Source organism: Triticum urartu, chromosome 3 (assembly GCF_003073215.2).
Source record: "Triticum urartu cultivar G1812 chromosome 3, Tu2.1, whole genome shotgun sequence".
Classification (NCBI taxonomy): Eukaryota; Viridiplantae; Streptophyta; class Magnoliopsida; order Poales; family Poaceae; genus Triticum; species Triticum urartu.
Window position 1 is genome coordinate 613,262,539 of NC_053024.1, and position 72,089 is coordinate 613,334,627.

The 72,089-nt window shown below is 42.3% G+C and overlaps 1 protein-coding gene across 1 annotated transcript; it reads left to right on the plus strand.

The window, feature by feature from the left end:
- Positions 1-23,222: 23,222 nt before the first annotated feature.
- On the plus strand, positions 23,223-23,913 carry LOC125548856. The gene has a single exon (XM_048712384.1). The coding sequence runs from the start codon at positions 23,339-23,341 to the stop codon at positions 23,756-23,758; it is 420 nt and encodes a 139-aa protein (XP_048568341.1). The 5' UTR covers positions 23,223-23,338; the 3' UTR covers positions 23,759-23,913.
- The last annotated feature ends 48,176 nt before the right edge of the window (positions 23,914-72,089 follow it).

Here is a 72,089-nt window from a genome sequence, read left to right on the forward strand (position 1 = left end):
CCCGTTGTATTTGAACGTACAACCTATCACACCCGATCATCACGTGGTGTCTCAGCACGAAGAACTTTTGCAACGGTGCATACTCAAGAAGAACACTTGTACCTTGAAATTTAGTGAGAGATCATCTTATAATGCTACCGCCGATCTAAGCAAAATAAGATGCATAAAAGATAAACATCACATGCAATCAAAATATGTGACATGATATGGCCATCATCGTCTTGTGCCTTTGATCTCCATCTCCAAAGCATCGTCATGATCTCCATCATCACCGGCATGACACCATGATCTCCATCATCTTGATCTATATCAATGTGTCGTTACATGGTCGTCTTGCCAACTATTGCTCTTGCAACTATTGCTATCGCATAGCGATAAAGTAAAGCAATTATTTGGCACTTGCATCTTATGCAATAAAGAGACAACCATAAGGCTCCTGCCAATTGCCGATAACTTTAACAAAACATAATCATCTCATACAACAATTTATATCTCATCACGTCTTGACCATATCACATCACAACATGCCCTGCAAAAACAAGTTAGACGTCCTCTACTTTGTTGTTGCAAGTTTTACGTGGCTGCTACGGGCTGAGCAAGAACCGTTCTTACTTACACATCAAAACCACAACAATAGTTTGTCAAGTTAGTGTTGTTTTAACCTTCTCAAGGACCGGGCGTAGCCACACTCGGTTCAACTAAAGTTGGAGAAACTGACACCCGCCAGCCACCTGTGTGCAAATCACGTCGGTAGAATCAGTCTCGCGTAAGCGTACGCATAATGTCGGTCCGGGCCGCTTCATCTAACAATACCGCCGAACCAAAGTGTGACATGCTGGTAAGCAGTATGACTTGTATCGCCCACAACTCACTTGTGTTCTACTCGTGCATACAACATCTACGCATAAAAAACTTGGCTCTGATGCCACTATTGGGGAACGTAGTAATTTCAAAAAAAATTCCTACGCACACACAGGATCATGGTGATGTATAGCAACGAGAGGGGAGAGTGTGTCCACGTACCCTCGTAGACCGAATGCGGAAGCGTTAGCACAACGCGGTTGATGTAGTCGTACGTCTTCATGATCCGACCGATCCAAGTACCGAACGCATGGCACCTCCGAGTTCTGCACACGTTCAACTCGATGACGTCCCGCGAGCTCCGATCCAGCAAAGCTTCACATGAGAGTTTCGTCAGCACGACGGCGTGGTGACGGTGATGATGATGCTACCGACGCAGGGCTTCGCCTAAGCACCGCTACGATATGATCGAGGTGAATTATGATGGAGGGGGGCACCGCACACGGCTAAGAGATCAATGATCAATTGTTGTGTTCTAGGGTGCCCCCTGCCCCGTATATAAAGGAGCAAGGGGAGACCGGCCAACCTCTCTAGGCGCACCAAAGAGGGGAGGAATCCTCCTCCTAGTAGGAGTAGGATTCCTCCTTTCCTAGTCCTACTAGGAGGGGAAGGAAGGAGAAGGGGGGAGAAGGAAAGAGGGGGTGCAGCCCCTCCCCTAGTCCAATTCATACTAGGGCCACGGGGCGCGCGCGTCTAGCCCTCGCGGCTTCTCCTCTTTTTCCCTTAAAGCCCACAAAGGCCCATATGTATTCCCGTATTCCCGTAACTCCCACGGTACTCCGAAAAATACCCGGATCACTCGAAACCTTTCTGATGTCCGAATATAGTCATCAAATATATCGATCTTTACATCTAGACCATTTCGAGACTCCTCTTCATGTCCCCGATCTCATCCGGGACTCCGAACTACCTTCGGTACATCAAAACACATAAACTCATAATACTGATCGTCACCGAACTTTAAGCGTGCGGACCCTACGGGTTCAAGAACTATGTAGACATGACCGAGACACGTCTCCGGTCAATAACCAATAGCGGAACCTAGATGCTCATATTGGCTCCCACATATTCTACGAAGATCTTTATCGTTCAAACCGCATAACAACATACGTTGTTCCCTTTGTCATCGGTATGTTACTTGCCCGAGATTCGATCGTCGGTATCTCAATACCTAGTTCAATCTCGTTACCGGAAAGTCTCTTTACTCATTCCGTAATACATCATCCTGTAACTAACTCATTAGTTACAATGCTTGCAAGGTTTATAGTGATGTGCATTACCGAGTGGGCCTAGAGATACCTCTCCGACAATCAGAGTGACAAATCCTAATCTCGAAATGCGCCAACTCAACAAGTACCTTTGGAGACACCTGTAGAGAACCTTTATAATCACCCAGTTATGTTGTGATGTTTGGTAGCACACAAAGTGTTTCTCCAGTAAACGGGAGTTGCATAATCTCATAGTCATAGGAACATGTATAAGTCATGAAGAAAGCAATAGCAACATACTAAATGATCAAGTGCTAAGCTAACGGAATGGGTCAAGTCAATCACATCATTCTCCTAATGATGTGATCCCGTTAATCAAATGACAACTCATGTCTATGGTTAGGAAACATAACCATCTTTGATCAACGAGCTAGTCAAGTAGAGGCATACTAGTGACACTATGTTTGTCTATGTATTCACACATGTACCATGTTTCCGGTTAATACAACTCTAGCATGAATAGTAAATATTTATCATGTTATAAGGAAATATAAATAACAACTTTATTATTGCCTCTAGGGCATATTTCCTTCAGTTCGGCTGTAGGTCCCCCGCCAAGGACAGGTTCTTTAATGAGTTTAGCACATCCCCAAGGGCGAGTGCTGGAAGATGTCTGCGGCACTGAACTCGAAGATTGACAAGCGATCAAGTTCGGCGTCCACGAACTTACATGGTGCGGAACATATAACGAGAGACGAGTCCGGAGTTCCGGTGACACAGATATCGTGTGAGGTTAAGTCCATGTGCGGCTCCAACGCCGGGGAATCTGTGGCCTCCGTGGTGGGGTTGAGCCTCCGGTCCTTGGATGGCGAAGTATGCTCCGGATCTAAGGCCCGAGCAGTTACAGGAGCTATCTCCTGAATGTGGTCTGATGACAGATTTGGGTCATGTTCATCGAGGTGACCAGGAGCATTCACCGCGGTCTAGAGTCCGGCGAAGATCAAATCTCCATGAATGTCCACGACGTAGTTTAAGCTCCCAAGTCTGACCTAATGGCCAGGGGCGTAGCTATCGATCTGCTCTAGATGGCCAAACGAGTTGGCCCGCAGTGCAAAGCCGCCGAACACAAAGATTTGTCCGGTGAGGAAAGTTTCTCCTTGGATAGCGTCATTGTTGACGATTGAAGGGGCCATAAAACCTTTTGAGGATGGCAAAGTGGAACTCTCAATGAAAGCACCAATGTCGGTGTCAAAACCGGCGGATCTCGGGTAGGGGGTCCCGAACTGTGCGTCTAAGGTCGATGGTAACAGGAGACAGGGGACGCGATGTTTACCCAGGTTCGGGCCCTCTCTATGGAGGTAATACCCTACTTCCTGCTTGATTGATCTTAATGAATATGAGTATTACAAGAGTTGATCTACCACGAGATCGTAATGACTAAACCCTAGAGGTCTAGCCTGTATGGCTATGGTAATGAATATCTCTTCCCTCCGGACTAAGTCCTCCGGCTTATATAGACACCGGGAGGATCTAGGGTTACACAAGGTCGGTTACAAATAAAGGAATCTACATATTTGGTCGCCAAGCTTGCCTTCCACGCCAAGGAGAGTCCCATCCGGACACGGGTGCAGTCTTCGGTCTTCGTATCTTCACAGCCCATCAGTCCGGCCCATGGCTAACAAGCCGGACGCCCGAGGACCCCTTAGTCCAGGACTCCCTCACCGGTCCACCCACATATCAAATTATCAAAGTAACGAACATGAATCAAACCAACATGGTGAAAGTGACTAGGTGAAATTCCCGTGTACCATCAAGAACATTTTGCTTATTATAAGAAATCGTTTTGGCCTGTCCTTTGCCACAAAAAGATTGGGCTACCTTGCTGCACTTTATTTACTGTTACCGTTACTTGCTCATTACAAATTATATTGCTATCAAACTACCTCTTACCTACAATTTCAGTGCTTGCAGAAATTACCTTGCTGAAAACCACTTGTCATTTCCTTTTGCTCCTTGTCAGGTTCGACAGTCTTACTTATCGAAAGGACTACGATTGATCCCCTATACTTGTGGGTCATCAGACCTTTGGACTACTCCTGGTTGTCGGTCTCCACGTAGTAACCACCATCGGGGTAACCTGCATCCGCGGTTCTACCAGTTGTTGCAGCAACTGGTTCGAATGAAAAGAGTAGCAAAGCAACGGTGAATACTCATCCAAAGTACTCGCAAGACTTAAATCAGATCTATACTAGATATGCATCAATATTAAAGGAATGGGGTAATATATGTGGACTAAACTGCAGAAATGCCATAATAAGGTGGAGAGCTCAACTTAACGAAGACTACCTATTTCAGTAGTAGAAGAGATGAGTGTATATGGTGTCATCTTGAACATACATATAGCAATAACCTGCCCAGAGATCCTCTCCTCGTCTCCCTGGGGGAAAGCGATCTCCTGGGGTATCAGTTTGTTAACTGGGTGTGTTCTATCAAGTATCCAGTTTAAGTAGTATCAGATCGGGATACATTTCCAAGCCTTCCGTTACTGTGGACGTGGCTATTCGAATCGTTTGTCTTCCCTGCAGGGATGCACCACATAACCCGATACGCTCGATTACCTTTGTCTGGACACACTTTTCTGGATAATGCCCAACCTCGGATAATCGACATGATGTAGTCCTACCTAGGCTCTCCAGAGAGGTTAACATGTAGGTCTACATCCTAAGCGCGAAGGGGTCATGGACCCATCATCCTAAGCACTCCTGCACATTGCGTGACTGGCCGGGGACCAAGCCCACCTCTGTATACACAATAGGCGATACCACGCCTCACCCCAACAATCAGCCCGCTCCATTGTGACATCTGAGCGAGCTTTCGGGAGTAACGTACGACGTTGAGGGCCTTATAACCATTATCCCGCGTGGCGGTTAGTGTGTATATGTCAGTGGCAGTCTCAGATCAAATACCTAAATCTCGTTAAGCGTGTTATTATGAAATAACTGCAGGCACCGGCCAGGGCCCAGACCCACCTCTCTCCTAGGTGGTCTCTACCTTCCCTGCCATTCCACCATAAAGAATCACTCGGGGGGCATTGGGAACCTAGGTCCACCACTACCTGGATGGAAACCACCTTTCCCTTCAACCCCAATCCGAATATTATCATAAGTATTGTAGTATTATGTAATATATCCATGATCATCTCCTGAAGGGATCACGACCTGATAATATAGCATGGCAAACGGACAAGGTGTAGGGGCATTGATGAAACTCTAGCATGACTATACTAAGCATAGTAGGATTGCAGGTAAAGTATGACCAACAGTTTAACAAAGACATGCTATGCAACAGAATAGGATCTATCGATAAGGCACCAACTGAACTCCGACCGCCAAGGAGAGTCCCATCCGGACACGGGTGCAGTCTTCGGTCTTCGTATCTTCACAGCCCATCAGTCCGGCCCATGGCTAACAGGCCGGACGCCCGAGGACCCCTTAGTCCAGGACTCCCTCACCGGTCCACCCACATATCAAATTATCAAAGTAACGAACATGAATCAAACCAACATGGTGAAAGTGACTAGGTGAAATTCCCGTGTACCATCAAGAACATTTTGCTTATTATAAGAAATCGTTTTGGCCTGTCCTTTGCCACAAAAAGATTGGGCTACCTTGCTGCACTTTATTTACTGTTACCGTTACTTGCTCATTACAAATTATATTGCTATCAAACTACCTCTTACCTACAATTTCAGTGCTTGCAGAAATTACCTTGCTGAAAACCACTTGTCATTTCCTTTTGCTCCTTGTCAGGTTCGACAGTCTTACTTATCGAAAGGACTACGATTGATCCCCTATACTTGTGGGTCATCAGACCTTTGGACTACTCCTGGTTGTCGGTCTCCACGTAGTAACCACCATCGGGGTAACCTGCATCCGCGGTTCTACCAGTTGTTGCAGCAACTGGTTCGAATGAAAAGAGTAGCAAAGCAACGGTGAATACTCATCCAAAGTACTCGCAAGACTTAAATCAGATCTATACTAGATATGCATCAATATTAAAGGAATGGGGTAATATATGTGGACTAAACTGCAGAAATGCCATAATAAGGTGGAGAGCTCAACTTAACGAAGACTACCTATTTCAGTAGTAGAAGAGATGAGTGTATATGGTGTCATCTTGAACATACATATAGCAATAACCTGCCCAGAGATCCTCTCCTCGTCTCCCTGGGGGAAAGCGATCTCCTGGGGTATCAGTTTGTTAACTGGGTGTGTTCTATCAAGTATCCAGTTTAAGTAGTATCAGATCGGGATACATTTCCAAGCCTTCCGTTACTGTGGACGTGGCTATTCGAATCGTTTGTCTTCCCTGCAGGGATGCACCACATAACCCGATACGCTCGATTACCTTTGTCTGGACACACTTTTCTGGATAATGCCCAACCTCGGATAATCGACATGATGTAGTCCTACCTAGGCTCTCCAGAGAGGTTAACATGTAGGTCTACATCCTAAGCGCGAAGGGGTCATGGACCCATCATCCTAAGCACTCCTGCACATTGCGTGACTGGCCGGGGACCAAGCCCACCTCTGTATACACAATAGGCGATACCACGCCTCACCCCAACAATCAGCCCGCTCCATTGTGACATCTGAGCGAGCTTTCGGGAGTAACGTACGACGTTGAGGGCCTTATAACCATTATCCCGCGTGGCGGTTAGTGTGTATATGTCAGTGGCAGTCTCAGATCAAATACCTAAATCTCGTTAAGCGTGTTATTATGAAATAACTGCAGGCACCGGCCAGGGCCCAGACCCACCTCTCTCCTAGGTGGTCTCTACCTTCCCTGCCATTCCACCATAAAGAATCACTCGGGGGGCATTGGGAACCTAGGTCCACCACTACCTGGATGGAAACCACCTTTCCCTTCAACCCCAATCCGAATATTATCATAAGTATTGTAGTATTATGTAATATATCCATGATCATCTCCTGAAGGGATCACGACCTGATAATATAGCATGGCAAACGGACAAGGTGTAGGGGCATTGATGAAACTCTAGCATGACTATACTAAGCATAGTAGGATTGCAGGTAAAGTATGACCAACAGTTTAACAAAGACATGCTATGCAACAGAATAGGATCTATCGATAAGGCACCAACTGAACTCCGACTCTCTAATGCAAGAAGTAGAGAGAAAGAATAGAAAATATCGAAAAGATCAAGGGGGTTTTGCTTGCCCGGAAGCTCTGCTGAGAAGGATGGGTCGTCGACGACGTAGTCGTACGGGGGGGGGGCAGCGGCAGTCTCGGAGTCTACCGAAAGAATAGAGGAGAGGGGGGAAACGTAGGTGGATGGCATATTCAGATTCTTCATATTTTTCTGTTCAATTTTCATCAGAGTTATAGATTATTTTATATGATTTTTCAAAATCTAAATGAATTTCTGGATTTACTTGCGTATTATTAGTTTGAAATTTTGTTTCAAAAAATGTTCATAATTTTTAAAAATGTTCATCTTTTCATTTTTATGGAGTTTAAAAATGTTCCCATTTCAGAAAAAAATTTAAATGTTCGTGTTTTCAAATTTTGTTTGGGAGTTTAAAAAATGTTCGGGTTTGCCAAGAATTTGTTTTGGAACTACAAAAATGTTCTTGTTTGTTAAAAAAGTGTTCATGATTTCGAAAAATGTGACTGATTTTCAAAAATGTTTCAGTTTGCTAAAAACTTTTCGCAAATTTGAAAAGTGTTTGCGTTTCACAAAAACTCCTTTTTCTAAACAATTGAATTCGAAATTTCAAAAATAATTCAGATATGCGTTGTGGATTAGTTCTTAAATTTGGACATTGACAAATTATCAGTAAGGCTCACAAACTCAACCGGTTGCGGCGCTTGGTCTGTAGCACACGATCCATTCTTCGGTCCCCCGCAAGGTAGGCTTTGTTTGCGGAATTTTAAAAAATGTTTATAATTTTTAAATTTTGTCCACAATTTCAAAATTTGTTCTGGTTTTGAAAATTTGGTTACAAATTCGAAAATCGTTCAGAATTTTTCAAAACTCATGCGTGTTTGTTAAAAAAGCCGATGTGCCCATTTAGCTAGTTCTAAACTTTTCGCGTCGCCTATATACTAGGAACATTAATCGGACGAAGTGCCTAGCTACCTATGTCTACTAGAGCTGGATCGTCAGTTTGAGTCCTATCTTTCGCTTCGCATTTTTCTGACTTTTTACACTGCTCGTAACTCTGCTTTCAAAAAAAACTCCCACGTGGGCTAGCCCAGTGTGAAGAATGCGGTAGATAGGAGGTCCCCCAGATAGCGACCCCTATCTCTCGCTAAATGCGACAAAGAAGGATGCCCCGCTTCAGGCAGCTGCCGAATTGATCCGGACCAACGCGGCATATTCATTCAGCGATTTGTTTCTTCTTTCATTTCTTTTCAAAATTTTGTATTAGTTTATTTTTTTTGCTTTTACTTGTATTTCGAAATATATCTATTATCAAAATAGCTTTATATAGAAAAGTTGGAAAATGTTAATCATATATTAAAAAATAAAAGTGAATAGAAAAAATGTTTTCGATGTATACAAAAATATTACAAATTCAATAGAAAGAAATTAGAAATCAGAAAAATTAAATTTTTCCATATTTAAAAAATATTAATCATGAATTTAAATAAAATTTGAAATATGTATAAAAAAATTTCCGATGTATACAAACAATATACAATCTGTGTAGGAAAAATAGACATAAAAAATAAGTTTTACAAAAAAATTTGATCATGTACTTGGACAATGTTAAACGTGTACATAAAAACATTTCCTGGTGTATACTAAAGATTTACAATGTGTATGAAAAAATTATAATTAAAAGTATATGTTTTAAAAAGGTAGACACAAAAATTTATTCAAAAAAATGTTAATCTTGTATTTAATTTTTTTCTTACATGTCTAAAAATGTTTCTACTATATACGGAAAGGGTAATATCTATATGAAAAAATAGACATCAAAACTTATATTTTACAAGATGTTGATCATATATTTGAAAAATGTTAAAGATGCCTAATAAATATATTATAAAACTTAGAAATAAACATTTATTTGAAAAAATGTTAACCATGTATTTAGAAAATGTTGTGCGTTTATGAAAAAAATATCTACTATATACATAAAAATGTACAATGTATGAAAAAAGTAGAATTCAAGGCATATGTTTTAGAAAGTGTTGATCATGTATTTGATAAATGTTAAACATACATAAAAAATGTTCCTGAAGTATATGAAGAATGTAGAGAATTGTTGGAAAAAAGGTGAAAAAGGAAAGAAACAAAAACCCGAAGAAAGAAAGGTAAAAGAAAAGAAAAGCGAATAAGAAAAGGAAAAACTAAAGAAACCAATCGGGAACCCTGTAACATAGTATAAAGTAAAAAAAAAAGGTTTGTCTAGGGCACATCTAGATGTGCTATAGTTATTGCACATCTAAGTGACACAATCAAGTATGGAAAGGAAACGAAAATTCCCACACGAATCTCCGTATAAGATCAATGACATAAGACTTAGATGTGCAATACTTATGGCACATCTAGATGTGCTTTAGCAAAACTGGTAAAGAAAATAGATGAAACCGTAAAGAAAAATACGACAGAAAGAAACAAACAAAGCGAACTAAAGGCAACAGGAAAGAAAGAAAGGAAACCCACGGAAACAAAAAGAAAAAAAGAGAAAGCCGAAATAACCAAAGGAAAACAAGAAAAAACCGTTACAGAAATGTCAAATACAATGAAAACCAATAACACACACACACACACAAATAGACCACTCCAACCTTATTATACAGAAAAAGAAAAAACACTAAAATTGGACCAACTGAAGGAAATATGTCCTAGAGGCAATAATAAAGTTATTATTCATTTCCTTATATCATGATAAATGTTTATTATTCATGCTAGAATTGTATTAACCGGAAACATAATACATGTGTGAATACATAGACAAACAAAGTGTCACTAGTATGCCTCTACTTGACTAGCTCGTTGATCAAAGATGGTTATGTTTCCTAACCATAGACATGAGTTGTCATTTGATTAACGGGATCACATCATTAGGAGAATGATGTGATCGACTTGACCCATTCCGTTAGCATAGCACTTGAACATTTAGTTTGTTGCTATTGCTTTCTTCATGACTTATACATGTTCCTATGACTATGAGATTATGCAACTCCCGTTTACCGGAGGAACACTTTGTGTGCCACCAAACGTCACAACGTAACTAGGTGATTATAAAGGTGCTCTACAGGTGCCTCCGAAGGTACTTGTTGGGTTGGCGTATTTCGAGATTAGGATTTGTCACTCCGAGGTATCTCTGGGCCCACTCGGTAATGCACATCACTATAAGCCTTGCAAGCATTGCAACTAATGAGTTAGTTGCGGGATGATGTATTACGAAACAAGTAAAGAGACTTGCCGGTAACGAGATTGAACTAGGTATTGAGATACCGACGATCGAATCTCGGGCAAGTAACATACCGATGACAAAGGGAACAACGTATGTTGTTATGCGGTCTGACCGATAAAGATCTTCGTAGAGTATGTAGGAGCCAATATGGGCATCCAGGTCCCGCTATTGGTTATTGACAAGAGAGGTGTCTCGGTCATGTCTACATAGTTCTCGAACCCGTAGGGTCCGCACGCTTAACGTTCGTTGACGATATAGTGCTATGAGTTATGTATGTTGGTGACCGAATGTTGTTCGGAGTTTTGGATGAGATCACAGATATGACGAGGAACTCCAGAATGGTCCGGAAGTAAAGATTGATATGTGGATAGTAGTGTTTGATCTCCGGAAGGGTTCCGGAATTCACCGGAAGGGGTTCCGGATGTTTCCCGAAATGTTTGGGCACGAGAACACTTTATCTGGGCCAAAGGGGAAAGCCCACGAGGCTTTTGGAAAGTGCAAAAAGAAGTTTTGCGGAGACCAGAGGCTAGACGCCAGGAACCCTGGCGTCTAAGGGGTAGACGCCGGGAACCCTGGCGTCGAGCCCTGGAGTCCGAGAAGGACTCTTGCCTTTCGGGTGAAACCGACTTTGAGGAGGCTTTTACTCCAAGTTTCGACCCCAGGGCTCAACATATAAATAGAGGGGTAGGGCTAGCACCAAAGACACATCAAGAAACACCAAGCCGTGTGCCGGCAACCCCGTCCCCTCTAGTTTATCCTCCGTCATAGTTTTCGTAGTGCTTAGGCGAAGCCTTGCGGAGATTGTTCTTCACCAACACCGTCACCACACCGTCGTGCTGCCGGAACTCATCTACTACTTCGCCCCTCTTGCTGGATCGAGAAGGCGAGGACGTCACCGAGTCGAACGTGTGCAGAACTCGGAGGTGCCGTGCTTTCGGTACTTGGATCGGTCGGACGTGAAGACGTACGACTACATCAACCGTGTTGATATAACGCTTCCGCGAATGGTCTACAAGGGTACGTAGACAACACTCTCCCCTCTCGTTGCTATGCATCACCATGATCTTGCGTGTGCGTAGGAAATTTTTTGAAATTACTACGTTCCCCAACAGTGGCATCCGAGCCAGGTTTTATGCGTTGATGTTGTGCACAAGTAGAACACAAGTGAGTTGTGGGCAATATAAGTCATACTACTTACCAACATGTCACACTTTGGTTCGGCGGTATTGTTGGATGAAGCGGCCCGGACCGACATTACGCGTACGCTTACGCGAGACTAGTTCTACCGACGTGCTTTGCACACAGGTGGCTGACGGGTGTCAGTTTCTCCAACTTTAGTTGAACCAAGTGTGGCTATGCTCGGTCCTTGCGAAGGTTAAAACAGCACCAACTTGACAAACTATCATTGTGGTTTTGATGCGTAGGTAAGAACGGTTCGTGCTCAGCCCGTAGCATCCACGTAAAACTTGCAACAACAAAGTAGAGGACGTCTAACTTGTTTTTGCAGGGCATGTTGTGATGTGATATGGTCAAGACATGATGCTAAATTTTATTGTATGAGATGATCATGTTTTGTAACCGAGTTATCGGCAACTGGCAGGAGCCATATGGTTGTCGCTTTATTGTATGCAATGCAATTGCGCTGTAATGCTTTACTTTATCACTAAGCGGTAGCGATAGTCATGGAAGCATAAGATTGGCGAGACGACAACGATGCTACGATGGTGATCAAGGTGTCGCACCGGTGACGATGGTGATCATGACGGTGCTTCGAAGATGGAGATCACAAGCACAAGATGATGATGGCCATATCATATCACTTATATTGATTGCATGTGATGTTTATCTTTTATGCATCTTATCTTGCTTTGATTGACAGTAGCATTATAAGATGATTCCTCACTAAATTATCAAAGTATAAGTGTTCTCCCTGAGTATGCACCATTGCGAAAGTTCTTCGTGCTGAGACACCACGTGATGATCGGGTGTGATAGGCTCTACGTTCAAATACAACGGGTGCAAAACAGTTGCACACGCAGAATACTCAGGTTAAACTTGACGAGCCTAGCATATAACAGATATGGCCTCGGAACACGGACACCGAAAGGTCGAGCGTGAATCATATAGTAGATATGATCAACATAGTGATGTTCACCATTGAAACTACTCCATCTCACGTGATGATCGGACATGGTTTAGTTGATTTGGATCACGTGATCACTTAGAAGATTAGAGGGATGTCTTTCTAAGTGGGAGTTCTTAAGTAATATGATTACTTGAACTTTAATTTATCATGAACTTAGTCCTGGTAGTATTAGCATATCTATGTTGTAGATCAATAGCTCGCGTTTAGCTCCCCTGTTTTATTTTTGATATGTTCCTAGAGAAAACTAAGTTGAAAGATGTTAGTAGCAATGATGCGGATTGGATCTGTGATCTGAGGTTTATCCTCATTGCTGCACAGAAGAAATATGTCTTTGATGCACCGCTAGGTGACAAACCTATTGCAGGAGCATATGCAGATGTTATGAACATTTGGCTAGCTCAATATGATGACTACTTGATAGTTTAGTGCACCATGCTTAAACGGCTTAGAATCAGGACTTCAAAGACGTTTTGAACGTCATGGACCATATGAGATGTTCCAGGAGTTGAAGTTAATATTTCAAGCAAATACCCGAGTTGAGAGATATGAAGTCTCCAACAAGTTCTATAGCTAAAAGATGGAGGAGAATAGCTCAAGCAGTGAGCATGTGCTCAGATTGTCTGGGTACTACAATCGCTTGAATCAAGTGGGAGTTAATCTTCTAGATAAAATAGTGATTGACAGAATTCTCTAGTCACCATCACCAAGTTAGTAGAACTTCATGATGAACTATGATATGCAAGGGATAACGGAAACGATTCCCAAGCTCTTCGTAATGCTAAAAGCCGCGGAGGTAGAAATCAAGAAGGAGCATCAAGTGTTGATGGTCAATAAGACCACCAGTTTCAAGAAAAAAGGCAAAGGGAAGAAGAAAGGGAACTTCAAGAAGAACAATAAACAAGTTGCTGCTCAGGAGAAGAAACCCAAGTCTGGACCTAAGCCTGAGACTGAGTGCTTCTACTGCAAGCGACTGGTCACTGGAAGCGGAACTGCCCCAAGTATTTGGCGGATAAGAAGGATGGCAAAGTGAACAAAGGTATATTTGATATACAGATTATTGATGTGTATTTTACTAGTGTTCGTAGCAACCCCTCGGTATTTGATACTGGTTCAGTTGCTAAGAGTAGTAACTCGAAACGGGAGTTGCAGAATGAACATAGGCTAGTTAAGGGTGAAGTGACGATGTGTGTTGGAAGTTGTTCCAAGATTGATATGATCATCATCGCACACTCCCTGTACTTTTGGGATTAGTGTTGAACCTAAATAAGTGTTATTTGGTGTTTGCGTTGAGCATGAATATGATTTGATCATGTTTATTGCAATACGGTTATTCATTTAAGTAAGAGAATAAATTGTTGTTCTGTTTACATGAATAAAACCTTATATGGTTACACACCCAATGAAAATGGTTCGTTGGATCTCGATCGTAGTGATACACATATTCATAATATTGAAACCAAAAGATGCAAAGTTAATAATGATGGTGCAATTTATTTGTGGCACTACCGTTTAGGTCATATTGGTGTAAAGCGCATGAAGAAAATCCATGCTGATGGGCTTTTGGAATCACTTGATTATGAATCAGTTGATGCTTGCGAACCATGCCTCATGGGCAAGATGACTAAGACTCTGTTCTCCGGAACAATGGAGCGAGCAACAGATTTGTTGGAAATCATACATATTGATGTATGTGGTCCGATGAATATTGAGGCTCGTGGCAGGTATCATTATTTTCTGATCTTCACAGATGATTTGAGCAGATATGAGTATATCTACTTGATGAAACACAAGTCTGAAACATTTGAAAAGTTCAAAGAATTTCAGAGTGAAGTGGAGAATCATCGTAACAAAAAAAGTTTCTATGATATGATCGCAGAAGTAAAATATTTGAGTTACGAGTTTGGCTTTTAGTTAAAAACAATGTGAAATAGTTTCACTACTCACACCACCTAGAACACCACAGCATAATGGTGTGTCCGAACGTCATAACCGTACTTTATTAGATATTGTGCGATCTATGATGTCTCTTACCGATCTACCACTATCGTTTTGGGGTTATGCATTAGAGACAGCTGCATTCACGTTAAATAGGGCACCATCTAAATCCGTTGAGACAACACCGTATGAACTATGGTTTGGCAAGAAACCTAAGCTGTCGTTTCTTAAATTTGAGGTTGCAATGCTTATGTGAAAAGTTTCAACCTGATAAGCTCAAACCCAAATCGGAGAAGTGCGTCTTCATAGGATACCCAAAAGAAAATGTTGGGTACACCTTCTATCACAGATCCGAAGGCAAGATATTCGTTGCTTTGAATGGATCCTTTCTAGAGAAGGAGTTTCTCTCGAAAGAAGTGAGTGGGAGGAAAGTAGAACTTGATGAGGTAACTGTACCTGCTCCCTTATTGGAAAGTAGTTCATCACAGAAATCTGTTTGTGACTACTACACCAATTAGTGAGGAAGCTAATGATGATGATCATGTAACTTCAGATCAAGTTACTACCGAACCTCGTAGGTAAACCAGAGTGAGATCCGCACCAGAGTGGTACGGTAATCCTGTTCTAGAGGTCATGTTACTTGACCATGACGAGCCTACGAACTATGAGGAAGCGATGATGAGCCCAGATTCCGCGAAATGGCTTGAGGCCATGAAATCTGAGATGAGATCCATGTATGAGAACAAAGTATGGACTTTGATTGACTTGCCCAAAGATCGGCGAGCCATTGAGATTAAATGGATCTTTAAGAGGAAGACAGACGTTGATAGTAGTGTTACTATCTACAAAGCTAGAATTGTCGCAAAAAGTTTTCGACAAGTTTAAGGTGTTGACTACGATGAGAGTTTCTCACTCATATCTATGCTTAAGTCTGTCCGAATCATGTTAGCAATTGCCACATTTTATGAAATCTGGCAAATGGATAAAAAAAACTGCATTCCTTAATGGATTTATTAAAGAAGAGTTGTATATGATGCAACCAGAAGGTTTTGTCAATCCTAAAGGTACTAACAAAATATGCAAGCTCCAGCGATCCATCGATGGACTGATGCAAGCATCTCGGAGTTGGAATATACGCTTTGATAAGTTGATCAAAGCATATAGTTTTATACAGACTTGCGGTGAAGCCTGTATTTACAAGAAAGTGAGTGGGAGCACTACAGCATTTCTGATAAGTATATGTGAAAGACATATTGTTGATTGGAGATAATGTAGAATTATTCTGCAAAGCATAAAGGAGTGTTTGAGAGGATTTTTTCAAAGAAAGACATCGGTGAAGCTGCTTACATATTGAGCATCAAGATCTATAGAGATAGATCAAGACGCTTGATAAGTTTTTTTCAATGAGTACATACCTTGACAAGATTTTGAAATAGTTCAAAATGGAACAGTCAAAGAAAGAGTTCTTGCCTGTGTTACAAGGTGTGAAGTTGAGTAAGACTCAAAACCCGACCAAGGCAGAAGATAGAGAGAGAATGAAAGTCATTCCCTATGCCTCAGACATAGGTTATATAAAGTATGCCATGCTGTGTACCAGACCTATTGTATACCCTGCCCTGAGTTTGGCAAAGGAGTACAATAGTGATCTAGGAGTAGATCACTAGACATTGGTCAAAATTATCCTTAGTGGAATAAGGATATGTTTCTCGATTATGGAGGTGACAAAAGGTTCGTCGTAAAGGGTTACGTCGATGCAAGTTTTGACACTGATCCAGATGACTCTAAGTCTCAATCTGGATACATATTGAAAGTGGGAGCAATTAGCTAGAGTAGCTCCATGCAGAGCATTGTTGACATAGAAATTTGCAAAATACTTACGGATCTGAATGTGGCAGACCCGTTGACTAAACTTCTCTCACAAGCAAAACATGATCACACCTCGGTACTCTTTGGGTGTTAATCAGATAGCGGAACTAGATTATTGACTCTAGTAAACCCTTTGGGTGTTGGTCACATGTCAATGTGAACTATGGGGGTTAATCACATGGTAATGTGAACTATTGATGTTAAATCACATGGCGATGTGAACTAGATTATTGACTCTAGTGCAAGTGAGAGAGTGAAGGAAATATGCCCTAGAGGCAATAATAAAGTTATTATTTATTTCCTTATATCATGATAAATATTTATTATTCATGCTAGAATTGTATTAACCGGAAACATAATACATGTGTGAATACATAGACAAACAGAGTGTCATTAGTATGCCTCTACTTGACTAGCTCGTTGATCAAAGATGGTTATGTTTCCTAACCATAGACATGAGTTGTCATTTGATTAACGGGATCACATCATTAGGAGAATGATGTGATCGACTTGACCCATTCCGTTAGCATAGCACTTGAACGTTTAGTTTGTTGCTATTGCTTTCTTCATGACTTATACATGTTCCTATGACTATGAGATTATGCAACTCCCGTTTACCGGAGGAACACTTTGTGTGCCACCAAACGTCACAACGTAACTAGGTGATTATAAAGGTGCTCTACAGGTGGCCTCCGAAGGTACTTGTTGGGTTGGCGTATTTCGAGATTAGGATTTGTCACTCCGATTGTCGGAGAGGTATCTCTGGGCCCTCGGTAATGCACATCACTATAAGCCTTGCAAGCATTGCAACTAATGAGTTAGTTGCGGAGATGATGTATTACGAAACGAGTAAAGAGACTTGCCGGTAACGAGATTGAACTAGGTATTGAGATACCGACGATCGAATCTCGGGCAAGTAACATACCGATGACAAAGGGAACAACGTATGTTGTTATGCGGTCTGACCGATAAAGATCTTCATAGAGTATGTAGGAGCCAATATGGGCATCCAGGTCCCGCTATTGGTTATTGACAAGAGAGGTTTCTCGGTCATGTCTACATAGTTCTTGAACCCGTAGGGTCCGCACGCTTAACGTTCGTTGACGATATAGTACTATGAGTTATGTATGTTGGTGACCGAATGTTGTTCGGAGTTTTGGATGAGATCACAGATATGACGAGGAACTCCGGAATGGTCCGGAAGTAAAGATTGATATGTGGATAGTAGTGTTTGATCTCCGGAAGGGTTCCGGAATTCACCGGAAGGGGTTCCGGATGTTTCCCGAAATGTTTGGGCACGAGAACACTTTATCTGGGCCAAAGGGGAAAGCCCACGAGGCTTTTGAAAAGTGCAAAAGGAAGTTTTGCGGAGACCAGAGGCTAGACGCCAGGAACCCTGGTGTCTAGGGGGTAGGCGCCGGGAACCCTGGCGTCTAGCCCTGGAGTCCGAGAAGGACTCTTGCCTTTCGGGTGAAACCGACTTTGAGGAGGCTTTTACTCCAAGTTTCGACCCCAGGGCTCAACATATAAATAGAGGGGTAGGGCTAGCACCAAAGACACATCAAGAAACACCAAGCCGTGTGCCGGCAACCCCGTCCCCTCTAGTTTATCCTCCGTCATAGTTTTCGTAGTGCTTAGGCGAAGCCCTGCGGAGATTGTTCTTCACCAACACCGTCACCACGCCGTCGTGCTGCCGGAACTCATCTACTACTTTGCCACTCTTGCTGGATCAAGAAGGCGAGGACGTCACCGAGCCGAACGTGTGCAGAACTCGGAGGTGTCGTGCTTTCGGTATTTGGATCGGTCGGACGTGAAGACGTACGACTACATCAAACACGTTGATATAACGCTTCCACGAATGGTCTACAAGGGTACGTAGACAACACTCTCCCCTCTCATTGCTATGCATCATCATGATCTTGCGTGTGCGTAGGAATTTTTTTGAAGTTACTACGTTCCCCAACACCAACAGCAACCGAAATGAACACGGAAGCATACGATCAAGCGACCCCTAATGGGCCGGACCATATACGTGGCGTTGCGGGCGAGGGAAGCTACGATCTCGCGTTAGGAGAGATATAGCTTTAGTGGCCCCAAATGCCTACAGGACAGGACTGTAATCCAGTTTCGATAAATGCATGAACCTTTTGTCAGTATGTCATGATACGAAGGCATGTACACACGTTTTAGTGTTAGATATATCTATATCTTAACAAGTTTAAGACAATTAATTTGGGGCGAAGGTAATATTTCCAAATTTGTGAACATTTGTTCAAACTCATGGACATTTGTTTTCTTCAATTTCATGGAAATTTAAAATTGTTGATGTTTTTCAATTATGTGAACCTTTTCAAGTTCATGAACACTTTTTTAAAAATTCATAAATGCTTTTTTCAAAATGCATACACTTTTTCAAATCCGTGAACAATTTTTAAAAATACATGAACTTTTTTGAAAATCATGGACAATTTTCAAATTCACAAAGAAATTTTATATTTATGAGTCTTTTTAAATCCTCAAACATTTTTTTCAAATCCATGAAGTATTCCAAAATGTACGCACTATTTTATCAAATCCATGAACTTTATCCGATTCCTTTATCTTTTCTAAAAAAAAACAACGGTCAACCTGTTGACTGGCCAACGGTCAACCAGGTAACCCGTGAACAGTCAACTGATCAAGCAAGGACCCGAGTGAACCAACTACTGGTGTCACTAACTAGGGAAAGGAAGTAAAACAAATCTGTGGAGAGTAATCCAGGACGCGAGGGTTTCGTGAAGGCTGTAGCAGCCATCGCCACGTTGGAATGGTTGGTCCCCTCGGCTACAGCTAGTGGTCGTCGAGAGTTCTCTGTTCTTCGTCAACATCTAGTGATTATCATTTTATGATAATAAAATTTCTCTTGTACTTTTGGAGGTGCTATGGGGTCTGGGAGTTTGTGTCCTTGCAAATCTAATTATTCGAATTTAATGAGTTTATGCTAGGGTCAAATCTTTCACGGATACCTTGGTGAAGATATTATTACTCGACAGCCAACACTTCTGGGGGATCATCCTCGGCCCAAATACCTTCGTTGACTAGGGCTTCCCAACTTTATAGACGGGCGACTCAAGGCGCTTTCAAAAATCTTTATTGGTAATGTTCCCACAGGGAACAAGTGACAACATCGTTTTTTCAGTCCAATTACAGTCACTTTACCGAAGTCTTGGTATTATTTACTCTAGCAAGGATTGATACCACAAATAAGGTGATTCTATGAGTTCTAACTATAATTCTTAGTCATATAAGTTACTTTGTATTTTCTTGATCTTAGATATGAACAATTTACCTTTAATTGTTATGAGTATGAAAAATGTTACATGTTTTCTCTAAAAAAGGGCCCAAACGAGAAGCCTCTGTTGACCGTTGTCGACCAAACGCACCCCGGTTGGTCGATACATGAATTTGGGCCGGTCCAAGTAGCGCAGCTCCCACTTCCGGTTTTGGGGAGGTTTTATAACCTTACCAAGCCATTTGTTTTATTGTTTTTTTGGGTTTCTTCTTATTATTTTTGGTTTAAAATTTTCACTTTTCTCTCCTTAATTTTTATTTCAATTTTGCTTTACTTTTTTCTTTTGCAAACAACTTCTAGATTTTGAACTTTTATTGAAAATCGTGAATTTTTTTTGAATTCACGAACATTTTTTGAAATTATGAACATTTTATATCAAGATTGTTTTATAAATTTGGGAGCATTTTTTGAAATTTTATGAATTTTTTAATTCAATAATATATTTTTAAAACCGGTGAATATTTTTTTGAAATTTGGAACACTTTTTTAAATGCATGAACTTTTTTCGATTTGACGAACATATTTTGAATCTCGTGAAGATTATTCATGAACATTTTTCGAATAGATGATCTTTTTTGAAAATTAGGAAGAATTTTTGAAAATCACAATTTTTTTGCATGTTTGAACATTTTTAGAAATTCAGGAACACTTTCTGAAATCCCGTACATATTTCAAACTGATGAACATTTTTCGAATTCATGAACTGTTTTGGAATTAAGAACTTTTTTCGAATTTGATTTGCAGGGCTGTGCGGGATTGGTGGCCATTCACACCATCCTACGTGCAAAATAGTGCCTCCTCGTATATGTAGTCCAGTCCAAGTAAAACTGAAAAAGAAAAGAGTAAAGAAGGCCCCGTAATCATGGGCCGGAAGAGAAACGAAAATCTGCCGCGTCAATTTCGACGCGACGGTGAGAAGAACCGGTCAAGGCTTCTAGCACCCTGGATTGCGTTTCGAGGTTCCTGGGTGAAGTGCGCCTTTGGGTAACTGGGTTGTTTTTCCTTTTTGCGTACGACCCTAATAATGCAACTTTTGTAACGTGCCGAGTTCCCTTAGCTCTGCGTCCCGCATCATGGAAGACCCTCCCAGAAGAAAGGCGACCTACCTACTGGAGTGAAATGTTTTCCTACCCACCACGGCATGCTTTAGGTCTTTTTTGTACTGGACCATATGTCGCGTAAAAATACTTATGAGTGAAACTTTCTTTGTGGGGGCGTTATGAGTGAAACTGAATGAATGGTCCCTGTCTTGTTCCTCCGGATTTGGACATTCAGTCAGGGAGTAACAGGATTTCACGGTCACGAACAGTTTTACCAGTATGGGGTAATCCATTTGGATGAGCCGTGTAGTATGATTTCAGCAGATAACGTGTTGGTCCGAGCACGCAAAATCAGCGTAGGCAGGGTTAAGGGTGGCGTGTTAACGTCAGTAAAGCTTGCTCGTCAACCATGCAATGCAAAGCCGGTCGCCGTTCTTGATTCCCATAAAAAACCGTCATGTCATTTCCCAAGGAATACTGTGCATGGAGCCATGGAGTAAGGTCACTCCCAATGCTTTACCTTGTACAGGTGTTAAGGTTGTCAACTAAGCAAAAAAATCTGATGTGGCATGCTAGTTAAGAAGAAAAAGAGCACTATGGTGACCCCAAGAAGAAACGATGTCAAGCACGTATACCTAGGTGCAAGCACAATTCTGAGTGTACAACTAATTAAATGCATGAAGCTTAGCACCCAAAAGCGGCAAATTTTCGTGTTTTGATCCTTTTCTGAAACCTATTCGAGATTTGACCCTAGTTTAAATTTTTGTCAAGATCTGACCCTTTTGCTACCGCTAGAGTCCATGACGGTAGGGTTTAACAGCCTACCGCCAGAGACTTTGACGGTAGGAAACATCGCTACCGCCAATCGGGCTGGTGATAGCCTGCACAACCCTACCGCCAAGGTGCTTGGCGGTAGGCACGAGCACGCACTGTGTTCAGTACTTAGAAGGTTTTTGGCGGTAGGGCATACAACCCTACCGCCAGGGACCTTGGCGGTAAGCTGTTATACCCTAGTGTCATGGTCCCTGACGGTAGCAAAATGGTCAGATCTCGATTTTTTTTAAAGTAGGGTCAAATCTCGGATAGGTTTTAGAAAAAGGATCAAAACACGAAATTTAACCCCCCCAAAACTTAGCACCTTTGTATTGGGAACTTGAATTGCTAAGACATTTAATATACTTAGCACCTCGTCTAAGCACCTAATTTTTTTTTCATTTTGCGCCCGAGCAATCATGCAAACTACTCGTACCATCCGATGGTTACGTGGCGGGTCCAGTCAAAGCGTAGGGATGGATGGATTGGATTCTCAAAACGACAAGAAAAACCGCACCTCCCGGTCTCCAAGGTGCCCCGTCACACCATGAAACCTGTATCAGGACAGCTCGGCCGGAACAATCAGCATCCGAAGCGAGCAGGGAAAGCAAAGACGACTGCATGCAGAGCCAGAGCTGCCTGCCGGCACGCCGCCGTACTGCAGCCCCGCAGCGATCTGTCTGCCGGAGCAGACACGCAGAGCAGGGGGGCCCTGCCTGCCTGCCCGTCGATCGATCAGCGACGATGCATGCAGCGCCCCACTTCCCGAGAGAAAACGTCCCCCGCGACTGCGCAATGATTGGCGCCCGCGGCGGCCACCGGTCCGGTCGTCCATGCATGCCGCCATGCCGCACACGTCGCGTCCCATGTCACCGTGCCTAGAACGGCGCGCGCGCTCCCACCCCTGTCCCTCGCGTCGCGGCGAGCGAGAGCACCGTCGCGTGCCCCGCCCCGTCAATTCCATGTCCCCCCGGCCGGCCCAGCGGCGGGGCGTCGCCTTGCGCGGCGCCATTGGCCGGGGACGGGAGGGGGTCCGGCCTGCCGGCCTCAAAAGAGCCGCCCGGCCCAGCGCCTCCCTCGCTGCATCGACCGCGTCCTTTTCCGCCCTTTCCCTTTTCTCTCCCATTCAGGGCACCTCGGCTGCGTTCGCCAGATCTGCTCGCGCCGCGCCGCTCGCTTCCACGGGAGATATTCTCCGGCCACCACCACCACCGCTAGGCAACAAGAATATACTGCGCCGGTGCGCCCCCACCACCCCCTTCTTGTCGTGTTTTCTCTTCGTGAATGAAAGCTGCAAGCTAAAGCCTTGGCCTTGGCGGTCATATTGAAGGATCTGGAAGAGCTGATGCGTACACCTCTTCATGGCATGGGGTTGCGTGATCTGATCGGGAGGACTACCATTTTGGCGGTCAATTAGACCAAACTTTCCTTTCACTAGCTTGTCTCCCCGCTTTGCCTCTTTTTCTTTTTCTGAGCCTTGCCTTTCATGCTCTTGTCACATACTCTTGCAGCACAGTACAGTACCAGCCTGCTTTTCCTTTGAGCAGGCTACATAGATACTCTTGCCTCATCATAGTATAAAACGAGGCGTGCCTAGGCCACCCTGGTGTGATACGTAGACACTGACCCGCCATCTCGGGCTAGCAAGCAAGCAAGCCAGGCATCCATACCTCCGGTCGGCAATGAGGAAGGGCAGCGAGTGCACCAGGATCAGCCCGGAGACCACCACCAGCGGCAACCCCATGTTCTCCCGCCAGGCCAGCAGGTCCGGCGGCCGGTCGGCGGCGCCGTCGGAGCGGGACGCCCGGCCGAGGCAGCCGCGCGGAGGCTGCCGCCTGCTGAGGACCGCGCGGTGGACCGCCGCGAGGTTCTACCAGCGCGCGAGGGTGAGCGTCGTCACGGCGTTCTGGTCGGCCCCGAGCAGGAGAGGCTCTTCCAGTTCCACTTCCAGTGCCGCCTCACGCTCGCCGGAGTATACGCCGGCGAGGAACAGCAGCAGGCGGCAGTCCGGGCCGGTGGCCGTCGCCGATGACTCCCACAAGAGCGAAGCCGTGGAGGAGTGCATCAGGTTCATGAACTCCTCGTCCAGGAAGTACCGCTAGTGTTTTGTTTTTTTGATTCTGTTTCTACCCTCTGCGCGGATGCTAGCGTCTTCCCCCCTGTAATTTCCCCCCTTCTTGTTCTTGGCCTTTCATCTGTGTGCGCATTTGATCTAAGCTTGTGGAAATGATACGTACGGCCGGATGCATCTTTCTCATCTCTTCTGTACTCTGGAATCTGTCGCTCTTACATTTTCAACACTTGTGCTTGTCAATATTTGTCACCTCGTGCGAGCCCAGCCACCGACAAGCTAATTTCCGTGATGTGGTGTGTCACAATGGCTTGATGCATTTGATCCAATAGTTTGATCTTTGTGAGAAAACAGGCGTCCCATCGATTTTCTGTTACAGAAACGCCTTGATCCAATAGAGTTAACAAGATACAGAAAAAAAGTGCATAAGAATGAATGGGAGACTCCCAATGTACCACCCATAAGTGCAAACAAAATCATGGCAAGACACATCATAGAGCAACAAGATCATACCGGCTTGTTGCCACGGAAACACTGCGAAAACAGATTCATAAATGTGTGCTGAAAAACAAATAAACTAATGCGAAAGCAAATATGTATAAGATTTCTCAATTTACATTTTAGAAACAATAAAACATACTGTGAAGCACGTGAAAGATGTAATGTACAACAAGAGAAAAAAACTTGTAGAATGAAGTTAACAAAATGTCCTTTTTTTTTGAATGGTACAAAGTGTCCTTACCCGCAAAATAAACGGAGTGTCATTTTTAACAAACTTGTTAAGCCTGGACTACGAACATTTGCTCCCCCTCCAAGGAGTGTCCAACATGTAAACCATTCATTAGCACACAAAATTTAATGCAAATAATTTAACTTATGCCTGATATGTATGATTGTTGAGGTGGCATGGTTGCATGGATAGATTTTAGTGCATTAAATGTAACTTACAATCACATATATGACTTGTCGATGTGCTTGGCGAGAGCAAATAGATAGTGAGTTAGTATTTTAGAATTGAGGATTATGATTTAAAATCTTAACTGTGTAAGCTGACATCCTGGAATCTAGGAATAAGCAATGACTAAATCAATGTACAGTTGATCATTTGGCTGAAGCCAAAACTTTTTCAAGAAGATGCAAGAGCATTGCATGGTTTTTTTATGAGGGGACATTGGATGCCTTTTGTACTAAGATAGAAAGGAGACTCACAAATATGTTATATAGGTGCCAATACAAGCGATAACACCCCCACCACAAAGATAGAATACAACCAAACGCCGTGTCATGCTGCGATTCCTCCACCAGGTACTAAATAACTAATTCACTACATCAAATTAGATAAGAATTTTTTATTGTGATTTATTGGATATGGTGTTCTAGTTTCTAGTAGTAGATGCTCTATTATGTCCATTATGAGTTGTCAGTTTTTCGAAATAATAAAATAATTGCTTTCTTAAAGAGAAATAAGGATCGGAGTATTTGACATCTTATGCAAATTATGAATATGTATTTGAGACATAAAGTTGTACTGTATCCAGTATTTGCATTCGTAGACACACATATCAAACATATAACAATATTATTATAACATTCAGAGAGGCCTTACATAAAGAGGTTTAAAAATATATAGACAAAGCCTCTTGTGAACCACAGTCCAACCCATGTAACCATTATTTCCTGCTCTAACGAAGAGAGGTGATTAGCCACGCGTACCAAGCAGACACATATACATAATTTCACCGAGTTGACTACCTGCATGTTCGGGGGTATAGGGTGACCAAGGACTCCGCTCAAAGGGCCAAACATGCAACATAAAAACATCACCCATTTCTGCTCTGGTCAAAGAAAGGGTTTGTGTTTGTAAATAGGATTATTCGTCGGCCAGGCTCTTTTGTTGACTAGTTAAAAGTTGTAGTACGTGATTGCTCCTTTCCTAATAAAAAAGGGGAAAAGAATGCTTGGGTTAATAACTGAACCTGAGTCAAGGTCATGTTTAACAAATGTTGTGGAAAAGTCAAAAGATAGGAATTAGTTCACAACCTCAATATAACATAAGAATCAGGTTCTGAAACAACTTATATGGCCACATATGCAAAAGAAGAAATAAATACATGACCCAAACTGAAGCTGAAAGGGACTTGTTTCCATGGAGAAGATTTATGTTCTCTACTGATTCTTCTCAGTGAAATTAGCCATGTTGCACTAAGTTCCTTATGAATTCATCCACGGAGTTCACAAATAACTTGTGTTGAACATGGATCCGAACAAGTAGGGTCATCAACCTAGCATTTAGGTTGTAAAATTGTCAAAAACGAATTTTAAACTTGACAACTGCTCTTCTCAACAATGTTTTGATAGGCTCCACTCCTCGTTTCCTCCCTTGTTCTAGATAAGTCATGCTCTGTTAGACAAGATGGGATGTTGAGACGGGGATAACGAGCAAAGTGCTGATAGATATTGGACATTTGCAAGCTATGTAAATGTGTACACTAGTAGAAAATGGGCCATTTGTCCCGGTTCCAGAGGCCCATTAGCCCCGGTTCTGGAACCGGGACTAAAGGGTCGGGACTAAAGCCCAAAACCTTTAGTCCCAGTTCGCTCACGAACCGGGATAGAAGGGGCTTCACGTGGCTGCTGCGGGGCGCCCAGGCAGGAGCACCTTTGGTCCCGGTTGGTAACACAAACTGGGACCAAAAGGCATCCACGCGTCAGCAGCTGGCTGGAGCAGGAGTTTTTGTTTTTTTAAAGGGGGGGGGGTGTCAGGGGGTTTTGGAGGGTTAATTTAGGGGTTTCTTATATTGTGTTAGCTAGGTAATAGAGAGAAGTGACCTCTCTTATCACCGTGCTCGGTCGACGCTAGCTACTATACGTATAGAGAGAACTCGACACACTAGCTAGTAAGCAAATGAAGGAACCATTAATTACACAAGATTGTCATGAACATATACAAAGAGGAGTGCACCTCTCTTTATCCGAGAGATTTGTCGAACAACAAGTTTTCGTATATCTATCCGACGCTACTAGCTACATATATACAATATAAGATCTCTTACAATCCCTAACATCTCATGTCTATATCAATTTCCATATGGTATTCTCCGGCTTTATTGATGACGTGGTCAAGAAAGAATCCCACCAATTCCTCTTGAATTGCTCGTATGCGATCTTGTGGTAGGAGTTCATCCCGCATCTTCCAGATCTAAATTGAAGAAGAGGGTCAATACATGTATATGAATGAAACTCAACACAAATGATGGTAATATTTTTGCTTACGCACTTCATATTATTTTTCGGAGTAGCCCTACTTATTAGAGGCCATCGCGTTGTAGATGAACTCGCAAACGTAGTATCCACAAAAATCATTCCCGGATTCCCGCCACAAGCACTTTACGAGAAATAGAGGTCAATCAAACTGATAAGCAAGCATGCTAAATGGTATTGATGAAACTAGCTAGAATCAATGGGAGATGCGCGGAACTAGGTAGTAGTACTTACTTTAGCGCGTGTAAATCACAGCTCACTCGGCGGTCCCGGAGAAATTACGGTGAACTCTTTCCAAACCCTGCCAGACAAAGAAAATAATTACTTGATATCAGGACATGAACAAAGTTGTCGATATGGTGCGATAATGATCGATTGAACTTACTTCTGGAGCATTTGAGTCATGTCTGCATAGTCCTCGGGATCTTTTCTTCTCGAGTCTAAGACGGTTACTACTCCCCGCTCAAGCTTAATCTCTAGGAGAATAAAGTGGAAATTGCGCACACATGCATAACTCATCAGTTACATTACTACAACCTCGAGTAATAAGGGAAACCGAATATGCACAAGACAGTAACACTCACTTGAAGTTGTAAGGAAAGAGTATTTTATCTTTGCTTTGATTTTTTAGCAATGATTGTAGCAAGTTGTCCTCGGTTTCTGTGACATTGTGTTTAACCGTCCATTCATGTATGATATTTGGGTTAATGAACCCAATGTCATAGATTTCTGCTTTTCTGCATTCGACGATCTTCAATCTGCATAATATAGTGAGGATAATTATATATACACATGCAATGAAAGAGTTGAGCTATATACAGAGACTTAATTACAGAAGTAGTACTTACAGACAGTAGCAAGTCACGAGTGTTTGGTCGAGGGCCTTTTGATTGTATAACTAGAATAACTCGTCAAATTCAACAAAGAACAGACCAGTTCCAACGAGGTCGTGCTCCTCTTTAATTCTCATCGTCAAAACATCCTTCCCAGACTCGTTGCAGGTTTTCATGTACCATTCATGGAATCTTCGCATCATCGTTGTTAGAGGCAGACTTCCATCTTTGACGAGAGGCTTCCCGTACTGGTATCTGAATTCGTCCACCTCCATTGTATCAAACGCTACATCATCGCCCAGGTAATCAGCAGGATTGGTACCAGGCACCATCCCCGGCAGATTAGCGACGATATCGCTAGACACCTTGAGTGGGGGGCATGATTGGTTCGCCTGTTTGCCGAGCTAGGGAATTTTTTCCCACTTCTTCGTTCTGTTAACCTTTTATCACTGGAAGTAGTTCCCGACCACCATGCATCTTGATATGTCTTTTTGAGAGTGCGGACATAACTGGAATCTGGCGGAGGCGGTGCTGGTTGCTTCAGGGCATCGATAGTGTGCTGAGCTTTCACCGGATCTATCATCTCCTTCAGCGATGGAGGTTTCTTTGCAAAAAATTCCCTCACTTGGGCTTCACAGATCTTTGCATTTTCCTCCTCGGTCCTCTCGTATGGTAACTTTTTCGGAGTCTTGAGAGATGGACCGTATCTGTATTGCCTCCCGCCTCTGGCTATACTGCTAGCTGCCGATGCGGCGACATCTCTCTTCCGTTGTTGCTTACGAGGCGGAGCGCTCCGATGCGCCAGAGGAGCCGGAGCGGCGGCGTCTATCTTCCGCCATTGCTGACGAGGTGGAGGAGGACGCGGATTGCTCGGACCTGCTGGAGGAGGCGGAGTGCCGGCCTCACGCACCGGAGGAGCCGTAGAAGGAGGCAGAGTGCCTTGATCACTCGACAGAGGAGGAGGAGGAGGCGGAGTGCCCTGACTCACCGGAGGAGGAGGAGGTGGAGGCGTCTAGTTCGGAAGTTTGATGTACTCCTTCCGCCATAGACATGTAGTCCTCAGAGCATAACTCAGTTGAGTCTCCCCTTCACCTGTAGGATGGTCAAGCTCGAGCTCCTCAAATCCCTCCATTACTTCATCCACCAACACAACAACATAGCCATGTGGAATCGGACGGCGGTGAAAAGTTTCGTTGGGTTGAGGAGGTGCAACAGAGCTGACAGCCGCCTTCAAGGTGAGGTTTTGCCATTTCGTCATAAGCTGGCAATGTTGAGCCTCTGTGATAGCATCCACGGGGTAGCTAGGAGCCGTGAAGTCAGGCTGCTAAACGAGCTCCATGGAAGCCACGCTGCTTCTCCGCTGAGAAGGCGGGGTAGCTTCTGTGGTAGCTTCGTGCTGCTGAGATGGTTGGCCGGCAGCTCGCTGGCTCTCAACTTGTTCCTCTAGCTTTAGTACTCTTGCATTGAGCTTCTGCATTTCGCTTAGCTCAAGTTTCCTCTTCCTCTCCCAGGTTTTGTAACCGCCTGCGCCGGGAAACCCAACCTTCCACACAACGAAGCCTGGCGTGCCTCGTGTTCGTCCAGGGTGCTCAGGATTCCCGGGGGCCTCACTCAGCTCGTCGTTCTCTCTATCGGAAATGAACATCCCTTGCTGCGCTGCGGCGATATACTTCTAACGCTTCTTGACAGGTATTGCAAGTTGCTCGTCCGTCCAAAAGCACTTCCCTATTTCAGGGTCCAAAGTTCCCCCCAACCCCGAAGAACCAAGTCCTTGAACGGTCTAGCCAGTTCAATGTCTCTGGTTCGACCCCTTTAGCAATCAGGTCATTCTCAGTTTTGTCCCACAATGACTAGGCTTTGAGGTAGCTACCCGACCCCGTGTGATGGTGATATAGCTTCTTTACAGCATTTATCTTATTTATCTCTGACATCTTCTTACTCTTGTTCGATGTCTTGTAGGCCAAAAATGCGGCCCAGTGATCTCTTATCTTCTCAAATCGGGCAGTGAATTCTGGAGTCTCCCATTTGTCGACAAACGTTGATTTCAACTCATTCTTCCACCTGAATAGATTTGCCATCTTCTTAAGAGCACACGCCTTGACCAATGGCTCTATAACTGGCTTATTCAGATCCTCCTCTGGCGGTAGGGTGAAATTTGCCTTCAGCGAGGTCCAAAGATCATCTTTCTGTCTATCGCTGACATAAGAAACTTGAGGGTCTTCATTCTTAGGCTTATTCCATAGCTGGATGCTGATCGGGATCATGTCCCTGACAATAGCTCCGCACTGAGCAGAAAATGCATCCTTGGTCCGCCTGGGTTCAATCGGTTGGCCATTGTCCGAGATTGCTGTGATCGTGAACTTTTCATCCTGGCGCAACCTTTTCTTCGGGCCTCGTCTCATTACCGAAGTTTGGCTCGATCTGGAGGGCTATAAAAGAAGAAAGAAGAGTCAATATATGTACATACCAAAACAATTAATGCATCAATTAGCTAGTCAGCACAAGCTTAATTAATATATATACCTCACCGGACTTTGCAACAGCTCCCTCCTCCATTCGGTCACCGGAGCCGTCATCACGGTCTCCTTCTTCCACCGACATTCAGTCACCGGAGCCTACATGATCATGTCCTTCCTCCTCCATTGTTCGATCACCAGAGCCTTCACCCTCTCCTTCCAGACCATCGGTGTCGTTGAGAAATGACAAGACATCACGTCTGTCGCGGATTATGTCCCCCAACAACTCTCTTGTTCTAAGTCTCTTTGATCCATTGTTTCTGCAAATATTACAACATGAGAGATGGATGTATTAGTGGCAAACATAGACCTAGCTAGCTGAAAGAACATGCGGTGCCCCCATGTTTGGTTTTGGTAATTGATGACAATCTCTATGGACTAATGGTTGCCTTGAGTTATATTTGAAGGTTTTGTCCATAGGCTTTTCTTGGAGTACATGTGTTGGGTTTAAGGAGAGTTTGTGTCGACCAAGGTGCTATTCACGGAATTACCTAAAGATTGGTCTTGTGAGAGGTTGATCAAGACTAAGTCAAAGAGTGAATCAAGTTGATCAACCCACAAAGCGTAGAAGATGTACCGAGAGGGATCAAGTGATCCCATGGTATGGTAAGCATTGCCAATTACGCTTTGTGTACTAACCCATGGTCTTCGTGAGGGTTCTTTGTGGGGTTAGGTTGCGGTGTGCGAGTTCAAGTGGAGCATCACGAAGAGATCAAATGCTTGAAGCTTGCCGTCATTTGTGGTGACAATGGACTTGTGAAGATGTGCGGAAGAGTGGCTCACCCATAGTGGAGTATGGGGGAGCAATCAACTAGTCTTCATCGAGTCAACACAATCAAGAAAGGTTGCGGTGTGCAAGTTCAAGTGGAGCATCACGAAGAGATCAAATGCTTGAAGCTTGCCGTCCTTTGTGGTGACAATGGACTTGTGAAGATGTGCGGAAGAGTGGCTCACCCATAGTGGAGTATGGGGGAGCAATCAACTAGTCTTCATCGAGTCAACCCAATCAAGAAAGGTGGTCCAACTTGAGGGAGTCAAGATCGTCATCATCTAGCTCAAATGGACCATGTGCAAGGCAAAGGTTTGCCCTTGGTAGGTTTTCTATTTTACCGGTCTCATGATGGTAGTTGGGAAACCGGGTTATAGGATCGATTGCCGTACTATCAAGGGGGGCTCTCGATGAGTAGCTTGATTGTATCGTTCGTAGAGAGCTCAAACCATTGCATCCTTGCATCATATTTCTTGGTTCTTGTTTGGTTCTCTTTGTGAATCTTAGAGCTTATGGTCATCTTGATGACAAGCTTGAGTTCATCGAAAACGGAGTTCGCATGCCTCTTCTATGATGTTTTCGTTTTTGGAGGTTTTGCCGATTCTTCTTGGTTGGAGGTTTCTCTCCTCTTTTTGTTAGGCATACCTCCCCTGCCTCGTCGTCTTGTTTCCAACAAGCTTGAGTTTGCTCAATTCGGAGCTCATATGCAGAAGTTATGGCAGTTCTTGTTTTCTTGAGTGTGGTTTTGTCAGGGTCCCAGTGGTAGTACCGTGGTATCCAGCGGTAGTACCGCTGAGGGGTCACAAGCGGCAGTACTGCTCCGCAGCGGTAGTACCGGCGGTGACTCCGCAGCAGTACTACCGCTGGCTTACCAGGTCCCTACCGCGTCGATTCGAGGGGTCTTTTTCTGTGTCGGATTGTGCGGTATCTCACTGCGGCAGTAGTGTGGCAGTACCGCTCCTTAGCGGCAGTACCGCCCTTCCTCCGCGGTAGTACCGCCCGGTTCCCTCTTTCCCTTTACCCTTCGTTCTGCACGGCAGTACCGCTGAAGGGAGTGGTAGTACTGCTTAACCCAGCGGTAGTACCACTGTCTCCTGCGGTACTACCGCCCTAAGGTTCATGCTTTGTTGCTCCTTTTCCCTGTTTCTTCCACCTGAGCGGTAGTACCGCTCGTGGAGCGGTAGTACCGCTCGTGTGCGGGCTGAGCACATAACGGTTGGATTTTTCCTCACCTATAAAAGGGGGTCTTCTTTCCCAATGAACCTTATCCTTTGAGCTCGTGTTCTTCCCCCATTGTTGACCTTCTTCGAGCTTCCTAACTCTCAATCCCTCCATGGATTCTTGCTAGTTTTTGAGGCAAAAGAGAGAGGAGATCTAGATCCACATTTCCACCAATCACTTTCTCCTCTATGTGAGGGGAACCCCTTGGATCTAGATCTTGGAGTTCTTGGTGTTCTCTTTCTTGTTCTTCCTCTCATTTTCCTCCCTAGCATTAGTTGCTTTGGTGGGATTTGAGAGAGAAGGACTTGGGCACTCCGTGTGCCCTTGCCATTGCATTTGGTGCATTGGTTTGAGTTCTTCACGTGATACATGGAAGTTACAAGTTGAGAAGCTTATTACTCTTGGGTGCTTGGTACCTTTGAGCTTGTTCCTCTTGGGTGCTTGGGCTCCCTAGATGGTTGTTGGTGTTCGGAGCTCAATCATTGTGGTGCAAAGCTCTGGGCAAGCGTCGGGGTCTCCAATTAGGTTGTGGAGATCGCCTCGAGCAATTTGACGGGTACCGGTGACCGCCCCCAAGGGTTGCCAAAGTTTACGGGTTCGGTGACCGCCCCCAAGGGTTGCCATTTGTACGGGTTCGGTGACCGCCCTCAAGGGTCCCTTAGTGGAATCACGACATCTTGCATTGTGCGAGAGCGTGAGGAGATTACGGTGGCCCTAGTGGCTTCTTGGGGAGCATTGTGCCTCCGCACCACTCCAAACGGAGATTAGCATCCGCAAGGGTGTGAACTTCGGGATACATCGTCGTCTCCTCCTGCCTCGGTTATCTCTTACCCGAGCCCTTTACTTATGCACTTTACTTTGTGATAGCCATATTGTTTCTTGTCATATTTCTTGCTATCACATAGTTGCTTATCTTTCTTAGCATAAGTTGTTGGTGCACATAGGTGAGCCTAGTTGTTTTAGGTTTTGTGCTTGGCAAATTAACTGCTAGGTTTATTCCGCATTTGTTCAAGCCTAAACTGTAATTATTTTAAAACGCCTATTCACCCCCCCCTCTAGGCGACATCCACGATCTTTCACTAGCTAATCACAACAAGGAATATTAATTAGTGGCCTCGATGCTTCTATGGTTTGGGGTGGCCTCGACAACGCTTCTAGGGTTTGGGTGGCCTCGACAATGCTCTTTTAACTTGGTAAATTTGGGTGGCCTCGATGCTTCTAGGGTTTGGTCAGGCGAGAGGGGGTTGATTGATGTCCCCCCTCATGTTGAAGAGTTACCGGAGTTTTCTGTGAACAAAAAAAATACTACCTATCACATGACATGTTCGTCGACCGGACCGGATCGCCTCTCTCATGAATGTCAAACAAGGGATTCTCTTAACCTTTAAGGGATTTAACAAAATGGCGCCATTCTGGATGTGCAGAAAATGGTCCATATATTTTCCTGATCTCATCTACCCTTATATATGTCACATTGTCTAGTGTCAAAGGATTCAAGAAAACCATGGCTTCATCATTAGCCGGAGGTAACAGGCGCATGATGGTACGAAGCTCTCCAAAGTTGTTTTGGAACGGAGTCCTGGATAAGATAATTTGCTTTTTGGTACGAAGTTCAGCAAGAGCCTTCTGAATATCGCTATTTGGAAGGCCTTTGCTGAACTTCGTACCAAAAAGCGAATTATCCTATCGGTACTCCGTTCCAAAATAACTTTGGAGAGCTTCATATCATCATGCGCATGTTACTTATGGCTAATGATGAAACCATGGATTTCATCAATACTTTGACACAAGAGAACATGCACATATATAAGCATAGATGAGATCAGGAAAAGTATGGATCAAGCTAATTATGCACATCCATAATGGGGGCATTCTTGATAAATCTCTTATAAATCTCGAGAGTTTGTCGGGTAGGGGCGGCAGGGGGTAGGAGATCGACAACATTTTTTTCTAGGGTTTGGGTGTCCTCGAGAGTTGGTCGGGCGAGAGGGGGTTGATCGACGTCCCCCCTCATGTCGAAAGTTACGGGAGTTTTCTTCTAATGGTTTGGGTGGCCTCGAGAGTTTGTCAGGTAGGGGCAGGAGGGGGTAGGAGATCGACAACACTTGTTTTCTAGGGTTTGGGTGCCCTCCTAGCACAGCATAGCGACCCTCGACCCCTCGGCGATCCTCGACCCTCGACCCCTCGGCGAACCTCCACCCTCTACCCTAGTTCCCGACCCTCGAACGCTCGGCAATCCTCGACACCCTCGTTCCTGAAAAAAAATAAGAAGAGTAAGAAGAAGAAAAAAAGAGGAGAAGAAGAAGGAATAGAGGAGAAGAAGAAAAAAAAGATTATATGAAGAAGGAATAGAGGAGAAGAATAAAAAATAGAAGAAGAAAAAAAGAGGAGAAGGAATAGACTCCTCTTTTTTTCCCCTTCTTATTTTTTTCTCATCTTCTTCCTCTCCTCTTCTTCTCCTTCTTCTTCTCCTTCTTCCTCTTCTTATTTTCCTTCTTCCTCTCCTTTTTCTTCTTCTTCCTTCTTCCTCTTTTCTTCTTTTTCCTTATTTTCCTTTTTCATCTCCACTAACCTAAAATCTACTAACCTAAAATGCACTAACAGCACAACTAACCTAAAATGCACTAAATCAACTAACCTAAAATCGATATCTACTAACAACCTAAATAAAAAAATTAATACATATATGAAAAAAATCATCATATGAACAAAAAAAACATACATCATCTATCATCAACATCATCATATCTAACATCAACATCATCTAACAATCATATGATCAAAAAATTTATATGAACAAGCTAGGGGAGAGGAGGACAAGGAGGAAGGGGGCTGGCCGGACCGTAGCGCGGACCGGGGCGGTGACGGCGTTGGGGGAAGGGGCACAATGACGACGTCGGGCGCGTCGATGAGGGCTCGGGGGCGGGGCGGCACGACGACGGCGTCGGGGTCAGGGGCGCGGTGACGAGGGCTCGGGGCAGGGGCGTGGCGATGGCGTCGGGGGCGGCGACGGCGACACCAACGATGGGGCAAGGGCGGCGACGGTGACGGCGGAGCAGGGGCAGCATGGCGGCGGCGTCGGAGAGATCGAAGAACTGAATGGAAATTTTTACAAGTGCTGCTTATATACACGAAGCATTGGTCCCGGTTCGTGGCACCAACCAGGACCAATGCCCCCCTTTCGTCCCGGTTGGTGCCACCAACCGGGACCAAATTTCAGTTTTCAGCAGCCCAAAGGGCGGGAAACAAGGACCTTTGGTCCCGGTTGGTACCACGAACCGGTACCAATGCACCCCTTTCATCCCGGTTGGTGCTACCAACCGGGACCAAAGGCCTTGTGCTGCCCGCGGCCAAAAGTTTAGTCCCATCTCGCTAGTTGAGAGGGGCTCGGAGTGGTTTATAAGCCCCACTGCCGCTGCCCTCTCGAGCTCCTCTCGAATGCAGGCTTACGGGCCTAAACAGTTGTATCTACCTGTGGGCCTACTGGACCTTCTGTGGGCCTGAATCCTGGCCTATGCTTGGCTTTCTAGTTGTATTCAGGCCATGGTGGCCCAGCAGCTAGGTGGCATTTTTTTCCCGTTTTTTTTCGTTTTTTGCTTTATTTATTTTCTTTTGTTTCTACTTACAGTTTTTTAGTGATTCTTTTTGCTGTTAGGTCACAAAAATTATAAACTTTCGGTTAGTGCCATTAGTTTTCAAATTTGAATAGTTTAAATTTGATTTTTTTTTGAAATTTATGTGAATCACTAGTTTGTGAATAACTTTACTATAAAAATAGATTTTTGAGTGATTATTTTTCCTACTATTTAATATTACTGTGTTTTATCATTATAATTAATTTGGTAATTTTTAGGTTATTTTAAATATCTATTTTAATCAAAAACAGATTTTGTTATTTTAGTTTGCTATTAAAGTTTCTAACAAAAAAATTCTTCATGAAAATTGTTTTTGCTTTTAATGTTTTGAACAGAAAATACTTTGATAATTTTAGTTGCATAAATTTTATATAATTTTAGTTTCAAAAATACTAGAGGTTTATAAAAGCTTTTTAATTGATTCCTTTTGCTTTTAGAGTTTAATAAAAGTTTTTTAGTTGATTCTTTTTTCTATTGAAGAATATTATAGTTTTCTTTTAATTGATCATAACAGAATATTTTAATTGATTATTTTTAGTTCATTCTTTTTGCTATTAGTTCATTCTTTGAGCTAAATGACCATGAAATTGAAAAGCACTACAAATGAACTCTGTAAAGGTTGAAAGTTGGCATGGTATAATCATTTCACCCACATAGCATTTGCTAAAAAGTTGAGAGGGTTACGACCAAAACTGGATGCACTTCGTGTACAAAATGGACAATCTCTTTTGAAGTATCAGGGTTTCGAACGAAAACTCATTTGTTACAAAAGGGATTTCAGTTTTTTGAACTTATTTGAACTCCAGACTTTTTGTGTGTTCAAAATGCTCCATTCAAAGGCACATCATCAATTTTCAACCCTTTCTGACTTCATGTGGTATTTTTCATGCATTTACTGTTTTTTTAAGCTAAATGACCCTAAAATTGAAAAGCAATAAAAATGAACTCTGAAAAGGTTGAAAGTTGGCATGGTATCATCATTTCACCCAAATAGCATGTTATAAAAAGTTGAGAGGGTTACGGCAAAAACTGGATGCACTTCATGTACAAAAAGGACAATCTTTTTCAAAGTATGAGGGTTTCAGATGAAAACTCATGTGTTACAAAGGTATTTCATTTTTTTTGAACTTATTTGAAATCCAGACTTTTTGTGTGTTCAAAATGCACCATTCAAAGGCACATCATCAATCTTCAACCCTTTCTAACTTCATGTGGTATTTTTCATGCATTTACTGATTTTTTTAAAGCTAAATGACCTTGAAATTGAAAAGCACTACAAATGAACTCTGAAAAGGTTGAAAGTTGGAATGGTATCATCATTTCACCCACATAGCATGTTATAAAAAGTTGAGAGGGTTACGGCAAAAACTGGTTGCACTTTGTGTACAAAACGGACAATCTCTTTTAAAGTATTAGGGTTTCGGATGAAAACTCATCTGTTACAAAGGCATTTCATTTTTTTGAACTTATTTGAACTCCAGACTTTTTGTGTGTTCAAAATGAACCATCCATAGCCACATCGTCAATTTTCAACCCTTCCCGACTTCATGTGGTATTTTTCATGCATTTACTGATTTTTTAAGCTAAATGACCCTAAAATTGAAAAGCAATAAAAATGAACTCTGAAAAGCTTGAAAGTTGGCATGGTATCATCATTTCACCAAAATAGCATGTTATAAAAAGTTGAGAGGGTTACGGCAAAAACTGGATGCACTTCGTGTACAAAATGGACAATCTTTTTCAAAGTATTAGGGTTTCAGACGAAAACTCATCTGTTACAAAAGGCATTTCATTTCTTCACATGTAACTGCATTGATATTCTAGATCAAAGGCATCATCATAATAGTTGTGGAGAGAAATTCTTCACCTTTTGTTCACTTCTGTCCTTTGCTTATTGCGCCGTAACCATGGATCATCTTCATCGTAACAGGGTGCTTATGTCAGCCTTGACTTTGAAGGGAGGAATTTCATGAAACTTTTCATAATCTTCAGACATGTATGTCTTGCCCTCCAATTGTTGGGGAACACAGTATTTCAAAAAAAATTACCTACGATCACGCAAGATTTATCTAGGAGATGCATAGCAACGAGAGGGGAGAGTGTGTCTACGTACCCTCGTAGACCGAAAGTGGAAGCTTTTAGTAATGCGATTGATGTAGTCGAACGTCTTCGCGATCCAATCGATCCAAGTACCGAACGTACGACACCTCCGCGATCTGCACACGTTCAGCTCGGTGACGTCCCTCGAACTCTTGATCCAGTTGAGGCCGAGGGAGAGTTCCGTTAGCACGACGGCGTGGTGACGGTGATGATGAAGTTACCGACGCAGGGCTTCACCTAAGCACTACAACAATATGACCGGGGTGTGTAACTGTGGAGGGGGGCACCGCACATGGCTAAAAGATCAACTTGTGTGTCTTCGGGTGCCCCGTGCCTCCGTATATAAAGGAGGGAGAGGGAGAGGCATCCGGTCCTAGGGGGCGCGCCAAGGTGTGGAGTCCTACTAGGAGTCCCTAGTCCTAGTAGGATTCCACCTCCCACACGTAGTAGGAAAGGGGGAAGGGATAAGGAGAAGGAAAGGGGGCCCGACCCCCTTCTCCTAGTCCTAATCGGCCTCCTGCCCAAGGGGGGGCGCACCATCCCCTTGTGTGCTGGTGTGCTTCCCTCTTATGGCCCATAACTTCTCCCAGGGGGTTCCGGTAACCTCCCGGTACTCCAAAAAATGCCCGAACCACTCGGAACCATTCCGATGTCCAAATGCAACCTTCCAATATATGAATCTTTACCTCTCGACCATTTCGAGACTCCTCGTCATGTCCGTGATCTTATCCAGGACTCCGAACAAACTTCGGTTCATCAAATCACGTAACTCATAATACAAATCGTCATCGAACGTTAAGCGTGCGGACCCTACGTGTTCGAGAACTATGTAGACATGACCGAGACACATCTCTGGTCAATAACCAATAGCGGAACATGGATGCTCATATTGGTTCCTACATATTCTACGAAGATCTTTATCGATCAAACCGCATAACAACATACGTTGTTCCCTTTGTCATCGATATGTTACTTGCCCGAGATTCGATTGTCGGTATCATATTACCTAGTTCAATATCGTTACCGGCAAGTCTCTTTACCCATTCTGTAATGCATCATCCTGTAACTAAATCATTAGTCACATTGCTTGCAAGTCTCATAGCGATGTGCATTACCGAGAGGGCCCAGAGATACCTCTTCGATACATGGAGTGACAAATCCTAATCTTGAACTATGCCAACTCAACAAACACCATCGGAGACACCTGTAGAGCATCTTTATAATCACCCAGTTACGTTGTGACATTTGATAGCACACAAGGTGTTCCTCCGGTATTCAGGAGTTGCATAATCTCATAGTCTAAGGATGTATAAATCATGAAGAAAGCAATAGCAATAAACTAAACGATCATACTGATAAGCTAATGGATGGGTCTTGTCCATCACATCATTCTCTAATTATGTGATCACGTTCATCAAATGACAACACGTGTCTATGGCTAGGAAGCTTAACCATCTTTGATTAACGAGCTAGTCAAGTAGAGGCATACTAGGGACACTTTGTTTGTCTATGTATTCACACATGTACTAAGTTTCCGGTTAATACAACTCTAATAAACATTTATCATGATATAAGGAAATATAAATAACAACTTTATTATTGCCTCTAGGGCATATTTCCTTCAGTCTCCCACTTGCACTAGAGTCAATAATCTAGTTCACATCGTCATGTAATTTCACATCAATAGTTCACATCTTTATGTGATTAGTTCACATCTTCATGTGACTAATACCCAAAGGGTTTACTAGAGTCAATAATCTAGTTCACATCGCTATGTGATTAACACCCAAAGAGTGATCAAGTTTTGCTTATGAGATAAGTTTAGTCTACGGGTCTGCAACATTTAGATCCATATGTATTCTGCAAATTTCTATGTCTACAATACTCTGCACGGAGCTACTCTAGCTAATTTCTCCCACTTTCAATATGTATCTAGATCGAGACTTAGAGTCATCTAGATCGGTGTCAAAATCTTGCATCGACGTAACTCTTTACGACGAACTCTTTTATCACCTCCCTAATCGAGAAATATTTCCTTAGTCCTCTAAGGATAATTTTGACTGCTGAGTGATCTACTCCTAGATCACTATTGTACTCCCTTGCCAAAATCATGCTAAGGCATACAATAGGTCTGGTACACAACATAACATACTTTATAGAACCTATGACTGAGGCATAGGGAATGATTTTTCATTCTCTTTCTATTTTCTGCCGTGGTCGGGTTTTGAGTCATTACTCAACTTCACACCTTGCAACATAGGCAAGAACTCCTTCTTTGACTGTTCCATTTTGAACTACTTCAAAAACTTGTCAAGGTATGTACTTATTGAAAAAATTTATCAAGCGTCTTGATCTATCTCTATAGATCTTGATGCCCAATATGTAAGCAGCTTCACCGAGGTCTTTCATTGAAAAATTCTTATTCAAGTATCCTTTTATGCTATCCAGAAATTTAGTATCATTTCTGATCAACAATATGTCATCCATATATAATATCAGAAATGCTACAGAGCTCGCACTCACTTTCTTGTAAATACAAGCTTCTCCAAAAGTCTGTATAAAACTATATGCTTTGATCAACTCATCAAAGTGTATATTCCAACTCTGAGATGCTTGCACCAGTCCATAGATGGATCGCTAGAGCTTGCACACTTTGTTAGCACCTTTAGGATTGACAAAACCTTATGGTTGCATCATATACAACTCTTCTTTAATAAATCCGTTAAGGAATGTAGTTTTGATATCCATTTGCCAGATTTCATAAAATGCGGCAAATGCTAACATGATTCGAACAGAATTTTAAGCATCGATACGAGTGAGAAAATCTCATCGTAGTCAACACCTTGAACTTGTCGAAAACCTTTTGCGACAATTCAAGCTTTGTAGATAGTAACACTACTATCAGCGTCCGTCTTCCTCTTGAAGATCCATTTATTCTGAATGGCTCATCGATCATCAGGCAAGTCAATCAAAGTCCATACTTTGTTCTCATACATGGATCCCATCTCAGATTTCATGGCCTTAAGCCATTTCACGGAATCTGGGATCATCATCACTTCCTCATAGTTCATAGGTTTGCCATGGTCTAGTAACATGACTTCCAGAACAGGATTACCGTACCACTCTGGTGCGGAACGTACTCTGGTTGACCTATGAGGTTCCGTAGTAACTTGATATGAAGTTTCATGATCATCATCATTAACTTCCTCACTAATTGGTGTAGGCATCACTGGAACTGATTTCTATGATGAACTACTTTCCAATTTGGTAGAAGGTACAATTACCTCATCAAGTTCTACTTTCCTCCCACTCACTTCTTTCGAGAGAAACTTCTTCTCTAAAAAGGATCCACTCTTAGCAACAAAGATCTTGCCTTCGGATCTGCGATAGAAGGTGTACCCAACAGTTTCTTTTGGGTATCCTATGAAGACGCACTTCTCCGATTTGGGTTTGAGCTTATCTGGCTGAAACTTTTTCACATAAGCATCGCAACCCCAAACTTTAAGAAAGGATAGCTTAGGTTTCTTGCTAAACCATGGTTCATACGATGTCATCTCAACGGATTTTAGACGGTGCCCTATTTAACGTGAATGCAGCTGTCTCTAATGCATAACCCCAAAACGACAGTGCTAAATCGATAAGAGACATCATAGATCGCACCATATCTAATAAAGTACAGTTATGATGTTCCAGGTGGCGTGAGTTGCGAAACTATTCGACATTGTTTCAACTGAAGGCCAAACTCGTAACTCAAATATTTCGTCTCCACAATCAGATCGTAGAAACTTTATTTTCTTGTTACGATGATTCTCCACTTCACTCTGAAATTCTTTGAACTTTTCAAACGTTCCAGACTTGTGTTTCATTAAGTAGACATACTCATATCTGCTCAAAGCATCTATGAAGGTCAGAAAATAACGATACCCGCCACGAGCCTCAACACTCATTGGATCGCATACATCAGTATGTATTATTTCTAATAAGTCTGTTGCTCAATCCATTGTTTTGGAGAACAGAGTCTTAGTCATCTTGCCCATGAGGCATGGTTCTCAAGCATCTAGTGATTCATAATCAAGTGACTCCAAAAGCCCATCAGCATGGAGTTTCGTCATGCGCTTTACACCAATATGACCTAAACGGCAGTGCCACTAGTATTTTGCATTATCATTATCAACTTTGCATGTTTTGTCATCAATATCATGAATATGTGTATCACTACGATCAAGATTCAATAAACCATTCACCGTGGGTGTATGACCACAGAAGGTTTTATTCATGTAAACATAATAGCAATTATTCGTTGACTTAAATGAATAACCGTATTGCAATAAACATGATCCAATCATATTATGCTCAATGCAAACACCAAATAACATTTATTTTAGGTTCAACACTAACCCCGAAGGTAAAGGGAGTGTGGGATGGTGATCTTATCAACCTTTGGAATCATTTCCAACACACATCGTCACCTCGCCCTCAACTAGTCTTTGTTCATTTTGTAACTCCTGTTTTGAGTCACTAATCATAGCAACTGAACCAGTATGAAATACCCAGGGGCTACTATGAATACTAGTAAAGTAAACATCAATAACATGTATATCATATATACTTTTGTTCACTTTGCCATCCTTACCTGCCAAGTATTTGGGGCAGTTCCACTACTAGTGACCATTTCCTTTGCAGTAGAAGCACTCAGTTTGAGGCTTGGGTCTAGCTTTGGGCTTCTTCATGGGAGTGACAACTTTCTTGCCATTCTTCTTGAAGTTCCCTTTCTTTCCCTTGCCCTTTTACTTGAAACTAGTGGTCTTGTCAACCATCAACATTTGATGCTTTTCTTGATTTCCACCTTCGTTGATTTCAGCATCACGAAGAGCTCGGGAACCATTTTCGTCATCCCTTGCATATTATAGTTTATCACGAAGGTCCAGTGGAAGGAAATATGCCCTAGATGCAATAATAAAGTTGTTATTTATATTTCCTTATATCATGATAAATGTTTATTATTCATGCTAGAATTGTATTAACCGGAAACTTAGTACATGTGTGAATACATAGACAAACAGAGTGTCCCTAGTATGCCTCTACTAGACTAGCTCGTTAATCAAAAATGGTTAAGTTTCCTAGCCACAGACATGTGTTGTTATTTGATGAATGTGATCACATCATTAGAGAATGATGTGATGGACTAGACCCATCCGTTAGCTTAGCACTATGATCGTTTAGTTTATTGCTATTGCTTTATCCATAACTTATACATGTTCCTATGACTATGAGATTATGCAACTCCTGAATGTCGGAGGAACACTTAGTGTGCTATCAAATGTCACAACGTAACCAGGTGATTATAAATATGCTCTACAGGTGTCTCCGATGGTGTTTGTTGAGTTGGCATAGATCGAGATTAGGATTTGTCACTCCGATTGTTAGAGAGGTATCTCTGGGCCCTCTCGGTAATGCACATCACTATGAGCCTTGCAAGCAATGTGACTAATGAGTTAGTTATGAGATGATGCATTACGGAACGAGTAAAGAAACTTTTCGGTGACGAGATTGAACTAGGTTTGATGATACCGACGATCGAATCTCGGGCAAGTAACATACCGATGACAAAGGGAACAACGTATGTTGTTATGCGGTTTGACGGATAAAGATCTTTGTAGAATATGTAGGAACCAACATGAGCATCCAGGTTCCACTATTGGTTATTGACCGGAGATGACTCTCGGCCATGTCTACATAGTTCTCGAACCCGTAGGGTCCGCACGCTTAACGTTCGATGACGATATGTATTGCGAGTTATGTGATTTGATGTACCGAAGGTTGTTCGGAGACCCGGATGTGATCACAAACATGATTAGGAGTCTCAAAATGGCCGAGACATAAAGATTGATATACTAGAAGGTTATGTTTGGACACCGGAAAGGTTTCGGATAGGTTTGGGCATTTTCTGGAGTACTGGGGGGTTACCGGAACCCCCCGGAGGGTTAATGGGCCTTCATGGGTTTTAGTGGAAGAGAGGAGGAGGCGGCCAAGTGGAGGCGCGCGGCCCCAAAAGCCCAATCCGAATTTGGGGGGGGGGGCTTTCCTTCTCTCCCTCTTCCTCTTTCCTTCTCCTCCTAGTTGGACTAGGAAAGGGGGGAACCTACTCCTAGTAGGAGTAGGATTCCCCCCCTTGGGGCGCACCCCATGAGCCCGGCCGGCTCCCTCCTCCCCTTCTTTATATACGGGGGAGGAGGGCACCCCATAGACACACAAGTTGATTTCTTAGCCGTGTGCGGTGCCCCCCTCCATAGATTTCCACCTTGGTCATATTGTCGTAGTGCTTAAGCGAAGCCCTGTGTCAGTAACTTCATCATCACCGTCACCATGCCATCGTGCTGATGAAACTCTCTCTCAGCCTCAGCTGGATCTAGAGTTCGAGGGACGTCACCGAGCTGAACGTGTGCAGATCGCGGAGGTGTCGTGCGTTCGGTACTTGATCGGTTGGATCGCGAAGATGTCCGACTACATCAACCGCGTTACTCAATGCTTCCGCTTTCGGTCTACGAGGGTACGTAGACACACTCTCCCCTCTCGTTGCTATGCATATCCTAGATAGATCTTGCGTGATCGTAGGAATATTTTTGAAATACTGTGTTCCCCAACAGTGGCATCCGAGCTAGGTCTATACGTAGATGTTATGTGCACGAGTAGAACACAAAGGAGTTGTGGGCGTGGGTATATACATATTGCTTGCCGTCACTAGTTGTTTCTTGATTCGGCAGTATTGTTGGATGAAGCGGCCCGGACCGACATTACATGACCGTGTTCATGAGACTGGTTCTACCGACGTGCTTTGCACACAGGTGGCTGGCGGGTGTCTATTTCTCCAACTTTAGTTGAATCGGATTCAATGAACATGGTTCTTTCTAAAGATCAAAAAGCAATCACTACACCACATTGTGGTTTTTATGCCATAGGTAAGAACAGTTCTTGCTAAGCCCGTAGCATCCACGTAAAACTTGCAACAACAAAGTAGAGGACGTCTAACTTGTTTTTGCAGGGTATGTTGTGATGTGATATGGTCAAGACATGATTATATAAATTTTTGTATGAGAGGATCATGTTTTGTAACATAGTTATCAGCAACTGGCAGGAGCCATCTGGTTGTCGCTTTATTGTATGAATTGCTATCGCCATGTAATTGCTTTACTTTATCACTAAGCAGTAGCGATAGTCGTAGAAGCAATAGTTGGCGAGACGACAATGATGCTACAATGGATATCAAGGTGTCAAGCCGGTGACGATGGTGATCATAACGATGCTTTGGAGATGGAGATCAAAGGCACAAGATGATGATGGCCATATCATATCACTTATATTGATTGCATGTGATGTTTATCCTTTATGCATCCTATTTTTCTTAGTTTGACGGTAGCATTATAAGATGATCTCTCACTAAATTTCAAGGTATAAGTGTTCTCCCTGAGTATGCACCGTTGCTACAGTTCGTCGTGCCGAGACACCACGTGATGATCGGGTGTGATAAGCTCTACGTTCACATACAATGGGTGCAAGCCAGTTTTGCACAAGAAAAATACTCGGGTTAAACTTGACGAGCCTAGCATATGTAGATATGGCCTCAGAACACTGAGACCGAAAGGTCGAGCGTGAATCATATAGTAGATAGGATCAACATAGTGATGTTCACCATTGAAAACTACTCCATCTCACGTGATGATCGGACATGGTTTAGTTGATATGGATCTCGTGATCATTTAGATGAATAGAGGGATGCCTATCTAAGTGGGAGTTCTTAAGTAATATGATTAATTGAACTTTAATTTATCATGAACTTAGTACCTGATAGTATTTTGCATGTCTATGTTGTTGTAGATAAATGGCCCGTGTTGTTGTTCCATTGAATTTTAATGTGTTCCTGGAGAAAGCTAAGTTGAAAGATGATGGTAGCAACTACATGGATTGGGTCCGTAACTTAAGGATTATCCTCATTGCTGCATAGAAGAATTACGTCCTGGAAGCACCGCTAGGTGCAAAGCCCACTGCAGGAGCAACACCAGATGTTATGAATGTCTGGCAGAGCAAAGATGATGACTACTCGATAGTTCAGTGTGCCATGCTATACGGCTTAGAATCGGGACTTCAACGACATTTTGAACGTCATGGAGCATATGAGATGTTCCAGGAGTTGAAGTTAATATTTCAAGCAAATGCCCGAATTGAGAGATATGAAGTCTCCAATAAGTTCTATAGCTGCAAGATGGAGGAGAGTAGTTCTGTCAGTGAACATATACTCAGAATGTCTGGGTACCACAACCACTTGACTCAACTGGGAGTTAATCTTCATGATGATAGTGTCATTGACAAAGTTTTTCAATCACTGCCACCAAGCTACAAAAGCTTCATGATCAACTATAATATGCAAAGGATGGATAAGACAATTCCCGAACTCTTCACGATGCTAAAAGCTGCAGAGGTAGAAATCAAGAAGGAGCATCAAGTGTTGATGGTCAACAAGACCACTAGTTTCAAGAAGAAGGGCAAAGGAAAGAAGGGGAACTTCAAAAAGAATGGCAAGCAAGTTGCTGCTCAAGTGAAGAAGCCCAAGTCTGGACCTAAGCCTGAGACTGAGTGCTTCTACTGCAAAGGGACTAGTCACTGGAAGCAGAACTTCCCCAAGTATTTGGCAGATAAGAAGGATGGCAAAGTGAAAGGTATATTTGATATACATGTTATTGATGTGTACCTTACTAATGCTCGCAGTAGAGCCTGAGTATTTGATAGTGGTTCTGTTGCTAATATTTGCAACTCGAAATAGGGGCTACGGATTAAGCGAAGATTGGCTAAGTACGAGGTGACGATGCACTTGGGAAATGGTTCCAAATTCGATGTGATCGCCGTCGGCACGCTACCTCTACATCTACCTTCGGGATTAGTTTTAGACCTGAATAATTGTAATTTGGTGCCAGCGTTAAGCATGAACATTATATCTGGATCTTGTTTGATGCGAGACGGTTATTCATTTAAATCAGAGAATAATGGTTGTTCTATTTATATGAGTAATATCTTTTATGGTCATGCACCCTTTATGAGTGGTCTATTTTTACTAAATCTTGATAGTAGTGATACACATATTCATAGTATTGAAGCCAAAAGATATAAGTTTAATAATGATAGTGCAACTTATTTGTGCCACTGCCGTTTAGGTCATATTGGTGTAAAGCGCATGAAGAAACTCCATGCTGATGGGCTTTTGGAATTGCTTGATTGTGAATCACTTGATGCTTGCGAACCGTGCCTCATGGGCAAGATGACTAAGACTCTGTTCTCCAGAACAATGGAACGAGCAACAGACTTATTGGAAATAATACATACTGATGTATGCGGTCCAATGAGTGTTGATGCTCGTGGCGGGTATCGTTATTTTCTGACCTTCACAGATGATTTGAGCAGATATGGGTATGTCTACTTAATGAAACATAAGTCTGAAACATTTGAAAAGTTCAAAGAATTTAAAAGTGAAGTGGAAAATCATCGTAACAAGAAAATTAAGTTTCTACGATCTGATCGTGGAGGTGAATATTTGAGTTATGAGTTTGGTCTTCATTTGAAACAATGCAGAATAGTTTCGCAAGTCATGCCACCTGGAACACCACAACGTAATGGTGTGTCCGAACATCGTAACCGCACTTTGTTAGATATGGTGCGAGCTATGATGTCTCTTACTGATTTGCCGCTATCGTTTTGGGGTTATGCTTTAGAGACGGTTGCATTCGCGTGAAATAGGGCACCATCGAAATCCATTGAGACGACACCATATGAACTATGGTTTGGCAAGAAACCCAAGTTGTCGTTTCTTAAAGTTTCAGGCTGCGATGTTTATGTGAAAAAGCTTCAACCTGATAAGCTCGAACCCAAATCGGAGAAATGTGTCTTCATAGGATACCCAAAGGAGACTATTGGGTATGCCTTCTATCACAGATCTGAAGGCAAGATATTCGTTGCTAAGAATGGATCCTTTCTAGAGAAGGAGTTTCTCTCGAAAGAAGTGAGTGGGAGGAAAGTAGAACTTGATGAGGTAACTATACCTTCTCCCTTACTGGAAAGTTGTTCACCACAGAAATTAGTTCCAGTGATTCCTACACCAATTAGTGAGGAAGCAAATGATGATGATCATGAAACTTCTGATCAAGTTACTACCGAACCTCGTAGGTCAACCAGAGTAAGATCCGCACCAGAGTGGTACGGTAATCCTGTTCTGGAAGTCATGTTACTTGACCATGACGAATCTACGAACTATGAGGAAGCGATGATGAGCCCAGATTCCGCAAAATGGCTTGAGGCCATGAAATCTGAGATGGGATCCATGTATGAGAACAAAGTGTGGACTTTGGTTGACTTGCCCGATGATCGGCAAGCCATAGTGAATAAATGGATCTTCAAGAAGAAGACTGACGCTGACGGTAATGTTACTGTCTACAAAGCTCGACTTGTTGCGAAAGGTTTTTGACAAGTTCAAGGAGTTGACTACGATGAGACTTTCTCACCCGTAGCGATGCTTAAGTCCATCCGAATCATGTTAGCAATTGCTGCACTTTATGATTATGAAATTTGGCAAATGGATGTCAAAATTGCATTCCTTAATGGATATCTTAAAGAAGAGTTGTATATGATGCAACCAGAAGGTTTTGTCGATCCAAAAGGTGCTAACAAAGTGTGTAAGCTCCAGCGATCCATTTATGGACTGGTGCAAGCATCTCGGAGTTGGAATATATGCCTTGATAGTGTGATCAAAGCATATGGTTTTATACAGACTTTTGGAGAAGCCTGTATTTACAAGAAAGTGAGTGGGAGCTCTGTAGCATTTCTAATATTATATGTGGATGACATATTATTGATCGAAAATGATACTGAATTTCTGAATAGCATAAAAGGATACTTGAATAAGTATCTTTCAATGAAAGACATCGGTGAAGATGCTTATATATTGGGCATCAAGATCTATAGAGATAGATCAAGACGCTTAATTGGACTTTCACAAAGCACATACCTTGATAAAGTTTTGAAGAAGTTCAAAATGGATCAAGCAAAGAAAGGGTTCTTGCCTGTGTTACAAGGTGTGAAGTTGAGTCAGACTCAATGCCCGACCACCGCAGAAGATAGAGAGAAAATGAAAGTCATTCCATATGCCTCAGCCATAGGTTCTATCATGTATGCAATGTTGTGTACCAGACCTGATGTGTGACTTGTTATTAGTTTAGCAGGGAGGTAACAAAGTAATCCAGGAGTAGATCACTGGACAGTGGTCAAGAACATCCTGAAATACCTGAAAAGGACTAAGGATATGTTTCTCGTTTATGGAGGTGACAAAGAGCTCATCATAAAAGGTTATGTCGATGCGAGATTTGACACCGATCCAGATGACTCTAAGTCACAAACCGAATATGTATTTTTATTGAATGGTGGAGCTGTCAGTTGGTGCAGTTCTAAGCAGAGCGTCGTGGCGGGATCTACGTGTGAAGCAGAATACATAGCTGCTTTGGAAGCAGCAAATGAAGGACTCTAGATGAAGGAGTTCATATATGATCTAGGTGTAATACCTAGTGCATTAGGTCCAATGAAAATCTTTTGTGACAATACTGGTGCAATTGCCTTGGCAAAGGAATCCAGATTTCACAAGAGAACCAAGCACATCAAGAGACGCTTCAATTCCATCCGCGATCAAGTCAAGGAGGGAGACATAGAGATTTGCAAGATACATACGGATCTGAATGTTGCAGATCCGTTGACTAAGCCTCTCTCTTGAGCAAAACATGATCAACACCAAGACTCCATGGGTGTTAGAATCATTACCGTGTAATCTAGCTTATTGACTCTAGTGCAAGTGGGAGACTGAAGGAAATATGCCCTAGAGGCAATAATAAAGTTGTTATTTATATTTCATTATATCATGATAAATGTTTATTATTCATGCTAGATTTGTATTATCTGGAAACTTAGTACATGCGTGAATACATAGACAAACAGAGTGTCCCTAGTATGCCTCTACTAGACTAGCTCGTTCATAAAAAAACGTTAAGTTTCCTAGCCATAGAGATGTGCTGTCATTTCATGAACGGGATCACATCATTAGAAAATGATGTGATGGACTAGACCCATACGTTAGCTTAGCACTATGATCGTTTAGTTTATTGCTATTGCTTTCTCCATGACTTACACATGTTCCTATGACTATGAGATTATGCAACTCCCGAATACCGGAGGAACACTTAGTGTGCTATCAAACGTCACAACGTAACTGGGTGATTATAAAGTGCTCTGCAGGTGTCTCCGATGGTGTTTGTTGAGTTGGCATAGATCGAGATTAGGATTTATCACTCCGATTGTCAGAGAGGTATCTCGGGGCCCTCTTGGTAATGCACATCACTATGAGCCGTGCAAGCAATGTGACTAATGAGTTAGTTACGGGATGATGCATTATGAGTAAAGAGACTTGCCGGTGACGATATTGAACTAGGTATGATGATACCGACGATCGAATCTCGGGCAAGTAACATACCGATGACAAAGGGAACAACGTATGTTGTTATGCGGTTTGACCAATAAAGATCTTCGTAGAATATGTGGGAACCAGTATGAGCATCCAGGTTCCGCTATTGGCTATTGACCGAAGATGAGTCTCGGCCATGTCTACATAGTTCTCGAACCCGTAGGGTCCGCACGCTTAACGTTCGATGACGATATGTATTGTGAGTTATGTGATTTGATGTACTGAAGGTTGTTCGGAGTCCCGGATGTGATCACGGACATGACGAGGAGTCTTGAAATGGTCGAGACATAAATATTGATATATTGGAAGGTTATGTTTGGACACCGGAAAGGTTTCGGATAGGTTCGGGCATTTTCTGGAGTACCGGGGGGTTACCGGAACCCCCCGGAGGGTTAATGGGCCTTCATGGGCTTTAGTGGAAGAGAGGAGGAGGCGGCCAGGTGGAGGCGCATGCCCCCCAAGCCCAATCCGAATTGGGGGGGGGCTTTCCTTCTCTCCCTCTTCCTCTTTCCTTCCCCTCCTAGTTGGACTAGGAAAGGGGGGAACCTACTCCTAGTAGGAGTAGGATTCCCCCCCTTGGGGCGCGCCCCATGAGGCCGGCCGGCCCCCTCCTCCCCTCCTTTATATACGGGGGACGGGGGCACCCCATAGACACACAAGTTGATTTCGTATCCATGTGCGGTGCCCCCCTCCAGAGATTTCCACCTCGGTCATATTGTCGTAGTGCTTAAGCGAAGCCCTGCGTCGGTAACTTCATCATCACCTTCACCATGCCGTCGTGCTGATGAAACTCTCCCTCGGCCTTAGATGTATCTAGAGTCCGAGGGACATCACCAAGCTGAACGTGTGCAGATCACGGAGGTGACGTGCGTTCGGTACTTGATCGGTTGGATCGCGAAGACGTTCGACTACATCAACCGCGTTACTCAATGCTTCCGCTTTCGGTCTACAAGGGTACATAGACACACTCTCTCCTCTCGTTGCTATGCATCTCCTAGATAGATCTTGCATGATCATAGGAATATTTTTGAAATACTGCATTCCCCAACACCAGTAACTTGGCGATAGTGACTATAGAACTCTGTCAATCACTATCTTATCTGGAAGATTAACTCCCACTTGATTCAAGCGAATGTAGTACTAAGACATTCTGAGCACATGCTCACTGGTTGAGCTATTCTCCTCCATCTTGTAGGCAAAGTACTTGTCAGAGGTCTCATACCTCTCGACTCGGGCATGAGTCTGAAATACCAATTTCAGCTCTCGGAACATCTTATATGCTCTGTGGCATTCAAAATATTTTTGAAGTCCCCGGTTCTAAGCCATAAAACCTGGCGCACTACACTATCAAGTAGTCATCATATTGAGCTTGACAAATGTTCATAACGTCTGCATCTGCTCCTGCAATAGGTCCGTCACCTAGCGGTGCATCAAGGACATAATTCTTCTGTGCAGCAATGAGGATAATCCTCAGATCACGGAGCTAGTCCACATCATTGCTACTAACATCTTTCAACATAGTTTTCTCTAAGAACATATCATAAATAAAACGGGGAAGCTATACGCGAGCAATTGATCTACAACATGCAAATACTATCAGGACTAAGTTCATGATAAATTTAAGTTCAATTAATCATATTACTTAAGAACTCCCACTTAGATAGACATCCCTCTAATCATCTAAGTGATCACGTGATCCATATCAACTAAACCATGTCCGATCATCACATGAGATGGAGTAGTTTTCAATGGTGAACATCACTATGTTGATCATATCTACTGTATGATTCACGCTTGACCTTTCGGTCTCAGTGCTCTGAGGCCATATCTGCACATGCTAGGTTCGTCAATTTTAACCTGAGTATTCTGCTTGTGCAAAACTGGCTTGCACCAGTTGTATGTGAACGTAGAGCTTATCACACCCGATCATCACGTGGTGTCTCGGCACGACGAACTGCAGCAACGGTGCATACTCAGGGAGAACACTTATACCTTGAAATTTAGTGAGAGATCATCTTATAATGCTACCGCTATACTAAGCAAAATAAGATGCATAAAAAGATAAACATCACATGCAATCAAATAAGTGATATGATATGGCCATCGTCATCTTGTGCCTTTGATCTCCATCTCCAAACCACCGTCATGATCACCATCGTCACCGGCTTGACACCTTGATCTCCATCGTAGCATTGTTGTCGTCTCGCCAACTATTGCTTCTACGACTATCGCTACTGCTTAGTGATAAAGTAAAGCAATTACATGGCGATTGTATTTCATACAATAAAGCGACAACCATATGGCTCCCGCCAGTTGCCGATAACGGTTACAAAACATGATCATCTCATACAACAATTTATATAATCACGTCTTGACCATATCACATCACAACATGCCCTGCAAAAACAAGTTAGACGTCCTCTACTTTGTTGTTGCAAGTTTTACGTGACTGCTACGGGCTTCTAGCAAGAACCTCTCTTACCTACGCATCAAAACCACAACGATTTTTCGTCAAGTGTGCTGTTTTAACCTTCAACAAGGACCGGGCATAGTCAAACTCGATTCAACTAAAGCTGGAGAAATAGACACCCACTAGCCACCTGTGTGCGAAGCACGACAGTAGAACGAGTCTCATGAACGCGGTCATGTAATGTCGGTCTGGGCCACTTCATCCAACAATACCGCCGAATCAAAGTATGACATGCTGGTAAGCAGTATGACTATTATCGCCCACAACTCTTTATGTTCTACTCATGCATATAACATCTACGCATAGACCTCGCTCTGATACTACTGTTGGGGAACGCAGTATTTCAAAATAATTACCTAAGATCACACAAGATCTATCTAGGAGATGCATAGAAATGAGAGGGGAGAGTGTGTCTACGTACCCTCATAGACCGAAAGCGGAAGCGTTTAGTAACACGGTTGATGTAGTCGAACGTCTTCGCGATCCAACCGATCCAAGTACCGAACATATGACACCTCCGCGATCTGCACACGTTCATCTCGGTGACGTACCTCGAACTCTTGATCGAGTTGAGGTCGAGGGAGAGTTTCGTCAGCACGACGGCGTGGTGACGGTGATGATGAAGTTACCGACGCAGGGCTTCCCCTAAGCACTACAACGATATGACCGAGGTGTGTAACTATGGAGGGGGGCATCGCACATGGCTAAAAGATCAACTTGTGTGTCTTTGGGGTGCCCCCTACCTCTGTATATAAAGGAGGGAGAGGGAGAGGCAGCCGGCCCTAGGGGGCGCGCCAAGGTGTGGAGTCCTACTAGGACTCCCTAGTCCTAGTAGGATTCCACCTCCCACACGGAGTAGGAAAGGGGGAAGGGATAAGGAGAAGGAAAGGGGGGCCGGCCCCCTTCTCCTAGTCCTAATTGGCCTCCTGCCCAAGGGGGGGGGGGGCGCACCAGCCCCTTGTGGGCTGGTGTGCTTCCCTCTTATGGCCCATAAGGGCCATAACTTCTCCCGGGGGGTTCCGGTAACCTCCCGGTACTCCGAAAAAATGCCCGAACCACTTGGAACCATTCTGATGTCCAAATGCAACCTTCCAATATATGAATCTTTACCTCTCAACCATTTCGAGACTCCTCGTCATGTCCGTGATCTCATCCAGGACTCCGAACAAACTTCGGTTCATCAAATCACATAACTCATAATACAAATCGTCATCAAACGTTAAGCGTGCGGACCCTACGGGTTCGAGAACTATGTAGAGATGACCGAGACACATCTCTAGTCAATAACCAATAGCGGAACCTGCATGCTCATATTGGTTCCTACATATTCTACGAAGATCTTTATCGGTCAAACCGCATAACAACATACGTTGTTCCCTTTGTCATCGGTATGTTACTTGCCCGAGATTCGATCGTCGGTATCATCATACCTAGTTCAATCTCATTACCGGCAAGTCTCTTTACTCGTTTCGTAATGCATCATCCCGTGACTAACTCATTAGTCACACTGCTTGCAAGGCTCATAATGTGCATTACCGAGAGGGCCCAGAGATACCTCTCCGATACACAGAGTGACAGATCCTAATCTCGATCCATGCCAACTCAACAAACACCATCAGAGACACCTGTAGAGCATCTTTATAATCACCCAGTTACGTTGTGATGTTTGATAGCACACAAGGTGTTCCTCCGGTATTCGGGAGTTGCATAATCTCATAGTCTGAGGAACATGTATAAGTCATGAAGAAAGCAATAGCAATAAACTAAATGATCATAGTGCTAAGCTAACGAATGGGTCTTTTCCATCACATCATTCTCTAATGATGTGATCCCGTTCATCAAATGACAACACATGTCTATGGCTAAGAAACTTAACCATCTTTGATTAACGAGCTAGTCAAGTAGAGGCATACTAGGGACACTTTGTTTGTCTATGTATTCACACATGTACTAAGTTTCCGGTTAATACAATTCTAGCATGAATAATGAACATTTATCATGATATAAGGAAATATAAATAACAACTTTATTATTGCCTCTAGGGCATATTTCCTTCACCAATCCCACGATTTCTCTTTTTCCTGAAAGAACTATGTGGCGCTTTGGCTCATCGTATGATGTATTCGCTTCCTTATCTTTTCTTTTTCTTGGTTTGGTAGACATGTCTTTCACATAGAAAACCTGTGCCATATCATTGGCTAGGACGAATGGTTCATCTGTGTACCCAAGATTGTTCAGATCCACAGTTGTCATTCCGTACTGTGGGTCTACGTGTACCCCTCCTCCTGACAGATTGACCCATTTGCACTGAAACAAAGGGTCCTTAAAATCGTGTCCATAGTTAAGTTCCCATATGTCCACTATGTAACCATAATATGTGTCCTTTCCCCTCTTGGTTGTTGCATCAAAGCGGACACTGCTGTTTTGGTTGGTGCTCTTTTGATCTTGGGCGGTCATGTAAAATGTATTCCCATTTATCTCGTACCCTTTGTAAGTCAATACAGTCGAAGATGGTCCCCTAGCCAACGAGTACAACTCATCAGAAACAGTGTTGTCACCCCTGAGATGTGTTTGCAACCAACTGCCGAAAGTCCTGATGTGTTCACATGTAATCCAGTCATCACACTGCTCTGGGTGTTTGGTGCGCAGAATGTTCTTGTGTTCATAAACATATGGGGTCACCAAGGTATAAATCTGTAGAACTGTGTAGTGTGATTGAGACCAAGAATGCTTGTCCCTACATATTATTGAGTCCCCTCCTAGCGTGCCTTTTCCAGTCAGTCTCCCCTCATACCGCGATTGAGGGAGACCAATCTTCTTAAGGTCGGGAATGAAGTCAATACAAAACCCAATGACATCCTCTATTTGATGGCCCATGGAGATGCTTCCTTCTGGCCTAGCGCGGTTACGGACATATTTCTTTAGGACTCCCATGAACCTCTCAAAGAGGAACATATTGTGTAGAAATACAGGGTCCAGAACGACAATCTCGTTGACTAGATGAACTAGGACGTGCATCATGATATTGAAGAAGGATGGTGGGAACACCAGCTCGAAACAAACAAGACATTGCGCCACATCACTCCTTAACCTTGGTAGGATTTCTGGATCGATCATCTTCTGAGAGATTGCATTGAGGAATGCACATAGCTTCACAATGGCTAATCGAATGTTTTCTGGTAGAAGCCCCCTCAATGCAACCAGAAGCAGTTGCGTCATAATCACGTGGCAGTCATGAGACTTTAGGTTCTGAAACTTTTTCTCTAGCATATTTATTATTCCCTTTATATTCGACGAGAAGCCAGACGGAACCTTCATACTGAGCAGGCATTTAAAGAAGATTTCCTTCTCTTCTTTGGTAAGAGCGTAGCTGGTAGGACCTTCATACTGCTTTGGAGGCATGCCATCTTTTTCGTGCACACGTTGCTAGTCCTCCCGTGCCTCTGGTGTATCTTTTGTCTTCCCATACACGCCCAAGAAGCCTAGCAGGTTCACACAAAGATTTTTCGTCATGTGCATCACGTTGATTGAAAAGCGGACCTCTAGGTCTTTCCAGTAGGGTAGGTCCCAAAATATAGATTTCTTCTTCCATATGGGTGCGCATCCCTCAGCGTCATTCGGAATAGATAGTCCGCCGGGACCCTTTCTAAAGATTACTTGTAAATCATTGACCATAGCAAGTATGTGATCACCGGTATGGATGGCGGGCTTCTTCCGGTGATCTGCGTCGCCTTTGAAATGCTTGCCTTTCTTTTGACTTTCATGGTTGGTCGGAAGAAATTGACGATGCCCTAGGTACACATTCTTCCTGCATTTGTCCAGGTATATACTTTCGGTGTCATCTAAACAGTGCGTGCATGCGTGGTATCCCTTGTTTATCTGTCCTGAAAGGTTGCTGAGAGCAGGCCAATAATTGATGGTTACAAACAGCAACGCATGCAGGTCAAATTCCTGTTGTTTGTGCTCATCCCATACACGTACACCATTTCCATTCCATAGCTGTAAAAGTTCTTCAACGAATGGCCTTAGGTACACATCAATGGCGTTGCCGGGTTGCTTAGGGCCTTGGATGAGAACTGGCATCATAATGAACTACTGCTTCATGCACATCCAAGGAGGAAGGTTATACATACATAGAGTCACGGGCCAGGTGTTGTGATTGCTGCTCTGCTCCCCAAAAGGATTAATGCCATCTGCACTTAAACCAAACCATACGTTCCTTGCGTCACCTGCAAAGTCCTCCCAGTACTTTTTCTCGATTTTTCTCCACCGCGACCCATCAGCGGGTGCTCTCAACTTCCCCTCTTTCTTACGGTCCTCTATGTGCCATCGCATCAACTTGGCATGCTCTTTGTTTCTGAATAGACGTTTCAACCATGGTATTATAGGAGCATACCACATCACCTTGGTAGGAACCCTCTTCCTGGGGCGCTCACCGTCAACATCACCAGGGTCATCTCGTCTGGTATTATACCACAATGCATCACATACAGGGCATGCGTTCAAATCCTCGTACGCACCGGGCTAGAGGATGCAGTCATTAGGGCATGCATGTATCTTCTGCACCTCCAATCCTAGAGGGCATACAACCTACTTTGTTGAGTACGTATTGTCGGGCAATTCATTATCCTTTGGAAGCTTCTTCTCCAATATTTCCAGTAGCTTCTCAAATCCTTTGTCAGGCACACCATTCTCTGCCTTCCACTGCAACAATTCTAGTGTGGTATCGAGCTTTGTGTTGCCATCTTCGCAATTGGGGTACAACCCTTTTTTTTGATCCTCTAACATGCGATCGAACTTCAGCTCCTCCTTTTCACTTTTGCATTGTCTCTTTGCTTCAACAAGGACCCGGCGAAGATCATCATCAGGCACATCGTCTGGTTCCTCTTGATCTTCAGCTTCCCTCGTTGCGGCATCACCGTATTCAGGGGGCACATAGTTGTCATCATCCTCTTCTTCTTCGATGTCTTCCATCATAACCCCTCTTTCTTCATGCTTGGTCCAAACATTATAGTGTGGCATGAAACCCTTATAAAGCAGGTGGGTGTGAAGGGTTTTCGAGTCAGAGTAAGACCTCGTATTCCCACATATAGGGCATGGACAACACATCAAACCATTCTGCTTGTTTGCCTCGGCCACTGCGAGAAAATTATGCACGCTCTCAATGTACTTGGAGGTGCGTCTGTGACCGTACATCCATTGCCAGTTCATCTGCGTGCATTATATATAATTAAGTGTGTCAAAAACCATCACAGAACATCATGAATAGATAAGTGACCAAATTAATAGAAGTTCATTATCACATTAAAACCAAAGTACATACATAGTTCTCACTGAACAACATATAGCTCTCCAGAGCATCTAATTAAACCATACATTGAAACTATCTAAAACATTTCAATGCAACAACAAATGCGATCATAATCGCAACTAAGGTAACAATTGATCCAACGGCATAATGATACCAAGCCTCGGTATGAATGGCATATTTTCTAATCTTTCTAATCTTTAAGCGCATTGCATCCATCTTGATCTTGTGATCATCGACGACATCCACAACATGCAACTCCAATATCATCTTCTCCTCCTCAATTTTTTTTCAATTTTTCCTTCAAGTAATTGTTTTCTTTTTCAACTAAATTTAACCTCTTGACAATAGGGTCGGTTGGAATTTCCGGTTCATATACCTCCTAGATAAAAAAATCTATGTCACGTTGGTCGGCATAATTGTCATAAGCACTAAATGAACCAAATAGTTATAAAAGATAATATATATATACCACATCCGAATCATAGACAAGACGAGGGCCGATGGAGGCGGATACCAAAACCATCGCACTATATAATAACAAACAATAATAAAAGTAAGAAAATTACACAAGTATCTATCTAAATCATACAAGAACTTTTTTTAGAAAGAAGATACGATCAAGAGGCTCACCACGGTGGTGCCGGCGACGAGATCGGCGCGGGCGGTCGACGACGGTGAGGACGGGGACGGGACAGGACGGGCCACCAAACCTAGACAAATTTTGAGGAAAATGGAGCTTGGACAAGGAGCTTCGAGAGGAGAAAGCTTAAGTGTGGCTCGGGCATTTCAACGAACACCTCATGTGCATAGGAGATGAGCTAGAGCACCACAAAGCTCTCGCACGGCCGGCCAGAAAAACAGAACACTCCATTGCTCTGCTCGCGGGCGAGGGGGCATATATAGGCATCTCATTGGTCCCGGTTCGTGGCTGGAACCGAGACTAAAGGACCCCATTTGCTCCCGGTTCCAGCCACGAACCGAGACCAATGGTTGTGGACCAGGAGCGAGGACCATTGATCCCGGGACCAAAGAGGCCAGACGAACCAAGACCAATGCCCCACGAGGCCCGGCCGACCCCCTGGCCTCACGTACCGGGACCTATGCCCCCATGGGTCCCGGTTCGTGACTGAACCGGGATTAATGGGCTTACCCGGCCTGGACTAAAGCCCTGTTTTCTATTAGTGGTAGTGTGGTACAGTAGGAGTAGTCACTTGTATGCCCCTTCCCGATCGACTCCAATACTTAGGCACTACAAACACCCCGAGGGTGGGTGGGGGGAGGGGTTAAGCGCAACTATTTGAAAATAAGACGTTTCATGAAATTTTAATCGATTCTTTTTAAGATCGAGGTGGAATTGAAGGCCCGCCTTACTAATAATCAGGAGGGGTCCCTTTCTTGCCCATCCCTACCTGCATCCGTGAAGCTATAACCGCAGAGGGCAATATCTAACACATGAGACGAAATGAAGGAATGGGAGAAAGCGAATTTGATGATTTAATAGATGATTGCTTGTCGTTGCAGCCAAGATCACATAAAAATATATGATATGTTTATAAGTGTGTAGAAGAAATTGCATTTAACATGCGAAAAATAGTACTCATCCCATTCCATAATATGAATTGTATTATTTAACTAGTCAAAACAAAGATTGACCATGTTCTTAGAAGAAAAATGTTAATATTTATAATACCAAATTAGTGTCATTGATCCATCATAAATTGTATTTTTTTTATTTAATATTGTAGATGTGATATTTGATCTGTAAACTAATCAAACACAAAAATATTTGGCTTCTAAAAAATAGTACACCTCATATTTACAAATGAAGTAATTCTTTTAAACGTCTAAGAGAATTCCTTAGGCGGGAAGTTACACACTATCGTAGAGGAACCTAAAATAGCTCAGTCATCTACTCCCTCTATCCGGGCTTATGGGACACATGGGATTTTAGTTCTTGAATTTGACTAACAAAATATGTGTTATGTCACCAGAACACATCATTGGATTCATTAATGAACGAAGTTACTAAATACATTTTTTTTGGTGCCATATCCACCAAAACATATTCCAGCCTTTAAAATGTCCACGGACTTTAAAAATATTAAAGCATTTGAAAAAATATTCATGGCTTTTAAAAAATATTCATGATTTTGTTAATGTCAAAGATGTATAAATATTCATGAACAAATGCGACGAGATATAATAAAAATAAGAAAAAGAGAAATGAAAAAATAGTTAAAAAGAAAAAAGAAAATAGGAAACAAAAAGCAAAAACAGGTGAAATCCGAAAGAAAAACTATTAAAACCGGTAGAGAAAATACTATAAAAGCAAACAAAAACCAGGAAATACCTTCTAGGATCTTCTCAAAACCGGAAAAATCTATCAGGACATTACGACTGTATAGGTGTTGATAGCCTGCAACCCAAACTGGATGGTGTAGCACTTTTACGTAAGTATCCCAAATAGTAATCCTCTCAATATAGAGCCGAGGAGAGTATTTATGAACAACGTTTCTATCACACAGAAGTTATCACAGTTCTTATGTGAAGTAACTGTTTGTGATTCTGCAGACGCTGTTAAAGTCCCAAGAAACAAATAAACCAAAATAGTGACTATGATGAGTTTGCAGCAACGAGAGTGATAGCAGCTTTAAAATAGTCCTTGTACGCCCTGCTTCTATGTTTTTTTAGTACGATTTAAAAAAAATAACACGTATTCAAAAACATGTTCAACAACATATATTTAAAAAATCTTAATCATGTATTTAATAATATTAAATGCATATAAAAATGTTTTATATGTATACCCAAAATATACACTGTATATGAAAAATAGATATCAAAACATATGTTTGAAAAAAATGTTGTTCGTGTATATGAAAATTATGCGATGGGTATAAAAATATATTCTTGATGTATGCGATGAACAACGTATATGAAAAATGTAGACATGTGTTGAAAATGGAAAAGAAAGAGAAATAAGAAAAACAAATGATAGTGGTGAAAACGAAGTAAGAACCAGAGAAAGCCGAAGAGAAATAAAGATGAAAAGAACCACCGACACCAGAGAAAAACGAAAGTAAATCATTGCAAACAGTGAAAATGGTAAGAAACACACAGAAGAAAATAAACTCCTGCACATATGGAGCTCCATTCCTGAGGCGAGACATAGCTATGTCTGGCGACTGCCGATAAATAGCATTGGGCTTATTACCCGAGGGACTATGCCTCCTTTCTGGCGAAATGATTTTTTTTAGGAGTTTCTGGCGAAATGAATGGGAGCGCCTATAGCCAAATCCTATTCGGCGCCCGCTGCGCCCGATACAACTATTTCCACAATCGGGCGCACACCCCCTCCCTTCATTCGCTACTAACAGGCCGGCACATCACAACGTTCGCTCTCGACAGAGAATCGAACCTCCGACCTAACAATAAGTGAGACGACTCAACAACCACCGCGCCACCAAGCTTAATGTGATAATATACATCTTTTCTACATTTTCTTCTTTCGCCTTTTCTTTTTCCTTTTTTTAAATTCGAGAACAAACATTTCTTCACTTTTTTCCGGAAAATGGACGATTTTTTTTTACAAATTCAATGAACTTTTTCCATAATCGATGAACCTTTTTTTTCAAATCTGGCAAACTTTTTTTAACTTCGATGAACTTTTTCTGAATCCGATGAATTTTTTTTCAAATTCAATGAACTTTTTTCAAATCCGATGAACTTTTCTTCAAAATCGATGAACTTTTTTTCATATTAGATGAAGTTTTTTTAAATTTGATGAACTATTTTTAAATTTGATTAACTTTTTCAAAATTTGATGAACTTTTTTCATATTCGACGATTTTTTTCAAAATGGATGAACTTTTTTTTAATCCGATGAACTTTTTTTTGAATTCGATGAACCTTTTTCAAATCCGATGAACTTTTCTTCAAAATCGATGAACTTTTTTCATATTCGATGAACTTTTTTTAAATTCGATGAACTTTTTTCAAATTTGATGAACTTTTTTTCGTATTCGACAATTTTTTTTTGAAATTGATGAACTTTTTTGCAAATTCGGTGAACTTTTTTTCGAATTCAATGAACTTTTTCCTAAGAACCAGAGTATGTACTGTAGAAAACCTGTTGGTTTTTTCCTAAGAAAAATCATGACATAATGTAGCAATTCTGGGGAAGAGAAAAAAAAGCGATCGAGCGTGCTGCGTGAACCAGCGATCGAGCGATCGAGTGGGCGGCTAGCGAGCGGGAGCCAGCGCGCGTTGCTGGGCCAAGCCCATGCAAGCGACGCAGCGGGCGCTGGGTTCGCTAGCGGGCGCTGAAGGCGCTGGCGAAGAGCTCTCGCGCCAGCACGCGCTGCGAAGGAAGCGGGCGCGCACCACCCGCTCCCCTTCTGGGCCGGCCCATGTGTGCCCGGGACGCCGCCTGTTCTTTTTACGAATGTTTCTTTTTTTCTTTTTTTTTCTTTTTTTTCTTTATATTTTTTCAATAATTCAGGATATCAAAAGGTCCTAAATTTCAGAAAAGTATTAATTTTAAATAAAACAATCATGATTTCAAAAAAAATCATGATTTCCAAAAAGATGCTCGGTAATTCAAAAGTTGTTCATGAATTTGACAAAAAATGTTCATGAATTTAAAACAATGTTCATGATTTCAAAAAATTGTTCGTGAAATTGAAAATAGTTCAAAAAATAAGTAAATCATGATTACAGAAAAATTCTATGGAATTCAAAAACTGTTCATGAATTTGAAAAAAATGTACACAAACTTAAAAAATGTTCATAACTTAAAAAAATCAAACAAATGTTCGCTAATTCAAAAAGTATTCATGAACTTGGAAAAAAATATTCAAGATTCAAAAAAATATTCACTAATTCTAAAACAGTTCACGAGTTTGAAAAAAATGTTCATGATTTTGAAAAGGTAGTCTTTAATTTTAAAATGTTCATTATTTCAAAAAAAATGTTCATGATTTTAAAAAAATGATCATGACTTAAGAGAATCTTCACAAATTTCTAAAAAAAATTGTTCACAATTTCAAAAAAAATGTTTCGTGAGTTTTTAAAAGATGTTCACAGTTTCAAAAAAAATGTTCATAATTTAAGAGTAACGATTTAGTAAAACTAAAACCACGATTTTGTAAAAAATGTTCATTATTCAAAAAAATACGCTTTGAGAAACAAATCGTGAATTAATAGATTTTCGGAAATTGAAAAACAAGGATAAAAATGAAAACATAAAAGTAAAGGAAAAATGAAAAGAAAACAGAAAAAGGAAAATAAAAAACCAAAAGAAAAACATAAAAACCTGGTTCAGGGAAGGTTCTAGAACCTTCCAAAAACCGGTTGGGGTTAAACCCTGAAATGGGCCGGCCAAACAGCAGCGGGCGGAGGGGGGGGGTACGCGCCACGGCGCTCGCGAGCGCGAGAGCTCCTCGCTGGCGCCTTCTGCGGCAGCAAACGAACCCAGCGCCCACTCACTAGGTTATGCGGGCCGGCCCAAGAACGAGTCGAAGAGGTCGTTCAACGCGCGGCTTCCAATAAAATAAAAACGTCCAAAAAAATATGTAGAAAGAGGGACTCGAACCCACATGGCATTCCTGACGGACTTGGGGCTTCAACCACTGCACCAGGATAACATTTTATTTGACCCCGAGTTTCTGCCGCAGCACAAATTATTTGCAAAAGGGGAACGAAAAAATGAACAAGAATTCGTGAATTTTAAAAACAGATCATCTATTTTGAAAAAGGTCACGGATTTAAAAAAATCATCATTTTTAGAAACAGTTCGTCAATTTTGAAAAAGGTTCATCCATTTTGAGGAAAAAAAGTTCACGGATTTGTGAAAAGTTAATTGGTTTTGATAAAAAAGTTCACAAATTTGAAAAAAGTTCTCCGGATTTTGGAAAAAGTTCATGGATTTAAAACAACTTCGTCACTTTTGATAAAAAAAGTTCACGAGTTTGAAAATAGTTCACTGGGGTTGAAAAAAGTTCATCAAATTTGAGAAAAAAGTTCACTAGATTTTGGAAACAGTTCACGGATTTAAAACAAGTTCATCACTTTTTGATAAAAAAAAGTTCACGAATTTGAAAATAGTTCAACGAGTTTGAAAAATAGTTCATCGAGTTTGAAAAAAGTTCATCAAATTTGAGAAAAAAGTTCATCAAGATTGAAAAAAGTTCATCAACTTCGAAAAAAGTTCATCAACTTCGAAAAAAGTTCATCGATTTTGCATCGAACCAGTAAGAAAGAAAAAAAGAAAAGGGAAGGAAGAAAAATAGAAAATGGAAAAAGGGAAATGATAAAAGAAAAGTACAAGGAACAAAAGAACTAGAAAGGTGGACATTGTTAGATTAGGCTTGGTGGCGTGGTGGTTTTTGTCGTGTACGATGAAGCTGGAGGTACACTGTTCGAATCACAGTGCCGCCGCTTTTCTTTTGCTTTTGCGTTTTCAAAACAGAAATAAAAGGGCCGGCCCATATAGCGATGATGAGTGATCGGGGGTGTGCGTCCTGTACGAGGTGGCCTATATTGGGCGCTTAAGGCGCCGAATAGGACGCGCCCTATAGGATCTCCAGAAGTGAATCTCGTACGCTCACATGAAGGGGTTTCATCCTCTGAAGTGAATCTCGTATTTTATTCGCTGTTTGATCGATGACGCTCGCTCGTTTCTTCTGTTGTTTTTTCCTTTTCCACTTTCTTTTTCTCGGTTTTCTACATTTCTTCCCTGTTTTCTTCATTTTTTTCTTTCATTTTTTTCATCAGTTGTTATGCTTCTTTTACGATTTTCCCTAGTTTTCCTTTTCTTGCTGTTTTTCTTTATTTCTTTATAGATTTGCACAATTTTTTTTGCTTTTTCATCGTTTTTATTTTTCCTCGTTTCTTTCTTAGTTTTTGTCAGCTTTCTTTGTTTCCTTTACAATTTTCATTGTATTCTATTTATTGTACTGGTTTCTTTAGGTTTTTCTTTAATTTTGTTTGTTCCCTTTTTCGTTTTCTCTGTTTCTATTTTTGAGTTCCACTGGTAGTTTCTTTTCTCTTTTCAGAAAGAATATGGAAACTGTTTATACATGTTTAACATTTTGTTCAAATACATGTAACATATTTTGTATACACATAAAACATTTTTTGAATCTTATATTTTCGATATCAATTTTTTATACATATTATAAATTTATTTATAAATCAGGAGTATTTAGGAAATTGTTAACTTTTTTAGTGATTATGATTTTGATGTCTACTTTTTGCATACACCTTGTACATTATTTTATATATCTTGAAAACTATTTAGATACATGTTTAATATTGTCAATTACATGAACATTTTCTAATACATGTTTTTTGTCTACTTTGTGCATACACATTGTACATTATTTTTATGGATCAATTACATTTTCTATACATCTTTAACATATTTTAAATATATATTTGAAAATTTTTAAACATGTATTTTTATATGTCTACTTTTTATTAAAAAGTTGCACATTTTGTGTACATAAGGAACATTTTCCTATATATATATGCATACATATTACAAAAGAAACCTTTTATACACATTTAACATTTCCCTAAATACATGATTAACAATTTACAATTCTGTATGTAAAGTGATTTTTATAATAGATATATCTATAACATTATAAAATCTAAGAAAAAGAAGAACAAATAAAGCAGAAAACAAGAGCAAAAAGGGAAAAGGGAAAGAAATAAAGCGCTAGAGGCCCGTGGTCTCTGCTGCGCCGACACATTCTGGGCGGTTGCTTGTAGCAATTCTCCCCTATGTCTCACTATTATCGAGAAATAGTGGCACTCCTTATATTAGCTGGGACCTTGTGTCAAGTATGAGGGTAACATATACAGCCAGCGCCGCGTCTATTTCTCGCATTAAGCGAGACGAAAGGTTACTCTCGCGTCGAACACTACAGTATCAAGCCAGCTCAATAACCGGAACCTAAAAGAAATAAAAGGATGGCGCGCTTGTGGGATTCGAACCTTGGTCTACCGATTGATTGCACTGGCTGCTTGCCATTGATCTAGACTAGTAGGTCGGACCTACTAAATTCGAATCGAGCAGGGTTTCCACTATTTCTTCTCCATTTTTTCTTCATATTTTTTTTTGTTTTTTTACTTATCTCTCTGATTTTTCTCTATTTTCACTCTACATTTTAGTATATTTCAAAACCATTTTCTATAATAAGTGATCAACATTTTTTGTATACACGTTCAACATTGTCCGAGTGCTTATTCAACATTTTAATACCTATTTTAACATTTTTTAAATACCTTTTCAACATTTTTCAAATACTCGCTGAATATTTTTAAATAGTTATTCAACATTTTTCAAATACTTGATCAACTTTTTTAGTACTTATTCAACATTTTCAAATACCCGTTCATCATTTATCAAATCAAATACTCGTTCAAATTTTTAATACTTATTCAACATTTTCAAAAACTTGTTGAACATTTTTAATACTTATTCAACATTTGTAAGTTACTTGTTCAACATTTTTAATAATTATTCAATAAAATTCAAATACTTGTTCAACATTTTTTAATACTTATTCAACATTTTTCAAATTAGTTTTCGAAGAGTGTTTTTGTATATATATCTAGAATATTTTAAGGGAGCGCCTGGAACTCATTCGAATGAGATATAAAATGGTCTCAGTCGAATGAAGTACTGATGACGTCGCTGGTTGTTTGTCGCAGCCCGATCCCCCCTGGCAGACCGAGCAGACTTGTTCCTTTCTCCCTGCACGAAACAAATAAAAAGCCCATTTTGGTTGTAACTTCTGGGTTGTTTGTTGTGGGTTGTGGGCCTTTGTGTTGTGGGCCTTTTTGGGTTGTTTGTTTTGGATTGCGAGCCTCTTTGCCAAAAATGATTATATGTGGACCGCTGCAACCTTGGACGAGCGGGCTCCCGTGCTGCACGTTCTCTCGTCCCTCCCCTGTCTTCCTCTACTTCACACTGATTTGAAACAGTAACAACACCCCCTAGAATGGGGGAGGGCTTCTGGAAAGATACGTTAAAGGAGGAGCAACCTGCCATAGACTTGAGGATAAAGAAAAAAGAAAAGGGATATACAAGAACCCGTGGCTATACTTCTGTTTTTCATCCTTAGACATGATTCTATGTGTGTGAAAAAAAAATCTTTACAAGTAAGATATATTGAAAAAACAACGAGTACTAACAACCATTTAAAAAACGCTAAGACAAATGACCCGTAAAAAATGATTAAAAAAGGCTTCGTCGTCGCCGACAACACTGCCCCTGACCTGTTGGTTGTGGTCACGTTATATGTCTTGCGGGTGCACTTGGGTGCGCTGAGTTGCGGTTGCGCTCTAATTGGGGCAATTGCAACTACAAAACAAAAATTAAACTTTAATAATAATAATAATAATAATAATTAAGGGGCTGACATTATATGTCTTACGGGTTGCGCTTGGGTGTGCTGAGTTGCAAATTGCGCTCGGGTTGGAGCGGTTGCAACTACAACAAAAAAGACTTTAAAAAATGGAACCAATTTCATCGGCGTCGACAACCCTCCCTCCGACCTCCGGTTGCGGTCACATTATATGTTCTGTAGTTGCGTTTGGGTGTGTCGAGTTGCGATTGCGCCCGGGTTGGGGCGGTTGCAACTACAAAAAAAATGAAACCAATTTCATCGGCGCCGACAAGCCCCCCTCCCCCTCCTCCGGTTGCAGTCACATGATATGCCCCGCAGTTGCGCTTGGGTGTGCTGAGTTGCAATTGCGCCCGGGTTGGAGCGGTTGCAACTACAACAAAAAGACCTAAAAATGGAACCAATTTCATCGGCGCCGACAATCCTCCCCCTCCCCTCGATTGCGGCCACATTATATGTCCTGCAGTTGCGCTTGGGTGTGCTGAGTTGCAATTGCACTCGGGTTGGAGCGGTTGCAACTACAACAAAAAGACCTAAAAATAATAAAAATGAAACCGATTTCATCGGCCCCGACAACCCTCCCCCTGATGAGAGTATTACGACTCCATTGCCACAAGGTTTTTCTATTTTCCTTTTAAGTACTATTCATTAGGCTTGTATATTACGAGCTCAATGAGCCCAACATTTTTATATAAAGAACTGACAAAGTTAGATTTTTCTTTCACGGGTAGACAAAGTTAGAACATTAACTAGTGTGTACAGAAAACTGTACTTGGTCTGTACAAAAATATTGACTAGTAATATGACCGAAAAGGACTACTAGTATATATAAAAAAACATATAAAGAATGATTCAAATGTAGTGGTGTGCAAGTATACTGGGAAAATATATATTCATCTAGCCAATAATAATTATCATGAAAAAGTTACAACATGTCCATGTTTCATGAAAAGGAAAATAGAATACTAGACCCATTGTCCGCGTCACGCGCAGCTGCATGTTTGTTCTGCAGTAATCAACAACAGGATGCTTCTGGCACAGGCTCATGCCCAATTTTGTCCCACACATTTTTTAATTTTCCAGAAATACTTTAAAAAAATTGTTCTAAAAATGTTAAACATCGAAAACAAAAATATTATACTGTTGAAAAGAAAAATATGACACGTTCATATGTAAAAAAAATGCTTATCACATATTTGAAAAAAGTCATATATTCAAAACATGCTTCATCACATATTTTAAAAATGTTTGCCGCGTATTCAAAATTGTTAGCCACATATTTGAAAAATCATTTATTCAAAAATGTTTATCACATGATAAAAAAACTCATCACACCCCTAGTTGCAAGTGACATCGAGTAAACACCCCAAGTTGCAAGACGATGGTGTACTTGCAAGTGACATGTGGGCCCTCGCAGTTGCGAGCCGACCCTGGACTTGCAACTGGGGCAATTATGAAACATCACACACAAAACAGACCATTTGCTAGTCGAGGGTCGAGTTGCAAGTGGCATGCAGGCCCCAAATTTGCGAGTTGATGGTGGACTTGCAATTGAGGCAATTACAAGCTATACACAAAAATGCCCAGTTGCAAGTAGAGGGTCTACTTGCAAGTGACATGTGGGCCCTCGCAGTTGTGATTCGACCCTCGACTTTCAAGTGGGGCAATTACGAAACAACACACAAAACATAGCTGGTTTGCAAGTGTAGGGTTGACTTGCAAGTGACATCGAGTAAACACCCCAGTTGCAAGTTGATGGTCTACTTGCAAGTGACATGCGGGCCTTCACAGTTGTGAGTCGTCCTTGGACTTGCAACTAAGGCAATTACGAAACATCACAGAAAAAATAGACCAGTTGCGAGTCCAGGGTTGAGTTGCAAGTGGCATCAAGTAAACACTCCCAGTTGCAAGTCGATGGTCGAGTTGCAAGTGGCGTATGGGCCCCACAATTGCGAGACGATGGTGGACTTGCAACTGGAGCAATTACGAAAATAACACGCACAAAATAAACCACTTGCAAGTCCATGGTGGAGTCGACGGTGGAGTTGGAAATAGAGGCAATTACAAACTACACACAAAAAAGCCCAGTTGCAAGTCGAGGGTCTACTTGCAAGTGACATGTGGGCCCTCACAGTTTCGATTCAACCGTGCACTTGCAATTGGGGAAATTATGAAACAACACACTAAAAACTGCCCTAGTTGCAAGTCCAGGATTGAGTTGCAAGTGACATCGAGTAAACACCCCTAAATTGCAAATCGAGGGTCGGGTTGCAAGTGGCATGCGGGCCCTCACAGTTGCGAGTCGACCCTGGATTTGCATCTGGGGCAATTCCGAAAAAACACACAAAAAATAGCCCTAGTTGCAAGTCTAGGGTTGAGTTGCAAGTGACATCGAGTAAACACCCCCTAGTTGCAAGTGATATGCGGGCCCTCGCATTTGCGAGTTGACCCTGGACTTGCAACTGGGGAAATTACAAAACATCACACAAAATATAGACCAGTTGCAAGTTCAGGGTTGAGTTGCAAGTGGCATCGAATAAACACCCCCAGTCGCAAGTCGATGGTCAAGTTGCAAGTGGCATGCGAGCCCCACAGTTGTGAGACGATTGTGGACTTGCAACTGGAGCAATTACGAAAACAACACACACAAAAATAGACCAATTGCAAGTACATGGTTGACTTGCAGGTGGCATCAAGTAAACACACAAGCCTAGTTGCAAAGTCGAGGGTCTACTTGCAAGTGACATGCGGGCCCTCGCAGTTGCGATTCGACCCTGGCCTTGCAACTGGGGGAATTACAAAACAACACACAAAAAATCGCCCCAGTTGCAGTCTAGGGTTGCATTGCAAGTGACATCGAGTAAACACCCCCCAGTTGCAAGTCGAGGGTCAGGTTGCAAGTGACATGCGGGCCCTTGTAGTTGCGACTCAACCCTGGACTTGCAACTGGGGCAATTACGAATCAACACACAAAAATAGCCCCATTTGCAAGTATAGGGTTGAGTTGCAACTGACATCGAGTAAACACCCCCGAGTTGCAAGTTAAGGGTCGACTTGCAATTGACATGCAGGGCCGCAGTTGCAGGACGACACCGGACTTGCATCTTGGGCAATTACGAAACATCACATGAAAAACAGACCAGTTGCAAGTCCAAGGTTGAGTTGCAAGTGGCATCGTGTAAACACCCCGAGTTGCAAGTCGATGGTCGAGTTGTAAGTGGCATGTGGGCCCCACAGTTGCGAGACGATGCTGGACTTGTAACTAAAGCAATTACGAAAACAACACACACAAAATAGACCAATTGCATGTCCAGGGTTGGCTTGCAAGTGGCATCAAGTAAACACCCCAACAAACAACAACAACAACAATAACAACAACAACAACAACAACAACAACAACAACAACAACAACAACAAGACTAGTAGCAAGTGGATGGTCTAATTGCAAGCGACATGTGGGTCCTCATAGTTGCGAGTCGATGGTGGACATGCAACTGGGGCAATTACGAAATGACACACACACACACGCAACAACAACAACAACAACAACAACAACAACAACCTAGTTGCAAGTCCCAGGGTTGGGTTGCAAGTGACATCGAGTAAACACCCCCCACTTGCAAGTTGATGGTGGACTTTCAACTAGAGCAACAATAAGAACAACACACAAGAACAGTTGCAAGTCGATGGTCTACTTTCAAATGACATGCGGGCGCTCGCAGTTGCGAGTCGATGGTAGACTTGCAATTGGGGCAATTATGAAACATCACACAAAAACTGCCTAGTTGCAAGTGACATCGAGTTGTTGTCGACATGCAACTGGCCCGACAACCCTTGCTTGACATCAGTTGCAGTATCTTTATGGCCATGCAGTTGTTGTCGGGTTACAACACTTGCAAATGCATGTCTAGTGATGGACATCCAACTGGCCCTGGCAACCCCCCTCTTGACCCGAGTTGCATTGGCATTGTGCTCATGCGGGTGCAATCGAGTTATAACACTTGTGGTTACATGTCTTGCATTACGCTTCTTATTGTGGTGCGACGCTAGACAAAAGAACTTTTTAATAGATGAAGAAGAAAGAACATCAATAAGAAAAATGAGAAAGGGAAGCATGAGTAAAAATATGAACTTGCAAAAAAGGACAACAAAACCCGAAAAATTTCAATGAAAAAAAGAAACTAGAACCACTACTCTTCCCTTGTACTGTAGTCGGAGGATATAAAGCAAATCATGGGAACCATAGTTTCTTTCACGCTCTCTTCCATTCTAGAATGAAT

Bases quoted from the DNA above. Each gene is read 5' to 3' on its own strand.
- LOC125548856 (XM_048712384.1), top strand. From the start codon at position 23,339: ATGAGGAAGGGCAGCGAGTGCACCAGGATCAGCCCGGAGACCACCACC.